The following is a 72089-nucleotide window of genomic DNA, read 5'->3' as shown; positions in this document are numbered from 1 at the left end:
TTCTTCGCCGTGTTGCCCACCAGAATCATCCTTGGAGCTAGATGGCGAAGGTAAACGAGATAGAATTTCATTGAACTGCTTGTTAATCATAGTAAGATTGGAATGAGCCTTCTGCTGTTGTTTAAGAAGCTTGACTTCCAAAGTAGTGAATCGATCTTCAGAGCTCGCCTGATTCCGTTGAACCAGATCCAGAACATCCTTCACAGTTTTGATATCGGAAGCACCCATCGGAAAAAAATAGGTTGTCTCTGATGCCAAATGTACTGTTTTCAGTACATAGAAATGAAGATAGAGATAAAATAAGTAAATCTGGGTTCCTAATGAACTCAACCTCTGCTATAAACTTCAGATAATTTTCATTAAAAAAATAAGGCAACTGTTCTTACACATTTAAAGTAAATAATTAGCCTAACAACAACGAACAGATAAAAGACACGCGTCACTATCTGACCGGCTAAGCAACTATCCAATCACTAATAAGTATAAGGGCACACCCAAATAGTATTATGTGCAGACACAGGACTATGACATATATTTCTTTAATGAATATCCTTATATTTTACTTAATTGTCCTTCTATCTTCTACCTTATTTGTTAAAATGATGAAAGAGAAACTTTCACCGTTTAGCTTTCTCTCCATTACATCTCTCTCTTCCCGTTAGCAAAAGACAAACCAATGGTAGGAAAGAAATCAATTGACCTGTTTTTGTTACATTAAGAGAGAAACTGAAATGAAAGGAAGTTTGATCCTTTACTTCACACTTTATCCCTCGAGGTTAAATTCATTAATCCATATATATGTGTTAGAGATTTTGAAGAGTACTTCATAATCAGTATATCAAAGACTACTTGGAGCCTTTTTTAGGGTCTCTTATTTTCCATGCATCGATCTTAGTCTTTGATTACAAAATAAAATTGGTAATTTATTCTTCATGATTTCCTTTGGTTGCTTTCAGTCTGAAAAAATGATTTCTTTTGGTTGCTTTCAATCAGAAAAAAAAAAGAAAAAAAAGATAAACAGATTATTAATTTTGACTGATTTTTGTTTTTGTTTTAGGGTTTAGATTGAATCGGCTGAGATTAATAATTTTGATTGATTTTGATTTTTCCTTCCCTGGAAAGTTTTTTACTGGCAAGTTTTTTAAGTGAGAGTATACAAGACGATGAGAATTAGAGAGAAATAAGGACAATAATGGAAATTGTATATTCCCATTGATAGACGAGACCATTAAATTCGTTTCTCCACTTTCAATGTACAACAATGATTATTAATTAATTCTAATCCTATGCGTTGGTGCATAGGTTAACAGGACCCGGAACTTTATATCAAGTTTTCAAGTTAGACACTTTATAATCTTGATTTCGAAAAAATACCTTAAGTAGAAGATTTTCTAGTAACTGAAAAAAAAAAAAAAAAAGAGAGGTCGTCTAAGGCCTATTCCTATGCACATGCTAAACATCAGATTTTGCACCATATATGCACCCACAATTGGAATGCCTAAGTGCCAAACGTATATGCCTATATACCAATTATAACATATAGGCATACACGATAGACTTTCTAGCGAGCGATAGAGTGTCCATCGCTAGATGGTCATATATCACTCACTAGTCATTCCAGCGCCAGTGATGGTCACTATGTCGCTCGCTGACCTGATCATCGCTCATCAATTCCTCATCCAACGGCTACCATTTTCCCCCTATAAATACTCATTTCAACTCACACCATCTCAACTTCAAATTCATTTCACTATGCCAAATTTAGAGCTCATACCAAATTTGCTGAAGACAACAGAAGATGATTTAGCCACGACGAATGTTATATGAACTCTATAAGGTTCATGTGCAGTGATTCAATTTTTACATATTGTGTTATACAATTAAGGTTTATTTTTAATGAAATGTAAAACTAGTTTGTATTTGAATATTAATCTAAATGATAGTTTCCATTAATTAAAATAAAAAGATGACATTTGAAACATTTAAACTAAATTACGTCCATAAGCTACTCATTTCCTTGGCCATTTCTTTCCTGACCAAAGACCCAATTGCCCGTATATTCTGGATCAAGGCTGTTCAACATATCAGTTAGCGAGCTAGTTTGAGAATCACTTGGTGGTTGAGTCTCATCAGAATCACCATAACCTTGATAATTAATTAGTCGAGAGGGCAGGGGAACATGATCCAAATATTGAAATACGTGTTATTGATATGCTGGTGGAGTTTGCTGAAATTATTGAAATGCTGATGAGCTTGAGGAAACTAGGGGGGTTGAGGCAATTGGGGTATACATATTCGATCTCCTAATTTCTTCCATGTTCACGCCACCACCAGGAGACATTATGTCAGTTGGCATTTTCCTAAACAGACATGCATGAGTTGTATCCATGCCAACGTTTTCATCACCTTCACGTACTACTTGGGTATCTAACACTTTTTTTGGAGTAGAGGTTTCTGGTACCTCCTGCATAGAACGACGTCTCAAACTTCTTTCACTTCCACGACTTCGCTGACTTGATCGACTGAGACTCATGCCTTACTACTACTACCTGAACCATCATTACCGCCAAATCCTTGACTCATGTCAAACATCATGCTTTCCCTCAGTTTTTGCAACTCATCCAAGTGGAATCTCTGAAATCCATGTAATAGAGCATGGTAATTGTTCAACTGGGTCTGATACTGCTCCGGTGTAGCATTGACCCCCCAGTATGGATACGTCCGATCAAGTGCACTAGAAGCAATTGGATAAGTAGCAATCTCTCCAGATGTGGTGGATATAGTTTTTACATCCCAAGAAAATGGTGACATAGTTGACGATGAACTTTGAGAATGATATGCAAATGCGTCCCCCGCCTCTGGTGGAGGTTGGGAAGGAAGAAATTCATCGCCAAGTGGCATCCTACCTAAAGCTGGTAAATCCATCTGACCCAAACTTTGCGGTTGCATAACAATATTGGGCTTGAAAATAATGTTAAACCAAAATAGGTAGCCATTTATGTCCATTGGCTCCTGGATTAATTCATCGGCTTCTTGCCAATGATGACATGCCCTTATCAATTTCAAGTAGTCATCTTCAGAAACATATGAACTTGGATAGGGGTTGACGGCTATCACTGACCTTCTCTGCAACCGAAGAAGTTGTCTTTCACCATAATACCAAACATTCTTTTCAGAAATAGGGTTGTATAACACGATCCTTTTAAGGCTTACCTGTACCATTCTCTGAGCTTGTTCTTCTTCGAACTCAGGGATTGCTTCATACAGTTGGGAGACAAGGTTAAGGTTTGTTATACACAACTATTGAATCTTATGAACAATAGCAGTATGTTGACCATCTTCAATCTGTTATGGTTGCCAATTCTCAGAATCGTACTTCCGTATGACCGGAAAAATATTTGTATGATTCTTAAAAGAAGGTTTCATAACACGAAAATATGTATACCACCAATATTGAAAATAATAACATTATTAGTTAGTAAATTTTTCATGTGAAAATAACAAACAAAAAGTGTGAAAGATATTGGTTCTCACCTCCAACACTCCCCAAAAAGCATTAAAACTATCTTTGACACACGTCGAGCAATTACCGAGGGATATGTAAATCTCTGATAAAATTGGAGATCCCCAATGATATGTTGGTGCTTGCTCTAAATCTTTTAATGCTTTGATAAAACCAATTAACACCACTGAGCTAGCATTTGGAAATACACATTGGCCTAGTGTCCACAACACAAACAGACGTTTGAGCTCCTCATAATGGTCAGGGAACAAATATTCATTATTTGCTAACTTGTTCTCATTCATTTTCTTAGCATAACGTTTCAAAAAACTTTTCAACCCAGCCGCTTTTAATCCATTTGCTTTTATTTCTCTATATGCATCATTTCCTTCCACATCATTTGAGTATAAGGGAAGTCTTTATTTCCATCTATTTTCTGATAATCAATTTAGTTTATTAAATGGAAGTAAGTTTCCGGCACATCGAATTCCGGTTAACATGTACAAATCTATCGATGTAACTCCTATTAACAACAATTAATCATAATTAGAGTTTGTTGAATTTTATAAAACAAAAAACATAAATTTAATTACTAGAAAAAACTTACTTACCACGTTCAAAGTCTTTGAAAAAGAACGTGTTTATAGTCTTCCACCATCGTTCTAATATAACATGAAACTCCTTGAGTCCTGTGGTTTCTAAGTTGTACATGATATATATGTCATACGGAACTCAGACCATCCACCTCTTAGAAATACTGAATTAACTCGCTTCGGATGGTCATATATGTGATTAGTGAATTGTCTAACATTTTGAAATTCATATTATTTATCCAACATAATTTAATCCGCTGGCTGGAATACTAGTAGTTCCTTTGAATTTTCTGTTTCTTTTTTTTTTCTCACTCGTCATATTTGTTTAGGAAGTAAAACGAAAGATAAATTTCTTAAGAGAACAGAAGAGATGAGAAAAGTTGAAAAGGGAAAAGGATGTAAAGTGTGAGGAATAGATGGGACAGTGCGGTATTTATAGGCTTTAGAAAGTCGAACGTTGGTGATATTAATTATAACGCTAGCGCTAGAATTAATATCGAGCAATATTGACAATATCACTCGTTAGAAATTAAGTCACTCCGTGGTTTTCTCATAGTGGCACAATTCATTTGCCATAACACTTTGTTGTGCTCTTGGTTTACTGGCTATTGGCAACACCAACAAATAACGAGTAAACTTTATGTGAAGAAAAGCATATAACAGGCTTAGTACACTTTATTTTTCCTAGACACGAGACCTTAACATCAACATAAGAAGTGAAAGACTAAGCACTTCATTTTTCTATCAGTTTAATGTCGGTAAAACCAACCATTGTTTAAAAAGTTTTCCTCCTTTTTAGACTGCTCTAGTAGACTTCAGATCATGATGCAGATTTGGTCTCCAAAGGAATGTTGAGTTATTGAACCCGGTAATTTTCTTAATCACAATGCATATTTTAAGTCGCAAGGAAATATACGTTTGAGGCAGACTTTGTATCACCGATACATCTATGCTTAATGTCATCTTGAAACTTTACTCTGTCATTACCAAAGTTGGTTTACATCGAAATAATGAGATTATCTCCATTGTTGGGAGAAAATGTTTACCTTATCTAATTGTAAAATATTAATGAGGACTAAACATCAAATAGTAAATTAATAAAAAAATACTGTTGAAGGGAATTCACAAAGGTCATAATCTGAAGTTTGCAAGTCCTGCATTCTGTAAGGAGAAAAGGAATTGGATTTTGAAGTTGACGGAGATAAATATGGAGATGAAAAAGGACAATTCATGAAGTGATTATCAGGGGTCATCGAGGTGAAAATGTTGTTACTCTTTCTCTCTATACATGGAATGGGTATTGAAACAGTAGGAAATGAGTATGAAGGTGATCTTAGTACTGTTTGGGTCTTACGAGAATTCTCTGGTTGAAAATTGATAGTTGTTTCTCGTGAGTTTTGCAGTCGTTTTTCATTTTGTTGGTCAGATCTTTTTCCTGATTGGCCTGGTAGTAATGCAAGTAAATATGTAGCTTGATTACAAGTATGTTTTCCACGATACTCGACATTAAAGATCAATGTGTTTTCGTTGGATCGTTGAACTTGTTTCATAGCTAAACAGTCTTGAGAATTTTTATGAGCACATTGGTAATAACATCTGGAAAACATATATAACATGCATTTAATTAGAGACTAAAATAATTAAACCTCCCTTAAACTTTTATTTATGTACTAATAATCATCAAATTTAGAATGATTTATTTCTTGCTCACCTTGGATGTTTGGCTCCAAGAATGTCATTCTTTCCATATTGCCTCCAACTATATCCATCTTCTATGGGGCGTGCGAGCCCTGTCTGTTCGCAAGCACGTACTTGGTCCGTCCATCTATGTACAGTTTTCCTTCAATCGCAGGAACAAAATGTACTTATAAGATGATACTCACAATCAAGATATCTTCATGAACTTTATTAGATACCTTATGTGCGGATTCAATCATGTGCGGATTCATAGACATATGAGATCCACGTGTATATACCTTTTTTTGTCCGAGTTCCCACTGAGACTGGGGACGCAATTGCTTCTAGGACTTCCGTTAACCCAGCATGGAAACTCGGTCGTCTGAGGCTCATTGACTGTTTTAGACTTGATCCCTCCCAACATGGAAATGGAATTTTCGAAGGAGGATAAGATTATAGGTACTAACAAGTGCACATTAGTAGAAGCAGCAGCATCAAGATCGGATCCTAGTTGTTTTAGTAGCTCTTTAGCTTGGGCTAATTGATTGAGTATCAATGGCTTTTGATCCAAGTAACTCATGCTTTTATGGTTCTCCGTTTGAAAGTGAGTACTTAATCAATTAGTATAAAAAGAGAATAAGAGAAGTGGGTTGAGCTTAAATAGATTTAGGACTCAACAAAGAATTTTTTTAAGAAAGTGAAAATTTTGAGAAGTTGGTAGGGTTTGTTTCAAGTGGTGATGTGTTTCAACTGACTCAAACATAAAGATCTACAGAGAATGAGTGATGAGGAAAAGGGTTTGAAGAGGGTTGTGCATTTATAGAGTTCTTTGACGATCCCGAATTTTAGCCCTAATATTCCAAATCTGCACTTAGTTTTTCCTGTCACGTTTGGAACTTGATATGCTTGCGTCTATGGTGATATGTCAGTTTGACACCATGTGAGCCTACCCATTTGACATTACTCTTTCAACATGGATGCATGTGCTAATAATTTACTTGGTTAACTCATATGAAAATGGAACATTACTTCCTAAGCACTGCATTAGCACTAAGGATGACATTTGAAAGCTTAATGTGGATGCATCTTGGATATCTAATTCTATGGCAGCTGGTTTTGCTGTGAACTTATATAGTGCAACAGGTTTCCAATGAGCAAGGGGAGGAAATTACTTCACAGGCAGAACTCATAAGATAGCGGTATTTGAGGCAACTAAATGGGCAGAAGACATGGAGAAATTTTTTAATGGGGGCGTTTTTTTAAAGGGGGCGTATCTCAAAGATATGGCCTTAATAAACTTCTCTAGTGAAGGTGCATGACAGCAAAAGGGTCATAGTTAACCTAACTAAGGGATTTTTGGACGAAACAAAGAAACTTATAGCTGGGGTGAGTAACATTTAATTTGGGATTCCAGTAAAATTTTGGAACTCGTTAACTTCCCAATGCAAATTGTAGAATCGTTTGAAATTTTCCTTTTATGGGTAAGTACTAAAGGGAATCTTGTCTGTCCTATTGTTACAATTAAGAAAATTAAGAGAGAAGTTGGCCTCCCTGTTTGCCTAAGCACATAGGGTTACCACCCTGGTCCCTGGCAGAGGATAGACAATTCCCACTTGTGCTTCAGAAACTGCAAAAACAGTACCTCACCTGAGGAAAGGGCAAGTAGTGGAAGGCCGAAAGTGCATCTTTTAGACTACCACCGTTCATGTGTTTATTATTTGAAATAACATCTTTTGTTAAGACGTTGTTACTTATTGTGAATCTCAAGTTATTCGATTTGTCATGTGTTGTTGATTCAACATATAAATAAAAAATAAAGTAAGGTATGGACATCGTTTTTCACTCCTTTTATGGTAAGCTGCAAGATTTCAGGTACCCAAACTTCAAAGTTGTCGTTTATCTAGTTGATTCAGAATCTAACCAAATCACGTTCAAGCACTAACTGTGGTTTAAATTTTTCGTCCATCATGTGGCGACACTTGATCGTTCTGCTCCAAATTAAAATGGCTGCTAAGGGTAGAGGTGTAAATTGGGTTGTGCCATCACGAGCACATTCCAGCACAGCACACTAAAACCTGAGCCCAGTCCAGCCCATCATGTGATTTAGCTCAGCACGGCACAGCATGTTAGTTTCATGGCTATGCTGGGTTAGCCTAATCTGCACAATAGCATAACACAACACGCAGCATGGATAAGCACGTGGCCCACCCCAGCACAGCACGTTAAGAAAACACGTCATAGCATGCACGAGTACACCATATAACAAGACATAATACATCACATTTTGTGTATATTTCACAAAAGAGTCACTATTCTAGCTAGTTTTTGGCATTTTATGCTTGCTTATTTTTATAACAACACATGTAATACTTGAATATTTGGAAAATATATTTCAATATCGTTGTTATAATGTCGTTACCTATATTTGACTAGAACATTAGTTTACATGACAATGATCCAATTTTATATTTGATGGGATATTTCTATTTATTGAATAAACTTGTTAATTTTACTTAACATAATTTCAAATGCTATATTGTCTATTCTCGTGATAATGTCCGACTTAATGTATACCATTAAATGACCTCAAATTGTTTATAACACGTGTGCTGTGTTGTGCCGATTTTTTGACTAGTAAAGCACAACACGACACAACACGTTTAAATCGTTGGCACAACACAGCACGACACATGGCACGTGAAGCACGCGACTTCGTGTGCTCGGCCGGCACGTTTTACACCTCTAGCTAAGGATACCAACTTTCTTGGGTGTACCTTTCTGAAGGTGAAAAATGTTTTATATGGAATTTGATATACCGAAGTAAACTGCCACATGCTATTAGCAATCTTGCAAATTAAACACCCAATATTATTTTAAGATATTAGACCTTCCATTAAAAAAATAATAATATGGATCAAGTAAGAGTGAGACCGATGCAACAAACCCTAGATAACGCTATCACACCAAGGAAATTTGATCCACAAATCTATAACCCTAAATATGGAGATAAGTGAACCCTAAATCCACTTATTCTAAATGTGAATAGGACTTTCAACTTGCAACCCCAACTACTCTCATCCGCCAGCATAGATAGGGCTTAATTACTAATTAGGTTAAGCTGTCTAGTTAGACACTTTATAATCTTGACTGATCAGTCAAAGAAAAATTGTTGGGCGTAATAATTAAAAACAAGGAAAAAACAAATAAGCAAAAGTTATTGACACTTAGCTCTTTTATAGTAGAAGTGATCGATTTGATTAAACGGAAAAACTCTCCGAATCTGTGCAACAACAATAAAGAAAATTTTTTGGAAAAACAGAGTGAGTCACGTGTTCAACACGCTTCCCTTAAGACATTAGCACCCGACTACACTCAAGAGTGATGCTATAGCCCTCACAGGACGGATATCTCCAGGATAAAACACCCTACTACACCTATTACTAGCATATGTAGTAGATTCTCAACTTGAGCTTGGCAACTCCGAAAAAAACCCTTAAGGAAAATCGCGAACGCATAAGAAAATAATATAAAATATTTTTCCTTGGGGTCCCTCTAAAATATAGAGAAACCCCTTTCCCATAGATTTTACAAAAGTAGTGAATTTCTTTATATAATGGAATAATACAACTTAAAAAGATGAACTCCCCGATGTGGGATTAAAAAACTTATATAGTCTCTTAAAACAACTAAAAAGTGGAAACTCCACGGTGTGGGACTAATAAGTTTTTCATTCACAGAAGAAAACAACAAATTATAATTTTTATTAAAACTTTAAAAATCATATTTTATTAATCGTTTTCCAACAATCCCCCACATAAATGAAAACTCAATAAAACACGAAAACACAGATAGATCTTGGTAAATCAACAACCCAATCTCATGACCCGAACTGACTGAACAAACAGACAAATCGTGTATGTTGAAGTCATACTAGCCATTCCAACGCCATCTCCCTCACGCAACAGTGTGTTGACCCCAGGGTCATACTATGGATTGCAAAAATCATATAGTATAGAGAGCTTTCATCTTTAGTTCCTTACAAGTGAGACTAAAAGTTCTTTTAACCAAAGTGAAAAAGCATGAACTAGTGAATAGTGACCCTTAGGTCCTAAATTCCAGTAATACCAAAACCATCAAAACGAAAATCACATAAAAAGCGCAGGAAATACCATTTTAGGCAGAGGTGTGCATGAGGTCTTGAACCTTTTCTTAGTGAGATATTACTGGAATTACTTGCTAGAGACAGTGAACTATGTCTTGAACTCCTAGCGTTTGATGTAATTCGCGATAATGGCCACGGATGATATCTCCAAGGTTGCTGCCTAGCTCGTGCCGTTTTGTCCAATTTGGCCCTGGACATATCCTGTTTTTCAGAATGCTCTAGAGAATCAAAGCTCATATCCTCATAGGAAGAGGCCCCACTTCCTCATTCAGATAGGTGAGTTTCCATAAAGAGTGTTACTGCTACACCCCACTTCAATCTTAAATTGAAACTATAGAACTCATTAAGACTTCTTAAAAATCATCCTTCACATGAAGTCACACTATCATGTCTACGCCATAGGGAAGGGACAGAGAATGAAATTCTCTGATAGTGTTTACCTTTACCCACCACAAATTAGTTGTCCCATTCGAAACCTTGATCTTGGGATCTCCAGTCAACAAGGTTGAGTATCCTTCATGGAAAGTTTAATTTATAAGCTTAATCCCCATCCCCCTCGATGCATTTCTAACTATCTCTTTGGACAAACCTTTCGTCAAAGCTTGCGCGATATTCTCCTTGGACTTTATCCAATTAATGGAAATAACGCCGATTGAGATTAATTATATTTATCTTTAGCTATTATAGCTTGGATAACACAATGTATAGATATAGCTGGCACAGGCCTATGCCAGAGAGGATTGTCTTCTAAAAATCATCTTAGGCACTCGGCCCCCTCTCGTACTTTATCTAACGCAATACTCTCAGATTCCATAATGAATTGAGCAACATATGTCTGTTTGGAAATCATCCAAAAAACAAACTCTCCTTCTAGAGTGAAAAAATATTCACTCGCAGACTTAGACTCCTCTGAGTCAAATATCCAGTTCGCATCATAAAGTCCCTCAAGGACAGCAAGATACCTTTCATAAATCAAACAAAAGGTCAAAGAGTATTTTAGGTACCATAATACTCTACTCAGTGCACCAGAATTCTCTTGCTCTGGACTACAATTATATCTACTTAACTTACTCATAATATAGGAAATTTCTGGACTCTTACAGTTCATTAAATTCATCAGACATCATATAACCCTTGATTATCCAAGTTAAGATACTTTATTACCCTTATTTTTCTTGAGTCTACAAGAAGAATCATACGGAGTAAAAGCAGGCTTACAATCAGACTGATTGTATCTCTTAAGCACAAAGTCAACATAATGAGAACGACTATGACTATAAATGTTATATTATCTTCTAATCCTCATCCCCAAGATTACATCAATAGGGCCTAAGTTTCTCAAGTCAACGTTCTCATTCAGCGCATGTTTTTAGTGGAATTAATCACATCTATGTTTGTATCAACTATAAGCATTTCATCAACATACAAGCATATAATCACATAGACATCCTTAACAAGTTACTTGTAAATATACTTGTCAGATTCATTAACTTAAATCCACTACTCATTATCACATTATCCAATTTTCCATGTCACTGTTTACGTGCTTATTTGACCCTTACAAAGATTTGTTCAATTTACAAACTTTGTCTTCACAACCTTTCACCACAAAGTCCTCAAGTTGGTATATGTAAATTTATTTATCTGATTCACGATTTTAAAAAAGATGTCTTAACATCCAATATCAATTACCATCTCAACGGAAGTAATTCTCGTCACAGGTTAATAAGAATCAAGGAAATATGCACCTTCTTTTAGTTTATAGCATTTAGCTACCAACTTAGCCTAATATTTTTCCATAGTTCCATCTACCTAACGTTTCCTCTTAAAGACTCATTTACATCCCATGGTCTTATTCTCTGGAGGTAAACTAGCAAGATCCCAAGTATGGTTCCGACGGACTGAGTCCATTTCACTAAATGAAGCTTCTTACCAGAATGAGGTTTCAATAGTTGTCAAGGCTTCTTTACAAGTATGGGGCTCAAACTAAGCTAGGCATGTTATGAAGTCAGCTTCATAAGAATTCTCAAGTCTAATTTGGTTACTTCTCTTAGGCTCAACCTCAACTCCATCTTCCTTTAAGATAAGTTCTGACTATTTGAAAATAAATCTAGGGGATCAACAACACATCTCTAATGAGATACAGGTTTAAGAATAAACATGTTCAAAGAACTCGGCATCCCTAGATTCCGTAATAATATTCACACCACAATCAGAAAAATCACACTAAAGTTTGAAAAATCAGAACACACAACCAAAAATCTATATGTATAAGTATACTCATCATACCCTATAAGAAGACACAATCAACATTCTTTGGTTTATATCTAGTTCTTTTAGGAAGAGGAATGACAATCTTAGTCAAACACCCTCACGCTTTGACGCATTCATAAGAAGGTCATCTACATTTCCATACATCATATAGAGTCTCATCTGATCCATAAAAGGGTACTCTATTCAGGATATACTAATTAAGAGGACTGCCTCCCTCCACAAGGCCGCAGGTAATCCTGAACCAATCAACATGGCAATTATCATCTCCTTAAGGATACAGTTGTTATGTTAAAGGCTTCTAATTGGTTTTCAAGTTCAAGTTTATACATCTTAAGGCTTCTAAGGCATCATCCTTATCCCTAAGCAAGTATACAAGATAGTACCTCGTACAATCATATGCGGAAGTTATAAACCATCTTTTACCATAGTGGTTTTGGGTTGAAATCATGTCAACTAGGCCTAACTGAATTAATTCTAAGGGCTTAGAATTACTATAAACATTTGTGCTAAAAGGTTTTATAGCATATTTTGATTCTACGAAGATTGAACTTTGTGTTTTCAATATCCAAACTAAATTTGGGTATGCAGCCTACGCTGGCCAGTTTAAGCATTGAAATATAAGTTTACGGTTCCAAGTCTACCACGCAAAACATTCAATCATACAAAGAAAGCATAAGAATCAACTATGTTCACTTCATCAGTTTCTCCGTTAAGCTTATATAGACCCAAAGTCCTATAACTATTGCTTAAAAAATCACTGCCTAGTTACAACAAGTTTTTCAAATTCAATTAAAATTTTAAATCTTTTACCATCTACAACAGAACAAGATACAATATTCTTGCATATGCTCGGAACATGAAAACTCCATTCAATGTGAGAATATTACAGGTATGAGCTTCTTCTCGACCTTTTCCTTTTATGCAACCTCTGTCCAGATGAGTTACTCCTAAAGAGTTTCTCGACATTCCTTATCCTCTGATAAGAGGTGAACAAGTCTCAGTTTCAACAAACATGCTTGGTGGCTCCAAAGTCCACCCACAAGTCTCTCACATTTGTTATTAAAATAACTTCCGACACCATGCCACTGAACTCGTTCTAGTTTGTTTCAACTAAATTTGCATTAACTTTCTACGTATTAAGGATTTTACGTTATCTATAATTTACTGTCGCATGACCAGAAATTTTACAAACATAACACTCATACTTAATTAAAATAATGCTAGATTTAGGTTTACGAAGCATACCTTTCTTCTGAGGACTATGCTTAGAATTACGTTTGATGTTCTCACCTGTGTCAGCTTTGGAAGATTTGTGTTCAGCCACATGCGCGACGTTTTTGCAGACACCACATCTCACAAACCACAATCCTGAATCGGAAATTAAGATATGAGTTTTGAAAATAACATTTAGATATACAAACTTTGTTTGAATCACCATTTCAAAAAACTCATGGTTATCCCATAAAAACTAATTTATTCAAAACCAAATTTCTGCTAGGTCAGAATTTTTCAGGAACGTTTCTCTGTTTTGTAAAATATCAAAATAATACTTTTACAACTCCAAAAATTCTGAAATTTTATGTGGGTAACTATCAGGATGTCTACTACATTAGGCTAAAAGGGTTCACCGAAATTCCTTCTAGGTTAAGAGATAAACTCGAAACTCTACATCTTACCAAAAATTCGTTTTTTTTTTGTTTTTCACTCCACAATTAACATCTATGATTCACAAACCAATCAACCCTTTGTGATTAATTATTACAAATTTTTAATGTCTTAAGATTGTTGGGTGCAATAATCAAAAACAAGGAAAAAACAAATAAACAAAAGTTATTGATACTTAGCTCTTTTATAATGGAAGTGATCGATTTGATGAAACGGACGAACTCTCCGGATCTCGGCAACAACAACAAGGCCAAAATTTGGAAAAACAGAGTGAGTCACGTGTTCAACACGCTGCCCTTAAGACATTAGCGCCCGGCTACACTCAAGAGTGATGCTATAGCCCTCACAGGACGGATATCTCTAGGATAAAACACCCTACTACACATACTACTATCATATGTAGTAGATGCTCAATTTGAGCTTGGCAACTCCGAAAAAACCCTTAAGCAAAATCGCGAACGCATAAGAAAACAATATAAAATATTTTCCCTTGGGGTCCCTCTAAAATTTAGAGAAATCCCTTTCCCATAGATTTTTATAAAAATAGTAAATTTCTTCATATAATGGAATAATACAACTTAAAAAGATGAACTCCCCGATGTGGGACTAAAAAGATTATATACTCTCTTAAAACAACTAAAAAATGGAAACTTCGCGGTGTGAGACTGATAAATTTTTCATTCACAAAAGAAAATAATAAATTATAATTTTTATGAAAACTTTAAAAATCATATTTTATTAATCGTTTTCGGACCAAAAAAACACCAATGACAACTTCAATAGAGGCTTTTCTAGTGCATATAGATGATGCATATGCTTTTCGTTATACCCTAATAGTTAAGATGTTCGATGGGATAGTTCATTGTTTGCACATCCGTTTCCTAGCAACAGAATTTGATCGGTCTAAGCATATATAACAAATCGCATTCATAATTTCATACATGGTGGTGGCAGCGGCTGGAGTGGTGGTGCGGTGTTGAAACAAGAAATCTATGTTAACTTACAAGTTAGGAGTATTTTTATTGAGAGGTTGTGAAGAGTCCAAGACTATTTTAGTTCGACCAAAAAGAACCATCTTTTTTTTTTTGGTAAGCTAGTGGGCATCGACGAATTTTAATAATTCCCAACTATTTTATTTTCAATAATTCTCAACTGTATTATCACTGTCAAAATAAGATAATGAGGTCTGCCGTTTTGGTAGCTCATGACAAGTATCTTTCAGCCTATGATAATATATTTATCTACAAGTTGACAGCTGGAACACAAATCCAGGTGTGTTGCGCCAAACTGCTATGGAGGAGCAAGGAAGTGGGTTTTTTCACTAAATACGCAAGCAGTCCAGGAGATACAATGCTTTAAGTTGCAGAAGCAAAAGAATTACATATGGAAGGTTCACTATAGCGCCATTAGATCAAATGACCTAGATAAAATTCATTACAAAATGATATTTCAAAAGAAAAAAAATCAGAAAATGCTAACCATCTATGGGGTCATTGCTCAAGTAAAATTCGCAAGGAGAAATGGGACAAGGAACATGGAGATTTAGGATACGGAATCCAGCAGGCTTACTTGGGGGTCTAACATATATGCATTGTCAACAACAAATTAATCACACTTTTGATTGATAATAACACGAATTACAAACGATATGAAATCAACAAGATTCCGAAGTAACTACAGCCACAAATCTTAAATGTGACGGCTCAAACTCGCAATATATATCAGCAGTTATACTAATATACTACTGATAATGCACATAATTAAAAAGTAAGACAGGAAGAGGATCAATATCATAGGAAATGTGGAGGGCCATAATGTACTAAGAAATCCCAATTCCAACATGAGTCTAGAGTCGTGGGAGAATCATTTGCAACGGATATTGGATGGGCTTCTGGTGACGAAACGGTCATTTCATCAATTTTAGAGTCATGAGAATCAGCAGTATTTTGGAATATGTTCTGTTCACCACTTCTACCTTCAAGATTGTAGTTCGATTCTGCAGTTGTCGGGGTACTTATATATGTAGGAGAAGAATTAGTACTAGTAGTTTCTAACAAACGGTTCTCAACTTTCAAAGATGGGGAAGAGAAAGAAGGAAAAGAATCGAGTTCTCTAAGATTGCCAAAATCTTCCTCCTCTTTCACAACTTGACGGTAACTAGACGTTTGGAAGCTTATAAATGTCACTTCTGCTGATTTTTTCTCCCTTGGTTGATTAATAATATGGTTGCTAGATTCTTGCTTAATTGGTGAGCATTGCCCTGGTGATACTAACTCCGAGCCTTCAACACAACTATGATTTCCTATATAAGTAATGTTGAAGATGGACGAATCTAGTTCGGATCGTTGCACTTGTTTCATTGCCGAGCAACCTTGAGTTTTTTGAAAAGTACACTTGTAATAACCTCTGCAAAATCAGTAATGACTGTTTTCTAGTTAGAGAAAAGGAAAGATATGGACGGACGATCATCATCCACATTTCTTTCATTCTTAAGCGACTTTATAGCTAGGGAATCACATGGATAGTATGGCATTGCTTTAGAATACTAGCACTAATATTTCTAAGTTTTTGAAATGGGCAAAATGGATAGTGCACAATACTAGTACTCGTACTAAATTCACTAAGCTGCTTCACTGCACACTTACTAGATATAAGAATTTCAAACGGAGTACTAGTCGGGTATATATAGATCGATACCGATCTATTAGCGTTGGCACATATAATCTCATATCAAAACTCGCTTTATTACTGATCAAACAAGGAAAATGGAGTGCTAACAAAATAAAATAAGATCTTTGTTTTTCTCACCTAGGGTACTTGGCATCAATGATATCTTTCTGTCCATATTTTCTCCAACTGTATCTATCATCTAGGGGTCCTTCCAGGCCTGTCTGCTCACAAACTCGCACCTTTTGGGTCCATCTCGCCAACTTTTTCCGACATCTAGAAATCAATATATTGCATTTGCATAGTAGTTATTAAGATGCTAGATCGATTCTATAAAATTGACGCAAAAAACTTTAACCAAAAATATTTGAAGTACCTAACCCTGTATCACCGGTGCATACCTCTTTCTTGAACCATCTCCATAGAGATCCGATTCACAATCGCTTACAGGACTTCCACTGACATGACCCGGCCACTCCATAGTTGATTTCTTTTCCAACTTGACTCGATCTAGCATGGAAAGGGAATTTTCAAAGGAAGATAAGATCCTTGTTATAAGAACTTTACGAGAAGAAGATGAAGTAGGGTTAAGCTGAGTTTGTAGCTCCTTTACTAATTCTCTTGCTTGGATTATCTCATTCATAATTAACGGCTTGTGATCTAACCCAAGCATAATCTCATTAGTTTTCTCACTCATTTTGTAACTTCAACACAAAACTATAGATCTAAAGAAATCAAAAAACAACAGAGAAAAAAGATGGAATATGCTTGAACAATGTTGGATTCAACACCCAGAGTACTATCTCCTAATATATTGGAGCCTGCTAGATTCAAAAGGAACACAAATATAAGGGTGGGTTTTCTACTTTTCTGTGGTGATGAAGATCACTCTCAAAGATCTTATAGTATAGGGTAAACTTAGTGAATGATCAATCTCAGGATGGATGAAGTTCAAGTTGAAAATATGAAATGGGTTGTTTCGGTTTGTCTTGCTGAATATTGACTTTAGGATCTAGCTAAGAAAAGGATGGTGTGAGTGGTGAGTACTAGTTCTCATTGGAGAAAATAAACCATAGATAATGATTTGCATAAAAAGGAAGAGGGTAAATATGAATTGGGCTAAAAAAAGTTTGATAAAATGAGTTTTTGACTAAGAAAACGAGTTTTTGTTGATCTTTTTGTTGAATGATGAAACCATGATAAGATGGACAGATTTACTTTTGATACGGAAAGACTAATTTATAGAGCCAAATGACCAAAATAACCACATTAGAGTTAGGATAATCTTGTCCTTAAATGTCATTTGACATGTAAAAGGAAGAAATTAAGTTTTCAAATTAGGTTTAAGAGAGAAAGTATGCTTTTTAGTATAGTGATGTCATATGCCATACGTCATCTAATCTTTTTCTTACGACTGCACACATGGGTTTATGGCCATACATGGGAACCCACCATTGGGTGTTTTTACTTTTTACCCATAAACGTGGAATCACGTGCATTATCTCTTAAAAGTTAGAATTATAACTTTTGTTTAATAGTGGTAGATAATAACTTTTAATTACTATGCTGAGTGATTTCTCAGGGTTTAAGATTAAGTTTGGGATTGCATAAACTCCGATAACCAATAACCAAAGCCCTTTTTCGAATAGCAAGTACCTTATCTAAACTCTAATGTCATGGCTAAATTTAGTATGATAATTGGGTTTTGTTAGGTTGTCTTATGTTTAAAAGATTTATTACAATAAGGTGGATCACATCCTACCTAGCCGTTTTGGGGAGGTTTCATTGATACCTGGTAGAATTTTACACCAATTGTTTTTTTTGGAGGCATTTTTTTCTTTTCTTTTAACACTCTTTTATGTGCTCATCTTACTCCAGAGTGAAGCTAAAAATAAAAATAAAATGAATTAATTTAAGAACTCCCTACAACCGGAGGGTCAAAGAAATAAAAAATCGCATGCTTAAATCCTTGTTCATAATAGTTAGTATTATTTGTGAGGGCATGTTTAGGATCACTAGTCTACAAAGTTGTCGTGTATAATGTTTTTGTTCAGGCAACTGAGCTTTAGTGTTAAGGATCGAGCAAGAGAGAGGAGAGCATAAACGCGGAAACATAAAAGACTACATTGATAATAATTCTGGTATATAATTCTTATGGCTTAACAGCCAATTTATATTGTTCACAAACTTGACGACCACTCAAGGCACTTTCCTACCTAAGATCAAACTCTAAACATAGACACTTTCCTAATATAACTCAAACTCCTTAAAGTGTATATCTCCTAAATATAGACTCCTATATTATTTCCTAATACCCTCCCTCAAGATGGAGCATGTAGATCACGAACGCCCATCTTGGACCAAAGAAATTTAACTTCGGTTTTTTTTTTTTTCAATACTTTTGTGAAAAAAAATCTTCAGAGCGTAGTTTAAGGACGTTTCGGTCCCCTTCGTAGTTTAAGGACATTCCGGTCCCATCTTCGTAGTTTTAGGACATCTCGGTCCCCTTCGTAGTTTAGGACATCTCGGTCCCATCTTCATAGTTTTAGGACATTACGGTCCCATCTTCTTAGTTTTAGGACATCTCGGTCCCCTTCGTAGTTTAGGGACATTACGGTCCTCTTCGTAGTTTAAGGACATTACGGTCCCCTTCATAGTTTTAGGACGATTTCGGTCCCCTTCGTAGTTTAAGGACGTTTCGGTCCCCTCTTCGTAGTTTAAGGACATTGCGGTCCCATATTCGTAGTTTTAGAACATTTCGGTTCCCTCGTAGTTTAAGGACGTTTCGGTCCCCTTCGTAGTTTAAGACATCTTAGAGAATTCATGATGTTTAGGTTTTCTTTAGTGAAGAAATTCATGTTCGTTAAAAAAAAAAAAGTGCTAAGCTGTTGATGCTTGGTGATAGTACTGCAATATTGAGCAGGAAAGATATGATGGCTTGCTGCTTCCATTGTCGTAAGAACAGAGATGAGTAGCTTTAGCCGAGAAAACAGAGTTTGGAAGGTGTTGATATGGATTAGGAAACAGCAAGAAGACGGTATTGCTGTGATGATAAGAAGAAGATGTTGGAGCTCGAGAAGTCGTGGTGATAACGAGGGCTCTATAGAAGAAAGACCTATGTTGCTGCTCCAAGTCCTGGTGCAAGCTTTATCCGCGTGAGTCTACACGGAGGGACGAAACGAGAGTTTCAAAAGAAAAAAAAAAGTTAGGGTTCTGACGTGAATCGAAGTTAATAAGGAAACATGGGTTGATTGAACTATTTTTAGAAGTCAACATAAAAAGGAAGTTCGGTACGTGAGATTCAAACTCGTGAAGGAGCTTGGCAGTGAATGGCTGATGAAGGTTCGCTGTAATCGGCCATGGAGTTGGTACTCGTTAGACGAGATATAGAAGTTCGAGTAGCAAAACAGGGAAGCTTGAGTTCAAGTTTGGACAAAGAAGTAGTTGGTTGATTCTGCTGATGATACAGAAGCGTGACTGCATAATTCTCACAGTTGGACAGAAGTGTTACTGGGAAATAGTAACAGAATGGGTGTTACAAATATTAGTGTTACAGTTGCAGAAGAACTGTTGCTGTCGAACTGTTACAGAAGTGTTACAGATTGTGAGTAAGTGTGACAATGGTGATATAACAGTAAATAAGTGTGATAGTTTCTGTTAGAGGTGTTGCAGAAAGCTGTTCAACATGTTGGAAGAAGTGAAGTGTGGTTGAAGAGTTTGTGGCAGAAACTTAGAGATCCTACAAAGTGTGGCAGACTTTGTAAAGACGACAAGATTGTGAGTGAAGTGTGGTTGAAGAGTTTGTGGCAGAAACTTAGAGATCCTACAAAGTGTGGCAGACTTTGTAAAGACGACAAGATTTTTGACCATTTAAACAGTATCAAAATCTAACTGTCTATTTCATCCAGGAATTGTTGATTTTGGTCTTTTTAATCAATTTTGTGAACTTTGGTGTTATGGAGTTGCGACACAGATACTTTCAAGTTCTTAGATAGTAGCCAAATTTTGCATAATTGGGAGCTTTCAGTGCATATGTAATTTTTACTGAAAACCGAGGGTGATGCTCTGGGTCTGTTTTATGTTGTTGTAGTGCCTCTGGCCATTTTTTTTCTTATTATAAACTTTTTTTCTTCGGAAAAAAAAGTTGGTTTAGTGATTAGTAATAAATAATTAGAATTTGGATTATTGGTTAATATACTTAAAAAATGTTAAGTATACGCTGTCGTACAGCTTTCAATGAATTGATTAGAACCAATTTGGCTAAAGTTTAGTGATTAAAGCAACCTAATCCCTGATTAAGACCATACTACTTTTTTAGGAAAATAATGCTTAGGTTCTCTGTATTTAGAATAAATATTGATTAAAAAAGCTAATCAGACGACCGGGATAATTAAAAATATTAATTACATCATGAAAAATTTCTTAAAATGTTATATTCTTTGCATACGTACGTTAGGAGAGTAGCCAAAAAATATACATATAATTAGGAAGAAAAGGATAAAGACGTTGAGGATGAGTTACACAGAGCAAATAAAATACGGAAAATGGGTCATTTGTTTAAATATTTATAAAATATGGTTCTAATGGAGGAGTAAAAATAAGTATGAGTGAAATGGACACAAAAAATAGCAAGAATGAAATTGGATTCGCCCTATCTTAAGCTTAAAAAAGAGCGAGGATGAAACTAAATGCATTCTTGTCCATTTGAACAGTATCAAATTTTACATGGGTAGGATGAAACTGAATATTAAAGTGATGTTATGTAAATTAAAAATAAGAAAAAGTATTTGAAAAAGGGTAGGATGAAACTGTTTATATCCTGGCTATTTTTACATTCTCGTCCATTTGAACAATATCAAATTTTACATGTCTTTTTCACCCAGGAATTGTCATTATTAGTTTAATTGACCAATTTTGTGAATGAAATACTAGAAGTTACTGCAAAAATGTACATTTATCCACATAATCGACAAGGGATTTTTCTGCAGTACCAGGAGAAGGATGAAGCTTTTGGTTGATCAAGAAAAACGCAAATATATGAAAACCCTTCTTGCCACCAAAATTTGCCCCTAACATCTTCCGATTCTTCCCTATTAAGTTTCAGCCATTCTTTAATTGTTCATGGCTTGCGAATTCAATATTTCCAAATGAGTACACCATTCCAAAATCTTGAGTCTCAGAGGATATATAACAAAAATGGCTCGCAAAAATATGCAAGCTTGATGCCATTGCAAAAATTCGCCGCTACGAAATCACAAGAAGAAAAAATATTGCAGAAATTTTCAACTGTCAAAAATTAACAAGCAATCTGCACTCTACTGAAAAACGAAAACAAAAAAACAAGAAATCATATGAATACACTACGTCTTAAATAAGTTAGATAACGATGTCAAAATATTAAAGAGAGGACCATATGCTCCCAGTAACCACAAATATTAACCAAGAAAGGCGGCCATTACAATTTTTATTTAATTTTTTCTGATGAGGCATTCAAAAGACAAGATGACATGCAGCTAGGAAAGGTTCCTACTTTTTGAGTAAAACAATTTTGAAGGGACAGATATTGAATCAATGATTCAATACACTTCGAGAATAATTTTGTCCCTTTATAGCTTAATTTGATGCAAAACTAGATTCCATTTATCATATCGGTCATGTCCCTGTCCCTGTACAACTAGATGCAGAATACCCTCGTGTATTGAAAGTTTAATATTTTCAACTTCAACTCCTAATTTACTACTCCAAAACGGGAAACACTTGCTACGGAGGATCAATACACCAACTTTTCCCTCGACACAGGTATCACAAATTCGATTCGCTTTGAGGATTGTTACATGGGCTTAATATAAATCAACGGTTTGCTTATCTCAGGAAGTGAAGAATTTTGAATTATCCGTTGAAGTTTCTTGTTAATTCATTAATCTTTTATCTTTGAAAAAGGAAAAACTAATGGAACTCACAAATCATTTTCAACCTGTAAAGGCGTCTATGCCATTTTAGTGACAGAAAATCTAGTCGGCTCATACAACTTACAAAGGAAAATTTTACAAAACTAAAAACACGTTTTAGCCTTTATAAGTGTTACCATGGATACAAAATTAGGAAATTAACTATCACATAACTATTCTTACTAGTGTTGAACCCCAACCATAAATGATGCTCAAACTCGATCTAAAGACACCAGTTGCTTCCATGTCTCCAAAATGTCGTCATGTACTATAATTGACGATTGGCACACCGCTTTCTTTTTTCGGTGATGTTTGCAGTTGATATAACTAGTGTACAGTACAATTCCGATAAACTTTTAGAAACGTGGAGGACTAAATTCTATTGGGAAATCCCAATCCCAGTTAGCGTCCATGAGATTCGAGCAACTATTATTGGCGGACGAAGTTGCACTAACAGTTGGTGAAATCATCATTTGATCTTTAGCATCATGAGAATCAGCAGTAGTTTGTAGTAAATCTTCACCAATATTGTAACCTTCAATACTGTTCATTTTGTAGTTGGATTCTGAAGCTGTGGGAGTGCTTATAAATGTTGGACTGGGACTAGGACTAGGAGTATAGATCTCAGGTTTGACCGAAGAAGGGTGGAAGTAATTTTCTTTAGCCTCCCAGCAATTACCAATATTGGGTTGCAATGAACTAGTAGAATAGATTGAAAAAGAAGGAAAAGACTCAAATTGTTTATCTTTGTCTTTTGCAACTTGAACACTTGAACTCGATGTTTGAAAATTGATGTCTGTCTCTTCAAATGATTTATCCTCCCTTTTCTCTTGATGATAATTTGTGAGATTACGCTCATCATGCTCTTGTTTAATTGGTGAATATTTCTCTGAAAGTAGTTCTGATGTTTCAATGCAACTGTGTTTTCCAATATAAGTAACATTGAAGACGGATGAATCTAGTTCAGATCGTTGAACTTGTTTCATTGCTAAGCAACCTTGAGCACTTCGATGACTACATTTGTAATAACCTCTGCATAATCAATAACAACATCCACTTGTTAGATATCATTCAAAAGCAAATTCTGTAATCGTGCTAATTGGTGACTTTAGAATTTTATTACTCCTTACCTAGGGTGCTTAGCTCCAAGAATGTCTTTCTGCCCATATTTTCTCCAATCGTATCCGTCATCTAGGGGTCCTTCAAGTCCCGTTTGTGCAGAAGCACGTACTTGTTCCGTCCATCTCACAATCCCTTTCCTACAATCTGATATAAGTGAGTCATATGCATATATAAGCTAGATGAATTCTATGCTGGACATAATTTTCAACAAAACCATAGAGTTTGTTAGTAGTACTTGTACCTCTTTCGTGAACCTCCTTGGGAAAGATCAGAATTGGGGCTTCCATTTACATAACCCAAGGGAGACTCCGGGTTAGATTCGTTCTCCATCTTTACTAGTTCTAGCATCGAGAGAAAAGTCTCAACGGAACTTAAGATTCTAGTTATCAAGTCATGACAAGAAAAAAAAGAGGGATTAAGCTGAGCTTGGAGTTCCTTAACTAGCTCTCTTGCTTGAATTATCTGTTTGATAATCAAAAGCTTTTGATCCATGTTCTCATCCATTTTAAGCTTGCCCACTATAATTAGTATGTTGCTAATATTGGAAGTAAAGAAAAGAAGTTTAGGTGTGGATGATTGATAAATTTGAAATTTGAGTTTGAGTAGTTATGTCTTATCGTTGATTTACTAGGAAGGAGATAAGTATTTAAAGGGAATAATGGATATTAAGTTAATTATTAATTTTGTTGAATGAATTATTATTGGTTTAATTAATTAGTATATGAATTAAGACAAAAATAGTGTGCTTAAAGGGAGCTAACAACGTGGTTTCTTGATAGATTAATTAAGCAAAACATGCTTTGTTGAATGACAAGCGGGCATAAATATGGATCAAGTATAATAGGTGTAAGCGCAGTGGGTTGGCATAGTGGTGGATCAAGACATAAGAAAAACAAAAGCAGAAAAAGCAGAAAAAGAATTAATTTTTGTAAATTTAGTATAACTGGTGTAGTTTGTTTGAATTCGAGACCTGTCTGTTGTAATAGTTAGATCCAAAGGTATTATAAGGGCATTATCTTCCTTCCTAAAAGCATGCTACCAATGATGCATCTTAATCTTAAACAAGGGTGATAGCTCAATGGTAGCGCATTGATCCAAAAGTTTTAGTTGTTGGAAATTATTCTTTAAAACAAATTTATTTCCATTTACCAAAACAGTTTTTAATAGTCATAATCATTTTTATTAAAGAAATTTATTTTGTTATTAATCCCTTGACCGTTTTATTTAGTGAAGTTAATCGTGTTAATTTGGTGATAATTAAGAGTGATTAATTATTGAAATTCTTGAATACAAGAAAACAGATTTTTGGTTGAAAACAAAAGGTAGAAAGTTTTCATCTTAACGTTTTTGGAGTTCAAAAATAAGAATTTTTGAGAGAAAGAGAACTAGTGTGTGATCATCACTTGTTTTTGACAAGTTTGATTTTGAGTAAGAATAGAAGTGTACAAGTATTACATACTCTCAAAGTGCAAGAGTGATTGTGAAAGAGATTTACTAGGTTGTTTTATCCTGGGGACGACGCGACATGGAAGAATTGTTTGCACAATTTTGGGCAAAGCCGCGAAACGTCTTAAAGAGAGCGACCTGGTCGTGACTCAGCCATGATTTGTTTGGTTCATGATTGTTTTGCAGGCGGATTTCGGCAATTGTTCCAACAATTTTAAGACGATTTATTCTGCCATGGATATCACAAGAAACGATTGCTGAAACACGACAAGTATCATTGTTTGATTCGTTTTATTGGATTTTATAACGGTATGATTTTTCTTTTGCGATAAACCGTGATGCTTGGAATTAGGTTCCTTGATACCTGAAATGAATTTTATGTATTATTTTGATGGGCTAGGATTGTAACAAGGATAATAATTTTCATCGTGAATATCTAACATAAAATTGTTATTGATGATAAACAACTGTTTTTAACATGTTGTAAAGTTTTATTTTTAACTCATACACGAATTTGAATTGGGTCTAAATTTTTTAACCAGATATATTAGACATTATGAGGATCCTCCATGTAACATTTCAGAAATTTTGGAGTTCAAAAAGTATTTTTAAACTAATTTAGAAAACTGTATAATGTTGCTGAAAAATTCTGACGAGTGAAAAAAAAATTACTCCTGATTGAATTTGTATTCTTGATTTTTGTGTATATATTTTGAATTCTTGTGAAACATGAAACTTGTAGATCATGAACTTATCTTCAAAACCCATTTTGAAAATTTCTATTTAGATTTTTGGTTTGAGAGATGTTGTGATTTTAAAATCGCTGTGTATGTATGTCCAAAATATGAGTCGTGATACTTGTGTGAGCATAGAGATTAGAGATGTAAGAAATTGCATTAAAAATCATGTTTTGATTTTTAGTACTCCGTCTTCTTGTTTTCGTAATGTAAAATAAGATCATTGTTAGAAATCAAACTAGCGCACCGCATATGTTTGATAAAATGCTTGAAACAAAGTTATAAAAATATGATGTTATAACTATAAAACCTTACTTTGTTTGATGCTTGGAGTACTAATTTTTATTTGATTTTTAAGTACTTACATTAGTGTATTTGGGTTAAAAATGCTCACATTTAAATGATTGTGACAGGTGATAATTTCACTTGCTTCAACAATTTTTGTTTCCCGATGGAAATAAAACTTTTGAGTAAATATTGGAGATAAATCGATGGATGGAGCAATTATTTTGCTGATTTCCTTGTTGGTGCGGAAAGAGTGGACAATGGTTTATGACCAATTGAGCTTTCAAAGCAATGAGGTATATTTGATTAACAATTTGTAGCTAATGTAGTGATCAAATAGTTGCATTTTGCATTGAAAATGAATTGATTCTTCAATGTTAGAATGAGTTGTATGACAACTAGATATTGAGAATTATTGTTTATGACAATAAATGAGTGACTCATACATGTTTGGAACTTATGAGATAGAACTTGATACCAAACCAAAACCGAAAGAATAAGAAACCGAGTCAAAACAAATATGAATACCAAATCTCACCAAGAAATGAACATAATTTTAATTATGAAGTTATTTTCTACGCTTGCATTAAGCCAAGTCTTACGACACAGCATTGCAAGAATATCAAATATTATTAACAATGCTTTTCAGGCTAAGTTAACGTGAATTGTGGATACAGTGAAAGGTTGATATATATTGGTGTTTTACACCATGTTTGTTTTGATAAATTATGGTTCAAAAGTTGAACGGAATCGTTTTAAAGAAAGTGATGTTGAGTTATACTCACATCTCTAGGATTCTTGGTATTGGTATGGTCTGAAAAGTTTGCTTTCGGTAGAACTATCTTGTTAAAGATGTTCGTACCACCAAAATGAGAAAGAAACTAGTTTCCTCCTATCTTGTTTTTAATAAGATTGAGATTAAAATTTTTGGTGAACTTGATCATTGCACTACTATAATAGAAATGTTATCAATGGAATGTTTGAACCAAATATTGTATTATTTATATGATATGACTGAAGCTTTGGAGTGCTTGAAATATGTGATTTTATCTTGCTTCTATGAAATTTTTGAGTTAGTGATGAGTATGAGCATGTTGTGTTTTCCTCTAAAATTTCTAAGAATTTTAGAAAGTGACACGTATCAAATTTTACCCAACTCATCAAAGCATGTAGACTCCCAATCTTAGTAGTTTACAACAGCATCAGATGAAATAAAATATTTGAGAATTTTGTAAGATTTTTTTGGTGTTTCATGAAGTCTAACTTGGTGACTAAAATTGATCTTTTAGTGAATAATGAAATGATTTCTTCATGAAAAATGTTTGTTTGCTCGTCCTCTATATTGTGCTAAAAGGATTTTGAAATTGGATAATTACTTTATTAGTAAAGAGCAAGAACACGTAGCGCGTAAAATATGAATTTAGAGAAATTATTTGCGCTTAAAAATCATTTCTAATTTTTGTATGAATGAGGAAACTTTCTAGTTTTTGAATTGGTATTAAACACTAAATCTGGCGTCTAACGAAGTCTATAGAAATTTTTGAATAAACATGGCAAGAAATGCAATTTGCATAAGTAACTTCTCAATTTTAGATATTTTGGTGTTGATTTGAAATTTCTTTTGAGTCGGGAAATAGTGGGGATTCTTTACCCTATGTATGTTTGATTGCTAAACTTAGATTAAAGAGCTAGCTAGAAATGGATATCACAAGATCATTAAGAATTGATGTGTAAGTAGTAAGACTAAAATAAACTTTAGTCATAATTCTTATCATGTTTGAGATACTTAGCTCCTCATGATTTTAATCTTTGGAAAAAGATTTTAAGAACCAAATATTTTAGTTTGAAAAATAAATAAAGGGTAATTAATTTCAATACTTGCTTTCATGTCACTTGATTTACATTCTTGATTGGTGATGTTGTTTCTACGATGTGTGATTTGTTGTGTTTCATATGTAGAAAAATATATGGAATGTATAAAAGATGAGAATCTATGTAGACCAAGCATGAAAAATTGTGTAGTTTCTACAAGAACAGAATGTATATAAGTTAGATAAGTCATCATCATATATATTCTGAAACAAACTTTAAAATAAGTGAATGAGACAAAATTAATTTTTTGATTAGTTTAAATAATTTCAGAATTTTGAAAATGAAATGCATAACGCTCGTTGTTGTATATGCATAAGTGATTTGTGGAATTTAAATTTTGACTTATATGATGTTAGTGAAAATGAGAACATGTTTAGTTTACTATTTGACATGAAAGACTTGAGGGAAGATAGTGTATATGCTTGAATTGAATTTGTTCTTCTCTTGAATATATTTAATACAATGGAAAGAAAAAGAAATATATATAGTCTAACTTAAACTAGTTTTCACTCATTTGATTTAGTGCCAATTTTTTTTGAGATTGTGTGTGATTGCACTAGAAATGAGTATGATAGCATGGCATTGATTCTTGCTACATGATAGACTACAGGGACGGAACTAAGTGTAGTTCAGGGGTGGCGCTCGCCTCCCCTGTTTCTCTTTATTCATTATAAATTCTTTGGAGCTTTTATTATTTTGATGAAAAATTGTTAGTTAGCCCCCCTTGAATTTTTGTTTTGGTTAATTAGCCTCCCTTGAAAGATGTTTCTGGCTCCGTCCCTGATAGACTATATGTATATTACTTCTGTAGTGGGGGTTACATATATATGCAGATTTACTAATAATCCATGTATGGATAATTAGTAAAACATTTGGAAGGTTATGAGGTGTCTGAAAAGAACCTTAAACCAAGAAATACATATCTAAAAATGTTTACCGCAATCCTTTAAGGATATTATTGCGATGCTGATTGAGATATCCTCTCAAATGAATCCTCTAAGAGATGGAGTGATTCAGTCCTCTACTAGATAGAGGAAGAACAGACATATTAATCCAATGTGATAGTACCGCGGCTATTGCAAGAGTTGAGAACCGTTAATTACAACGGTAGAATCGACCTATAAGGTGATAGAAAGCATTTTATATGCTATGAGAGTGGATTATATATGGTCTAAAAAGAGTTATCGTTGATCCTTTGACGAAAGGATTAATAAGAAGGCGTGAATACATCTTACGGGATGATGTTAATGCCCATTGAGAATTGAGTCATTTGTGATGGATACCCACCTAGAAATAGGTTCAAAGGGAATAACAATTCACAAATGATACGAACATAGTTGTTCGTGATGGACACCCAACCTATAACTCAAGATTCCAGAAATAGGTTCAAAAGGTAATCCCTACCTATGAATGGAGATCCCAAAAGTAAGTTCAAATGAGGCTAAGTCACGGATAATATGTAGACACAGAATCATGATTTTGAGAATTCATCCCACACATGATATCCTGAAGCGAGTTAAGGTTGAGTTTTTGTTTCTAAAACTCTTAATGATATCTATATCTCTATTTAGAGTGGGGTACTTAGCTACAGGAGTACTCTTGATAGACTCACCTATATGGATGTGAAAGTGTGGCCGCTTTCTATGAGAATATGGGCAGTTTTCTAGATCATTTATTAAACCGGGATTCAAGCACAGGGCCGTAATGTGCTGGCTTTAGACTTTACACTATTATAGTTTTGTGTGTGTTAGACAATCTTCTTATCTCGTAGAGTTCAAAGACTTACGTTCACTCTATGGTCAGATTTTTAGAGAGTCTAGAACTATGTAAAGGTTCAAAATCGAAAGATACCTTTACTTATGCACATTACTATATAGATCTTGCTCAATGTTTTAAAAATATAAGTGGGGGATTGTTAGAAATATATTCTTTAAAACAAATTTATTTCCATTTACCAAAATTGTTTTTAATAGTCATAATCATTTTTATTAAAGAAATTTATTTTGTTATTAATCCCTTGACCGTTTTATTTAGGGAAGTTAATGGTGTTAATTTGGTGATAATTAAGAGTGATTAATTATTGAAATTCTTGAATACAAGAAAACAGATTTTTGGTTGAAAACAAAAGGTAGAGAGTTTTCATCTTAACGTTTTTGGAGTTCTAAAACAAAAATAAGAATTTTTTGTGAGAAAGAGAACTAGTGTGTGATCATCACTTGTTTTTGACAAGTTTGATTTTGAGCAAGAATAGAAGTTTACAAGTATCACATAGTCTCAAAGTGCAAGAGTGATTGTGAAAGAGATTTACTCGGCTGTTTTATCCTGGGAACGACGCGACATGGAAGAACTGTTTGCACAATTTTGGGCAGAGCCGCGAAACGTCTTAAAGAGCGCGACCTGGTCGTGACTCAGCCATGATTTGTTTGGTTCATGATTGTTTTGCAGGCGGATTTCGGCAATTGTTCCAACAAGTTCACTTTTCCGTTGAATCAAAAAAAAAAAGAAAAAAAAAAAGCAACTACGACTGACATGTTTTTTCCATAAACATCACTTTAAAATGTAAAAGGAAGAAGAAAAAGTAGTATCAACGAACCAGGAATGTTCAAATCTTGTTCCTTGTCACCTTCAGAACAAAACGAAATCTATCACTAGATTCTTTCTATCCACTCTACTTCTTAAGAAAGTCCCTTATTATGCTAATGATGTAATGTGGTATACGTCGTTTACTCCTTACACTTTCCTTTACTCGTTTGCTTACGATTACATAAATAAATTGATTAGGGGAATGGAACCCCACACGATTAAGTGGATTATTGGTTAAATCTCATGTAGTACTTGATTAGTTATTACTATTTTTAAACAGGGATAATTAATTTTTATTATATATATGAATGGAGATAAAGAAATGTGCTTAAAATGCAGTTAACAGGTAGTATCTTGATTGAGGAAATAAAATTTAGATTTCATCAGATCCCGCAGGTTGCTATTCAGCATAACTATAGAGAAGGAAATCAAGCAGCCGACGGGTTGGCAAATTATGCGGTGGATGCAAATCAAACAGGAAGTTCATCAACCAAAATATGGGATCAGGCAATCCCATCTTTTATTAGCCATATTTTATTTCATGATTCCGTAGGTACCACATACTCACGATAAATTGTAAATTAATTTATGTTAATAAAATGCACGTTTCAAAAAAAAAAAAGTAGTTTCTTGATTATTTTGTTCCATTAATTAAAGAAAAGATGGTTTGCTTATCAATAATTAAGGAGGGGAAGCGCATATACGAAACTCTGGATCAAATGAAAAGTGGTTAGCATTTTTACAATAACTATCTATTGTTAATGTATCTGAAGTTTTTACAGAAATAATTAGGTAATTTTTTTTGTGAATTTGTTTGCATGATAGTTAAATACAATAAAATAAAGTTACATACGATTATACAGATTACAAATAGAAAGAGTCTTAATCAAATAAACTGCTTGCAATCACATAAGCTCTATCCCCAGAAGTAATGCCATTCTAAACAAGCGAGTTGACTTTAACTACAGGTCTTGGTCAGACCAATTAACATGTAAAAGGAAGAAGAAAAGGTAGTGTCAACTATCCTGGAATGTTCCTTGCCTACCTTTTAGTACATAACAAATAAAATCTTTCACTAGATTCTATCAAATTCCACTCTTCTTCTTCTTCATCTTTTTCTCACTTACCCAATATTGGCATATTGCCTAGCGAAAAGTCTTTGGGTTGGTACGTACAAGGTAGTGATGTCAGTCGCGAGGAAGAGTACGACCGTTTACTCGTTTGTTTACTGCTTTGTTGACTCACTACACCATTTTCTTTACTCGTTTGCTTACCTTTGCAAAATTTGATTGGGGAGGTAGAAGCAAACCTCGTGCTTATTTCTCTGGAGAAATACTTAGTTTTGTCAGTAAATTCCTTTTTAAATTAAATGCCTATCTCTTTGTTGGATTTTCCATTTGTAGGATAAAGAATTATAGCTAGTATAACGCGTAACATGGTCGTAAAGGGACTATCAACCAACAGTTGAGTCGCTGAAGACTAGACTTACTAAATTAGTCAAGCATTTTATAGTTGTAAAAAGAAACCAACCTGGAGTTTGAATTCATTTCTTCAATTTTGATAGAACTTTGAATTATTATTGGAGTCAAGATAGGACTTTCTTCTCATTCCCTTTATCAAAATCATGATAGTATGTAATGCTAGCTTTTCTTGTGTATGTGATTTTTTATTTTTGTTTTTATGCTATGGATTTTGCTGTTTTATTTATGAGCAACCAAGAGACTTTGCGATTGTTTATTTCAAAAATTATAAAGCGAATTCAAATAGTACACTTCATTGTTAGTGGAGGTGTAAATTGGACTGTGCCAGCACGAGCACAACCCAGCCCAGTATGCTATAACTTGAGCACAGCCCAGCCCCGCACGTGACTTAGCACGGCACGGCATAACACGTTAGTTTCATGGGACAGGCTGGGTTTGACTAATCAGCACAGCACGCGGCACGGATAAGCACGTGGCATGGCACAACACAGCACGTTAAGAAAGCACGTCATAATATGTACAAAATACTACACAACATGACACAATACATCACATTTTGTGTATAGTTCACAAAACAACCATTATTCTAGCCAAAAATTGACATTTTATTATCGTTATGTTGACTTATTTTCATAATAACACATATAATACCTAAATGTTTGGAAAACATTTATATTGGAAAATATAAAATAAATGTGTCTGGCACAGCACAGCATGACACATCACGTATATTTTTCTAGCACAGCCCATCACAGCACGCCTTCTATCACGACACAGCATGACACGTCATAATTTCCGGCACAGCACGGCAGATAGCACGCTAAGCACGTGATTTTGTGGGATGGGTTGTGCTGGGCCGACATGTTTCACACCTCTAATTGTTAGGATCCCAAAGGGCAATGGGTATTATTATATTCTAGAATATAGTTCTTAGTTCCGTTATTTTTAATGACACGTAGGATTTCAGACTTTTATTTTAACAAAATTCATTTCGAACAGTAAGTCCTACAAAACACGAGGGATGAAATATTAATTTTGAAGGTTGTGAAGAAAGTCATATTTATACCATTAAAATTTTTGATCTTTAATAATTAATTAAAGTACAATTAAACAGTTAACATTTCATTATATAAGATCTTTTAAGGATCAAACCTCTATGCTACTGGAGATAGTTTATTAGTTATGGGATCCTGTGCAAATTCTTCTAAATAAGGGTCTTGATAATATTTCCAGGTGGGGTTTTTAACACCTGCTATTGAAGATGCTCTTATAGCCTTATATTAAGTCAATTCAATTTCTAGGAATCTAGAACATACTGAGTTAATGTTTTCACGGTTCAAAAAAAAAAGTATGTACTACTTAACTGTTATGGTTTAGACAAGTACTAGCTAAGGCTGCACATAGGCCAGTATAATTCGGGTTTCTTAAGAACCCGGTACCTGTACCTACTACTACCCTGACTTCTTGTAATTGAATCTTTTAGAGCACTGCTCGGTGAAACTCGCAAGCGTTGCTATCTCAAGATTGTTTGTCAAGTTTAGTTGCCAAAACTATAAGTCTTGATTTCTAGTCTACTTATAGCTATGTCTCGAATTAGGATATAATGTGTAGTTGAGATTTAGACTTCAGGACGTTCATCGATTGAAGACGAAGAACTATTAGGGGGAGCTTGTGGAACTTCATTAACAAAAGGTATGTGGAGACTTGAACTCATCTATCACTCAGAAGTCTATTTCTATTCTATCTCATATTGATACAAAAGTCGTATAACTATATAGACTTTATATTATACACATTTCATATTTCAACCGATGTAAGTGAAAAAGCGGGGGTACAACAACCTCACCCAATATTTCGATTAGCAATCTGTATGGACTAACTCTAATATACTTTTAAGAGAATCAACTAGACAGTCAGACTCAATCTTAATAAAAAGTATATCGAGGATCTCTCGATTTGATCTTTACTCAAGCAAATGGAAATCTGCGAGTCTTTATCAAACACTATAGAGATAAACTTGGATGGTATCAAAGACCAATATCCAAGTGTCAACCAATGTAAATCAACAACCAAAGGTTGGATATTCTAACAAAATATAATGCGGAATAGAAATAACACAGACACCAGAAATTTTGTTAACGAGGAAACCGCAAATGCAGAAAAACCCCGGGACCTAGTCCAGATTGAACACCACACTGTATTAAGCCGCTACAGACACTAGCCTACTACAAACTAACTTCGGTATGGACTGTAGTTGAACCCTAATCAATCTCACACTGATTCAAGGTACAGTTGAGATCCTTACGTCTCTGATCCCAACAGGACACTACGCACTTGATTCCCTTAGCTGATCTCGCCCACAACTAAGAGTTGCTATGACCCAAAGTCGAAGACTTGATAGACAAATCTGGCTCACATAGAAATGTCTATAGGATTGAATAAATCTGTCTCCCACAGAAATACCCAAGAGTTTTTGTTCCATCTTTTGATAAATCAAGGTGAACAGAAACTAATTGATAATCCGGACTTGTATCCCAGAAAAAACAGCCTAATATTATCAATCACCTCACAATAATCTAAATTGTATGGTAGTGAAACTAGATATTGTGGAATCACAAACGATGAGACGAAGATGTTTGTGATTTCTTTTTTATCTTTTGCTATCGGAGATATAATCTCAAGTCAATTATTCAATTGAACTCCTACGATAGAAAATGGCAAGATCAGATCGCTCAACTACAAGAAAGTAGTTTTGTCTGGCTTCACAATCCCAATGAAGTCTTTCAGTCGTTAACCGACAGGGTCTCGAGAAGAAACCTACGGTTAAAAGAGAATCTACTCTAGCAAAACCAACTAGTATCACACAGGAGGTGTGGGAATTAGTTTTTCCAGTTGCTAGATGTCTCCTTTATATAGTTTTCAAATCAGGGTTTGCAATCCAAGTTACCTTGGTAACAAAGCACTCAATATTCACCGTTAGATGAAAAACCTGATTTCTCCAAGCTAATATCTTTCCACCGTTGGTTCGAAACTTAGCTTGTCACACACAAATGAAACGTATTCATTTAGTTTGAGTAACCGTACCTAAACATGTACACTTAGTTTGTTCACAAATAGTTAACCAATGTTTTTCCATATGAGCACTTTCATATTAACCGTATTCATCTTTCTCATAACTAGTTCAAATGACTCATAAGAACTAGTTCAAGAGTTGTTCAATTGCGTAGGTCTTTATTCATAGACATAATTGAAACAAAATCGGTTTGATTCACTTGAATCAATTCATGAACAATATAGCCACGGTTTTCAAAGATTGCATTCCTTCTAATTTATTGTTTTAAGTTCATGAACAACCAATTTGAGAATTAACCATCTTGGGTACGCGTACGGGTATGCATACCTTAGCTACCAGATTTGAGTTTACAAACTCAGCAGAAATTTTTGGTTCGAAAATTTTCGTGGGTATGCATATCTAAGGTGACTGGTTTACTAGTTTTCAAACTTACAAACTCAGCAGAAATTTTCGGTATGAAAACTTCTGCAGGTACGCGTACTGAACCTGTCTCCTTCACCAATACTGCATGCACACATATGCACGCACTTGGTTTCCGGCACATGGATTTATACACTAATGTGCGAATACACTATATATGCTTATATATATAGTTGGTAATCTCAACTCTACATTTCAATCATTGAAACATTCTTCTATAATGTAATAACAATCGTTATTCACGACTATCGTCATCAAAGCTATTTTGAAGATTGAAACGTCTTCATGACTTGCGTCACGGGTAAAGATGAAAATGGTTAAAGCAAAATCTCACCAACACATATTTCGAGGAAAAGATACGCGAGTAAACTCGGGTCGAAATAACAAATGTGTATGTATGAAAAATATCATACTTATACGACTTTGTCTCAAGAGTAGGAGATAGAATAGACTTTTGAGTGACAGAAAAATTCAAGTCTCCACATACATTTTTGTCGGATAAAGTTCCACTTATTCCTCGAGTAGTTCTTCGTCGTCGTAAGATGATCGCCATGGAGTCTGGAGCTCAACTGCACTAACTATCCTAGACCGAGACTTAGTCGTAAGTAAACTAAAAATCAAGACATTTAGTTTTGATCACTAATATTTACAAACATGCTTTATATAGAAACGCATGCGAGTTCGACCGACCAATGCTCTAACAATCTCCCCCTTTGTCAATTTTAGTGACAAAACTATCAATACATATGGATTACAAAATAGGTAAAACTTTGTAGCTTCACGTCCACATGCTTGATCTCCTTGGCGCTTCAACATTACTCGAAAACTTCGTCTTTTCCAAGCACTCCCATGATTCCAAAGGTTGTAAGTTCAACATCATAGTTGTTGATGTTCCGTAGCCATAACAATGAGAAAACAAGAGCTCTCGATCATTGTTATACAGTGTCATAGTATTATTACACAACATCAAAGTTCTCATATCACAACTTTGACAAAAATACTATGGTGATATGTATCACTCCCCCTTAGTCAATACTTCGTCTCAACACGAAAACCACTCCCCCTTACGTAATGATCCGAAAATCATATGTATTTGTAGTGTGAACTACATATTAATTCTCCCCATTTTTGTCAATAAAATTGGCAAAGGTACGAAAACGGGTTCCTAATGAAAATTTTCATGGAGACACTTCAATACTAAAGAAAAGTACATATCAACTTTTTTTAGATGCAATCATAAAGCCGAAGCTAAATACATTCATCACGGAGTTTATAAAGATACAAGATAACTCCTCAAATATTCCACAGCCGCACTCCCCACAAAGATATGGCAATTGAGTGCAAGTTCAAAAGAACTCTCCCCCGTTTGATGTCATTCCCGAAAGAACAAAAAGAGCGACCTTACTTTTACGAGAAAAGAAGGATTTCTTTGGACACCAAAAACCAAAATGATTTTGTATCCAAAATTCTTAATTAAACTAACCACAAGAGAACCCGTGATTAATTTAATCGGAATACACAACCAAAATAACCATAAATGAATCTATGATTAGTCTAGTTGTAAATGCTCACAAAAGAAGACTTATGGAGCCGCACAGTATATACATAAAATATGGATCAGGGAAAGATCAATATTGCGGAATATACAAGGATTCATTCTATGTTCATCACTATTTGCATAACGACATACAATAGACATAATCCTTGTAAACAAAAGATTTTAACCTATCTTCCAATAAATGACATAATAGGCTTAACTTTTGTTTGTCAAAAGTTCATCGATCTTGTATCAATACATGCATATCGACATATAAACGAGATAACTTTTGACAATATATGGGACAATAATAGTTTAGGGACGGAAACACACATATCCCATAACACATTGCAATATATGAAACCATAAAGATGAATACTGCAAAAATCATCTTCCAAACCAACCTTTAGAATTTAAACAAATAAATCTAAAAACATGAAGATGAAAACTTTGGACATGGCTATGTGTACTCACAATAATGGCTATTCCAAACCCTAGTTATCCTTCTTAAACAAAAACAAGAATAAAATTGTTTTAAGAAGTTTCCTAGATATTATAGAGCTTTCTCAGAGCATCTATAGAGAAATCCTTCTCATTATTGAAGAGACTATTGATTATGGGATCATTCAATTCCTCTAGGTGTTCAGAAATGTCAATTAACTCACTAAGTTCTCTTTTTAGTTCACACAAGGTGTTCTTGGTTAGAGACAACATTTGTCCATAATGAGTTATCTTTTCCAAAGAGGATTTGAGATTTTAAATCATTTCTCTTGTTGATGAAATCTTTCACCATGCCTCTAAAATCATAATCATAATGACTAAACAGACAAGAGACAGTTAGAGAAAGAACCTTCTCCTTTGATTGTCGACTTCACTTTCTTTACTCTTGAGGAAGAGATTCCTTCACAAAGATACACATTAACTGCTTCAATTGCATCTCTTTTTGTGATCCCTCTAGTCACAGGAGCCATAAGACTGTATCTTTTGAACATAAATGAGAAAGAGAGGACACAAGAATAACAACGGATTTATGAACCCAAATACCTAGAAGACATTGAATAAGTCTTTCAGGATTTGTTATCCGCCTTCCATCCTTTTAGGAGAATATTTTCTTAACAAATATAAGAAAAAGATATACAAAAAACAACAAGTTGAGCCATTTTTAGTGCAAACCTCATTTTTCCCAAGATAAAAATGAGGATGCAAACGTCACCAGTATTAGTTGGTGACAGAGTGATCCATATGCTCACACTTCTTATTTTTCCGTGGCTTATCATTGTTTGTCGTGTAAACAGATTTCTTACCTCGTCTGGATCTGGATTTTTTTACAAGAGCTTGGTTATCCGGACCCAGATTCATTTTTTGCATGTTCTCTTGAAGTTTGGTGATTCTCTTATTGCTCCTTATGAATCTCCAACAAGTGTTTTGATCATGCTTAGAATTTCCACAAAACGAACAAATTAACGAGGATTTTTCGTCATTATGTGAACCTTCATGTTTAACACAACAATCAACAGTCGTTGTTCCTTGATTAGTTGGAATTGACAACTTTGAGCTTTGAGTTTTTCTTTTGAACCCTAAAACATTCGTGTTTCCGAAGGATCTATGACCAAATAACATTGCTGCAATTTTGTCAGAACTTCCAGATAACCTTTGCAGGTCATACTTGAGAGTGTTAATATCTTCTTCCTTTCGAGACATGGTTCTGACGAACTTATCATTGAGACGCTCTATCTCAATATTTTTCGCCTGGAGTGATGACTCAATTTTTTTCAAGGAGGCATTTAAGTGAAGGTTCTCTTGAAGGATCTCTTTATTCAAGAGATCAAGAAGCTCCGTGTCATACTCAAGTTCTGAATCAGAAGTTGAAGTGAAGAGAGAATCTGTAGTAGACTCATCTGAGATATCCAGAGTAGATTTATCTTCTATTGAATCTTCTGAAGCATTAACTGAAGATGGATATTCATCACATCTATTTCTCCTATTTATCAAATCCTTGACCTTTCTGATTATCAGTGATTTATCAAGATCAACATGATTGGAGCAACATTCATCAGCCCAAGACAAGTGAGAGGATGCACCTGTTTTGGTTACAGCGTTGAGCGCGAATGTTCTTCTAGTGTCAAGATCAAGAATTTTTAACTTTCCAATCAGAGTGTTTCTGGAAAGTGTATCAAGGTTATTTCCCTCAACAATGGCATGCTTCTTAGAATCGTATCTAGATGACAGTGATCTGAGAATTTTCATCACAATGTCCTTTTCAGGAATAGTCTTACCCAATGCAAAAGATGCATTAACAATTTCATACACTTTGTGATTAAACTCATCAAATGAATTTTCATCTGCCATACGAAGGTTTTTCCAATCGGAATTAAGGTTTTGAAGCCTAGCTTCCTTTTCACTGCTATTACCTTCGAATATGGTTTCTAAGATATCCCACGCATCTTTACACCTAGTGCAATTTGACACATGGTGCTGGAGATTTTGGGTAATGGCATGTATGATGGCATTCAAACCGTCAGAATTTTTCTTTGCAGCAAGTATCTCGGCAAGACTATATTCACCAATATTCTTGGGAACCTTTACATTTCTTACTTCCACAACGGGAGCATCATAGCCATTAACTACATATACCCATGATTGAAAATCACGTGCTTGAAGAAAAGCTCGCATATCAATTTTCCACCATAAGTAATTAGAGCCATCGAAGACTAGTGGTACGTTAATAGAGATAGCACCTCTGTCCATAGAGTCAGATCGCTACAAACACAGACTGGTAAGGTCTTGAACGTGTTTGCCTGCTCTGATACCAATTGAAAAATCAGGGGTACAACAACCTCACCCAATATTTCGATTAGCAATCTGTATGGACTAACGCTAATATAGTTTTAATAGAATCAACTATACAGTCAGACTCAATCTTAATAAAAAGTATATCAAGGAGTTAATATATTTATCTCTCGATTTCATCTTTACTCAAGCAAATGGAAATCTGCGAGCCTTTATCAAATACTAGAGAGATAAACTTGGATGGTACCAAAGACCAATATCCAAGTGTCAATCAATGTAAATCAACAACCAAAGGTTGGATATTCTAACTGATTGATCTCAACGCACAACCTGTGATATTTCAATTATATAACAAAATATAATGCGGAACAGAAATAACACAGACACCAGAAATTTTGTTAACGAGGAAACTGCAAACGCAGAAAAACCCCGGGATCTAGTCCAGATTGAATGACACACTGTATTAAGCCACTACGGATACTAGCCTACTACAAACTAACTTCGGTCTGGACTATGGTTGAACCCTAATCAATCTCACACTGATTCAAGGTACAGTTGTGCTCCTTACGTCTCTGATCCCAGCAGAATACTACGCACTTGATTCCCTTAGCTGATCTCACACACAATTAAGAGTTGCTACGACTCAAAGTCGAAGACTTGGTAGACCTCACACAGAAAAGTCTATAGGATTGAATAAATCTTTCTCCCACAGAAATACCCAAGAGTTTTTGTTATATCTTTTGATAAATCAAGGTGAACATGAACTAATTGATAACCCGGACTTATATTCCCGAAGAACAGCTTAGTATTATCAATCACCTCACAATAATCTAAATCGTATGGTAGCGAAACTAGATATTGTGGAATCACAAACGATGAGACGAAGATATTTGTGATTTCTTTTTTATCTTGCCCTATCGGAGATATAATCTCAAGTCAATTATTCAATTGAACTTCTACGATAGAAAATGGCAAGATCAGATCGCTCAACTACTAGAAAGTAGTTTCGTCTGGCTTCACAATTCCAATGAAGTCTTTCAGTTGTTAACCGACAGGGTCTCGAGAAGAAACCTACGGTTAAAGGAGAATCGACTCTAGCAAAACCAACTAGTATCACACAGGAGGTGTGGGGATTAGTTTTTCCAGTTGCTAGATGTCTCCTTTATATAGTTTTCAAATCAGGGTTTGCAAATCAAGTTACCTTGGTAACAAAGCATTCAATATTCAACGTTAGATGAAAAACCTGATTTCTCCAAGATAATATCTTTCAACCGTTGGATCGAAACTTAGCTTGTCACACACAAATGAAATGTATTCATTTAACTTTGAGTAACCGTACCTAAACGTGTACACTTAGTTTATTCACAAATAATTAACCAGTGGTTAGCCATATGAGCACTTTTATATTAACTGTATTCATCTTTCTCATAACTAGTTCAAATGACTCATAAGAACTAGTTCAAGATTTGTTAAATTGCTTAAGTCTTTATTCATAGACACAATTGAAACAAAATCCATTTGATTCACTTGAATCAATTCATGAACAATATATCCACGGTTTGAAAAGATTGCATTCCTTATAATTTATTGTTTTAAGTTCATGAACAACCGATTTGAGAATTAACCAGCTTGGGTATGCGTACGGGTCTACGTACCTTAGCTACCGGATTTGTGTTTACAAACTCAACAGAAATTTTCGGCTCAAAAACTTCCATGGGTACGCGTACGGGTATTCGTACGTAAGGTGACTGGTTTACTAGTTTGCAAACTTACAAACTCAACAGAAATTTTCGGTATGAAAACTTCCGCAGGTACGCGTACTCAACCTGTCTCCTTCACCAATACCACATGCAAACTTATGCACACACTTGGTTTCCGGCACATGGATTTATACACTAATGTGAGAACACACTATATATGCTTATATCCATAGTTGGTAATCTCAACTCTACATTTCAATCATTAAAACATTCTTCTATAATGTTATAACAATCGTTATTCACGACTATCGTCATCAAAGCTATTTTCAAGATTGAAACGTCTTCAAGACTTGCGTCACGGGTAAAGATGAAAATGGTTAAATCAAAAGCTCACTAAAACATATTTTGAGAAAAAGATACGCGAGTAAACTCGGCTCCAAATAGCAAATGTGTATGTATGAAAACTATCATACTTATACGACTTTGTCTGAAGAGTAGGAGATATAATAGACTTTTGAGTGACATAAAAGTTCAAGTCTCCACATACCGTTTTGTAGGATTAAGTTCCACTTATTCCTCGAGTAGTTATTCGTCTTCGTAAGATGATCTCCATGGAGTTTGGAGCTCAACTGCACTTAACTATCCTAGACCGAGACTTAGTCATAAGTAAACTAGAAATCAAGACATATAGTTTTGATCACTAATATTGACAAACATGCTTGATATAGCAACGCATGCGAGTTCGACCGAGCAGTGCTCTAACAGTAAGGAAGGGTTTTAAGTGGGCAACATATTATGAACAATCTTATTTATCTTCTCTGGTATTCGGAGAGAAACAAGTATTGTTTCACGTCTATTGATTTAACACTTGGAAATAGGAACATGTAGTAATTTCACAGGCACCAAAGCTGCAAAAATCACTTCATAACATGCATTAGTTTATTTGAAGCTCTAGTCTGATGGAATTTGAAGCACATGATTAATGGAAACTCAAGAGAGGAAAATTGTGTTTGTGTTCCTGTTGATTTTCGAAATTTATTTTGATGTAGCAGTTATATTAAGTAAAAACCCGGTATTGGCCTTGTACATGATCGGTCTTACAGGTACAGGTCCAAGTACACGTATATGTTCTGAACCGGGGGTCTAACAACCACACCCAATATTTCGTTTAGGCAATCTGTATGGACTAACTTCAATATATTTCAAAGAGAATCAACTAGACAGTTAGACTCAATCAAGGAAAATACATCCAAGAGTTATATCTCAATTTCTCAAATCAATCTGCAATCAAACAGATAGAAATCTATGAGCCGGATTAATATGAGAAATAACTTGGATGGTACTAAAGACCAATATCCAAGCATCAATAAATTTCAATCAACAACCAAAGGTTGGATTCACCAATTGATTGAACTACGCACAACCTGTGATATTTCAATTATATAAAAATATAATGCGGAAAAAAAATAACACAGACACCAGAATTTTTTTTAACGAGGAAACCGAAAATGCAGAAAAACCCCGGGACCTAGTACATATTTGAACACCACATTGTATTAAGTCGTTACAGACTCTAGCCTACTACAAGTTAACTTCGAACTGGAATGTAGTTGAGCCTTAATCAATCTCACACTGATTAAGGTACAGTCGCGTTCCTTATGCCTCTTGAACCACGCCGGATTTTGCGCACTTGATTCCCTTAGCTGATCTCACCCACAACTAAGAGTTTCTACGACCCAAAGTCGAAACTTGATAAACAAATATGTCTCACACAGAAAAGTCTATTGAATAGATAAATCTGTCTCCTACAGAAATACCTACGAGTTTTTGTTCCGTCTTTTGATAAATCAAGGTGAACATGAACCAATTGATACACCGGTCTTATATTCCTGAAGAACAGCCTAGTAATATCAATCACCTCAGAGTAATCTTAATCGTATGGACGCGAAACAAGATATTGTGGAATCACAAACGATGAGACGAAGATGTTTGTAATTACTTTTTATCTTACTTGTCGGAGATTAAATCTCGAGCAAATCTTAGTGAATATAGTACTCAATACAATAGAAAAAGTAAGATCAAAACACGCAAATACAGATAAAATAGTTGGGTCTGGATTCAGAATCCCAATGAAATCCTTAAGTCGGTAACCTATAATGGTTTTAGGAAAAACCTAGGTTAAAGGAGAATCGACTCTAGTTGTAACTAGTATCACACAGGAGGTGTGGGGATTAGGTTTTCTAGTTGCTAGCGTTCTTCTTTATATAGTCTTCAAATCAGGGTTTGCAATCAACGCTACCTTGGTAACAAAGGATTCAATATTCACCATTATATGAGAACTTGATTAAAGTCAAGCTAATATATTTCAACCGTTAGTTCGAACTTAGATTGTTATACACAAATGAAATGTTACTTCATTTAGGTATGAGTAACCGTACCCAAATGTGTGCACATAGTTGGCGCAAGAATAGTTAACTGAAGTTACCCATATAAACACTTTCATATCAACCTTGTTCATCTTAATCACAACTAGTGCAAATGACTCAAATGAAACTAGTTATGGAGTTTTTCAACTGTTTATATTCTCATAGAAGTATACAAGACACAATTGAAGCAAAATTGATTTTGATTTACTTGAATCAATTCATGAACATTATATCCACGGTTTGCAAAAGATTGCATTCCTTAATATATAATTGTACTTGTTTATGAACAAAACGATTTTAGAACTTAACCCACTCAAGTATGCAAACCGGTACGCGTACTTAGATTTCCATATTTGGTCTTGGTTCGCTAGTATGGAACGGGTACGCATATTGTCGTACGTGACCAAACTCAGTTGAATTCTCGGACTTGAACTTTTCAGTCGGTACGCATACGGGTATGCATACTATGGTTCCCAGACTTGGAATAACTTGCAACAGTTAGCATACAAGTACGCATACTGTGTTATATCCGATAATGGTTAATTGTTCTAAACTCCCATTTCAATCATTGAAACATTCTTGGAAGACGGGAATAGCTGTCTCACACAAACTATTAGCTTCAAAGCAATTTTCAAGTGATCAATAGATCAATACGAAACATTCCGAGTCTACATCAAATGACTGTCTCACAAAAATCATGTAAGATGTTACCAGGCGATTTTCACATCATCATCTTTTGACTTTCGTAAAGAATAAAGATAAACTTGGTTAAAGTGAAAGCTTACCAACACATATATCGACAAATATGTAAGCGAGATAAACTCAGCTCAAAATATCAAATGTGTATAATATAAAGTCTATATATCTATACGACTTTTGTCTCAATATAAGATAGAATAGAAATAGACTTCTGATTGATGGATGAGTTCAAGTCTCCACATACCTTTTGTTGATGAAGTTCCACAAGCTGCCCTTAGTATTTCTTAGTCTTCAATCGATGAACGACGTGAAGTCTAAAGCTCAACTACACATTCTATCCTAATCCAAGATATAGCTATAAGTAGACTAGAAATCAAGACTTATAGTTTTGGAAATTAAACTTGACAAACAAGTTTGAGATAGAAACGCTTGCGAGTTCGACCGAGCAGTGCTCTAAAAATCTCCCCCTTTGTGAATTTTAGTGACAAAACTATCAATACATATGGAGTACAAAATAAATAAACTTTGTAGCTTCTCATCCAAATGCTTGATTTCCTTGGTTCTTCAACATTACTCGAAATCTTCGTTACTTCCAAGTACTCCTGTGATTCTGAACGTATTCAACTCAGCATCATAGTTGTTGAAGATCTGTAGCCATAAAATAAGAAAACAATTGTTCTCAATTATTGTTATACAATGACATAGTATTATTACACAACATCAAAGTCCAATTGTATCACAACTTTGACAATAATACTATACTGATATGTATCAGTCCCCCTTATTCAATACCTCATCTCACAATGAAAACCACTCCCCCTTACATAATGATTTCTTAAGAACCCGATACATGTACCTATTACTGGCCGGTTTTTATGTCTGACTACTTGGATATGAACATATACCTGTACTTGGACCTGTACCTGTAAGACCGGTCTGGTACAAGGCTAATACCAGGTTTTTACCTATTATAACTGTAACACCAAAATCAATTTCCAAAATCAACAGGAACACAAACAAAATTTTCCTTTCTTGAGATTCCATCATTCATGTGCTTCAAATTCCATCTGAAAGCACTAAGTGTTCCTATTTACAAGTGTGAAATCAATAGACGTGAAACAATACTTGTTTCTCTTCGTCTACCAGAAAAGATAAAGGAGATTGTTCATAATATGCTACCCACTTAAAAACCCTTCTTCACATCAGTTGAAATATGAAATGAATCACCCCTGGTAGAATCCACCCTCTCTGTAGTTGATTTTTGTTGTTTTTAGAAATCTGATTCATACAAGTGAAATCTGAAATTCTAGCGAAACTTAATACACCATATGATTAGGAAACCAGAAACATTATATAATTAGGAGTAATAAGTATCATTAGGGTCAAATTCTGGAGTACAAATCAAAGCACCGTGAATTGATGGGGATAACCAAAAATAGAAGCATATCGAATTTCTCCAAAGATGACTTGATCAATTCCAACAGAACTTGTAAGCATAAATGAATTTGATCTCCCGATATATTGATATGTACCCCATAATTCCTTCTCTTCGGTTAATGATAGCAACATAAAGAGAGAGATAAAGAGTTGTTTAAGAAATTAAACATCAAAAATAAAGAGATAATTAGATGATTGAGATCGTAGATTGCTTGATTCTTGTTCTATTGATTTTAGTGTCAAGCTTTAGAGACGCTGGTGGTGCTGGCTGTGATGGAGAATCATATAGTGGTGGTGGCGTCGCTGCAGTCAATAAGGGAAGTGATCTCATTGTGAGAGTGAAAAAGAGAATCTTAATCTACACTTAGCATGGACAACTAGGATTATATATATATATATATCATATTTATCAATGATTAGAATTAATATGTTATTTTTAGTCCGGGCCAGTCGGGAATATGAGAAGAACCTCTATTTGTTCCCCATAAACAACTAGTTCTGATTCTCGATCCCGTTTCTTGTTTCGGTTATCCCGGTTCCGGTCTGGTTCCACTCTGGTTCTTTAGGTTTCGGTCCGATTCCTGTTGTGCAGCTATAGTACTAGATGACTTTCAGTGACACTTAAATTATACCACTCAAAGGTATAAGATATTCTTGCAACAAAGAGAAAATTAACTGTATTGGAAATGCGATCGCAAAAGGGAATCAAAATCAAACAAAGAACATGGATCTCAGGACAATGTACCATGGTTTTTTTCTTCCGATAAATGTAAATCCTGATTGCGAACGAATAAAACCCGATGGCCATGAGACATATCGATGTTGCAGCCGCTCGAAAAATTCCATTGTTAGATCACTGCTCGGTTAAACCCACAGAGCAGTGGTATATCAAGTTTGGTTGTCAATTTATATCATGTTTCATTCAAGTCATTTAGATTGATAACATGCGTGCAAGGTTATATATAGTAATAGCCTTGGTCATATTAGTATGATCAAGGTGTAAAGGAATTACATTGAATTACGAAGTATAACGTTTATCTTTTAAACTTCGTAAATGCGTCATCGACATAATCTATGAAACTTATTACTCGATTATGTATTGGATATAGGTATGATTTCATCATAGGAAACTATGTTTTACTACATTGGTTTAAGTAAGTAGATATAAGAACTTGTTTCGTATCAAAAGAAAATTAATATTAGTTCTGTTTTCTGTGAATATCTACTGGATGACCAATTCGTACCTAAGGAGGGAATTACGGTAGAACCGATCCTAACTTGTGTTGGGAGTCAAAATAGAATAGATCCCTACATATGTACTGTTATAAGGTATAAATGATCCCCACATATCTATCTTTACAAGGTAGAACCGATACCTACCTATCTATTATTATAAGGTAAAAACCGATCCTAACCCATTTCGAGAAGTAAGGTAGAACCAACAACGACCAATCTATTTTTGTAAGGTAGAACCAATTCCCTTAAGAAAAAACCGTTTTCTAATATCACGTGCACTACAGGGTTTGTGTGATTTTGGAAATTGGATCTGCATAATAGTGAAGTTTAAGATGTCGACATAGTGAGTAATTTGAACATGTGGATAGATTTTTATTAATTATTCAAAGATATTCCTTGATATTATTAGTTGGATATTAGTTGTGATTTTGAAAAAATAGAAAAATATGCATATCTTTGAGAATTTTCGAATGTTTTTGTATTTACTTGATATCCAAACTACCTTGGTCTATAAATAGAAAAGTTTGTTCAACTTACAAACTTGATCCTTAGCTAGTTAAATTTCATCTTTGGTTTTTCCGGTGGAGCCGACGACTAGTATTTTTTGTAATACTATATCGGAGAGGAAAGTACCCTAATTAGGAGAAATATCTTACGTCCGCTCATTTAAAGTTGTCCGTGGGATCGAGAAGCTCTATTAGTACCGTTGGTAGGAAACTAGATTCGCATTGTTATTTTGGTGTTCAATTATTTATTTAATTGACTAACGGTTGAATATTTGATTGCACGTAGTTTGATTGTTCAGTGATCCTTCTCTTCTGATATAAGGTAATTATGGATCTGTAAGATAGATCCATTGATTTGCCATAGTTAACAAACTCGGTTCTGTGCGAAAAATAAATAGAGGAATTAAATTTTTATTTGCAGGTTGTTAATTTGAAGATTAAATCGAAGATTGAAGATTTGAAGACTTGGTTCTTAAGACTTTGAAGATGGAAGTACTCAGGCTCATTGGTAATAAACTTGAAACTTTTATCATATAGGCCCAAATATATTGTTACCCTGAAATTCCAACTTCATCATCCAATTATAGTGATCATAAAACAAATGTAATCTTGTCCAACGATGATGAAATTTTACATAAGATTCATCGTAACGTTGCTCCAAACATAAAAAAATTTCAAGTATATCCAACGACTAGATAAAAAGATATTCATGACGCCGTTATGACTGTTTCAATGAACGTTGTTGTGGTCACAACTTGAAGTATCACGTAGTTTAGATTACTTCCTATGATTTGATCTTTATGAAATTTTTACGGTATATACTTCAGGACAATATATAGCACATATTAAAAAATATAGCATAATCTAACGGTTGGAATTATTAAAATTAGGTTTTCTTACGCTATTATAAACTAGAGTTTTTCTCAACGTAAACATTTCCATTAAATCCGGTTTTGGAGATTGTGTCATATTCCGATTTAATTTAAATTTAAAAGACTATTTAATACCTAACTTGGTTGAACTTATTAAAATTTCATGAAAATCTAACGGTGAAATATCTATGTTCGACAAGTATAAATCCGTGAAACCCTAATATACTATGAAAACAAAATTCTTTTGTGGAACGAGAATACCTGGTAACGCATATTATAAAAATTAAGATTTATTAGAACCACGTTGAGTTTTTAACACCTGCTATTGAAGATGCTCTTATAGCCTTATATTAAGTCAATTCAATTTCTAGAAATCTAAAACATATTGAGAAAAAGCACGTACTACTTAAGTGATACGATTTAGAAAAGTACTAGCTAAGGCTGCACATGGGCCGGTACATTTCGGATTTCTTAAGAACCCGATACCTCTACCTATTACTGACCGGTTTTTATGTCTGACTACTTGTATCTGAACATATACCTGTACTTTGACTTGTACCTGTAAGACCGGTCCGGTACAAGCCCAATACCGAGTTTTTACCTGTTATAACTGCAACACCCAAATAATTTTCCAAATTCAACGAGAACACAAACACAATTTTATTCTCTTGAGTTTCCATCATTCATGTTCTTCAAATTCCATCAGACTAGAGCTTGTAATAAATTAATGCATGTTATGAAGTGATTTTTGCAGCTTTGGTGCCTCTGAAAGTACTAAGTGTTCCTATTTACAAGTTTGAAATAAATAACCGTGAAACAATACTTGTTTCTCTCCGTATACCAGAGAAGATAAAAAAGATTGTTCATAATATGTTGCACACATAAAACCCTTCCTTACATCAGTTGAAATATGAAATGAATAGCCCCTGGTATAATCCATCCTCTCTGTAGTTGATTTTTTTTCTTTTTAAAAATATGATTCATATAAGAGAAATTTCAAATCCTAGCGAAACATAAAACACCATATGATTAGGAAACAAGAAACATTATATAATTAGGAGTAATAACTATAATTAGGGTCAGATTCTGGAGTACAAATCAAAGCAACATGAATTGATTGGTATAACCAAAAATTGAAGCGTATCGAATTTCTTCAAGGCTGAATTGATCAGTTGTAAGCATAAATGAATTTGATCTCCCGATATATTGATATGTACCCCATGATTCCTTCTCTTTGCTTAATGATAACAACAACAAAAAATAGATAGAAAGTTATTTAGATATTAAACCTTAAAAATAAAGAGAAAATTAGATGATAGAGATCACAGATTGCTTGATTCTTATTCTATTGATGGTAGTGTCAAGCTTTAGAGACGCTGCTGGTGGTGGCTGTGATGGAGAATTAGATTGTGGTGGTGTCGTTGCTCCTGACTGCAGCGACGAAAAAAAAAAGAACAAGGGAAGTGAGTCTCATTGTGACAGTGATAAAGAGAGAGACTCAATCTAAACTTAGCATGGACGACTAGGAATAGATATTGTAGGATCAGAATCTCGCAATGACAATGTTTTAGCGAAATTATTAGTGACATAGTACAACAGCGTCGCAGAACAATTTCAGAAATGATAAAATAAATGACGTCAGTTAAGATCACGAAAAAGATATGATAATCCTGCGAAAATTAGAGAGTTTGCGAAATTAACATCTGTAAGGTTGCGAGAATGTCGCAAACCATACCCGGAAATAAGGGACAGATTAGCTGTCATCCACTATGTATTTCCTTATAAATAGTCGTTCGAATTGTAAAGAAGGGGGGCTTTGGAAGAAAGAAACAAGTAAATAGGAGAGACAAAGTTTAGAGCAGAGATCATTCTTGAGTTCTCGTAAGAACATCCAAATATTAATCAATAAAATTAAGTATATAAACCTAAAATGAGTTGATCAATAATGAAATCACATGAAGAGTGTAGTGTAGGATTTCCTTCCACTACATAATGGCGCTAGAAACAGGGAGGTATTGAAGATTATTCTAGAAAAATCTAAAGATTGATATTTAGATTTGTGAAAACTTAAAGTGATTGATTAAGAATTTTTCATAATTTCTTGCAATACTGTTAACATTGAAGAAATGGCTAGAAGAAGAAATACATCCGAACGACTGACTACTATTAGAAGAAGCAAAAGAATTGCTGGAAGAGAAAGAAGTGAAATGGGAGAATCTACTAGAATGAGAAATAATAGAGAAAATCAAATTCAACCGCCAATTCAACAAACACTAGTTCAAGAGAGGAATACAGATTATGATAGGGTGGACATACACACTTGGCGATCAAATTCAGCAAAAGAAATGGAAGAAGAGCAACAAAACAGAAATCATAGACAGGAAGAGAGAAATCAAGAAGCGGATGAAGGAATAATTCATGGGGATGAGGAAATTGGAGCTTTAGAAACATTGAGACGAAGAATACATGAAGAAAGAAGAGCTGAGGCAGAAGAACCTGCAAATTTAACAAGGCAAAATCACGAATTAAGGATGGAGAATATAAGACTACATAATAGAAGATCGAGAAGTATTACAAAATCATATTCAAGATCGACTAGAAGAGAAATGAGGCAAAATTCACCCACAATCAATGCTGGAAACAATATTCAAGACGAAATATCAAATCCTAATGAAGAATATCGCGAAAATAGAGAAAGAACTGATGATCGTTACGTTCCACAAAATGAAATTTTTGATGATGGGAAAATTGGAGGAAATCAAGAGAACAGACAAAATCAGGTACAAAATAACCAAGATGGCGAAGGAAATCAAGAGGAAGGAAGAACAATTTTACATGTGAGAGTAACTCAAAGAAATCAACAGACAATTGAAGAAGAAATTGAAATACATTATGCTGAACAAGCACGTTTAATCTGCGAATGTGAAAGATTGAGAGCGTAAATGGAAGAACAAGAGCTTCAGGAGACGATTCGCCAGAAAAATCATGACAATCGAGAAAGAAGGCGTACACAAAACCGGAATAACGATAATCTCAATGAGGAGTATGATAGAGTAAAGAGAATGGCTGAAAGACAGCGAATTGAATTAATAAGAAATGAACAAAGTTATGGAGGGGAAAATGAAAGGCATCATCATTTGCGAATTCAAGATAGAGATGAGGAATAGAATCGCAGAAGAAAACGAGATGAGGATAATGAAGAAGAGATGCAAAATTTCGCGAGAGAAGATAGACGTGAACGCAGAAGAAGAGAGGAAAAATTAAAGAGACCAATGGATCAAGATTCAGATGTAAATAAACAAATATTGAAAGAATTAGAAGAAATGCTAAAGAAGTAGGTAGAAGACAATTGGATGAAGCAATAGAAGAAGCTGCGAAAACTCCATTTACAAGGGAAGTACAATTAGGAGGAATACCACCAAAATGCAATTTGCCCGCATTAACCAGCATTTTTGATGGAACAACTTGTGCAATTCAGCACATTAAAGCCTATGTGAGGTGCATCTTACAATGGGAAAATCATGATGTTGTATTGTGCAAATATTTCGCATCCAGCTTAACAGGAGAAGCGTTAAAATGGTTTGAAGGTTTACCAAAGAATACAATAACCTCCTTCAATTATTTGCAGACTACATTATTGGGGGCATATATAAGTAATAATTCCTCACGACCTGGTATAGAAGATGTGTTTGGATTAAAACAAAGGATTAACGAAAGTTTGAAACACTTGACTAAAAGATGGAGAACTATGTGTAGCGAAATGGCTGACCGTGTAGATGAGAGATATCTCATATTGTCATTTATCAATGCTATGTTTGCAACAAACCTATTGTATGTCCAAATTTTCAGAGTCAAGAATACGATTATAATGACTGAATTGCGAGAACTTCAAGAAGAATACATTGCTCTAGAGGAAAGGCAAAATGAAACGGAATCATATCCATTTGCGAACACCAGCTCACAAACAGCGAATGCAAGCTTATTACCAAGCTAATAAACACAGTGGCGAATACTTCGCAAGTACAACAAGAGAAGGTGACAAGTAGCAATCAACAGAAACTGGTATCTATGGGGAGACGAGATAAAGAAGAGTATAAAAGAGAAAGAAATTTCTATAATCGTGGAGGAAATAACAAGATTCAAATACTCGATCAACCACAAGAAACTTATGGAGGTCAAAGACAAAACTATAATAAAGGACAAGGAAGTCACAAGGTAATATGGGAAGAAATCAAGATGCCACCTCTAAATGCAAGTGTGGAGAAGATATGGGAAGCTATAATCTTGATGGGAAATATACCAACACCATGGAACATGGGAACGGAACCACCTCCAAACCACAGAAGTCATGAATTTTGTTCTTATCATCATTTTCATGGACATACCACAAATGATTGCAGAAATGTAAAAAGAATTATTTTGAGAATGATAGATCAAGGAAAACTAAACGACTTTCTGGTAGGGCATCCGCAATCTCAACCATTGCCACCACCACCAGAACATCACAAAGTGAATACAATGAAAAAGAAAGAAACATTCTTCATAGAAGTTGGTGCAAAAGCAAAAAATCTATTCTGTCACTCTATCGTACATTCATATAAGACAATTGAATATTTTCATGATAATGTTTCGAGTAGAGTGTTCGTAAGAGATAATGATGGAAGAGAAATTATGAATATTGCGAAAATCTCACCACTAGAGGAATGGCAGAAACAGATCATTTCTTTTACTGCAGAAGAAATTCCCGAAGGAGAAGAGGTGCATGACAATCCATTGGTAATAAAATTATAAATTAATCCAAAACCGAAAGAAGATGAGGATGATGAAGCTGAAGATTCATGGGAAATCAATAGAATTCTAGTCGATACTGGAAGCTCTATGAACATCTTATTTTATCATACTTATAAAACCATGGGCGGAAGAGATGATGATCTTATGCCATCAACATATAAGATATATGGTTTTAATGGTACTGCTAACAAGCCTAAAAGGGAGGTTACTATGCGAATTCCATTGAAGGGAATATCTTCTGAAATCTCATTCTGTGTCGTTGATGTAGAATCACCCTACAATGCGTTAATTGGTCGACCTTGACTACATGGGATTCTAGGTGTAGCTTCAACTTTCCACCAGTGCATCAAATTCCCTCACCCCAATGGTGTAGGAATCATAAAGGGAGATTGGGTCGAAGGAAAGAGGTGTTACGAAACTGAGATAGAATCTTGCGAAGGAAGAACAAATAAGAAGGAAAACTGGCGACACAAAATCAAAGATGTACAAAGAAGTGAGAGGTTGATAGTGGATACAATCGAAAGGAAAGGAGAAGAGATGTTGCGAAATTAATGCTAGCTCAGAATAATAACGATGAACATACCACTACCAAGGAAGCAGTATCAGAAAATAATAAAGAAGCATAGGATGGCAAAGGTAATAAAAACAAGAAATGTATCAATGATTAAGTTGTTGCGATAATCTCGCAATAATAAAATTCTCAAAAATACATTTGATTGAACGAAAAAATTGAGATTGCGAAATTCAGATACTATATGATGATTTGCGAGACTCTCGCAGAGATAATGAATTTTACAGAAAATAATAAAAGAAGAATGACAAAAGAGAAAGAGGCGAACCTTTATTGCGTACACCCTAGTTCGCGAATACAATTTCGCAAGAGGAAAATGTAAGACCTAAAGTACGTAATATAAGGGGGTACCCGTTGCATGGATCAGGGAAAGGCTACACCTCCCCCGGAACCTGAGTCATGGAGATTTGGGGTCAATGAAGCCCATCCGGGAGAGACACCTTGGATTCTCAACTTAAGCATATGACTTGGGTTGGGCGACTAAAGTAATAAGGACTCTCCCAAGGAGTGCAAATTTGATCAAGGTGCCGAGGTACACGGTTGAGTCAAGAGTGCCAGGGACGTTTGAAGCGTACCTTGCCATTGTTGACAAGTCTAGAATTATACTGCACTCGGCCTGAAGAAAACCCCACTTAGGGTGCAGTCTCGTAACCATAAGCCCTATAGGTAAAAGGGATAAGAGGCTGCGAAAACAACTGGTTGTTGTTAAGACTGGATGAGAGGAGCTAACCTTGTATGGTAGAAGTACGCCTCCTTGAAGGGGAAACCAGGGGGGAGATAAGGGCGGCACCCTCCATTAGGGAGCTGATAAGTGTCTTAAGACGCAAATGTCATGAGGCTTTTTATTCCCAAAGGTATTAAGGCTTGTCATATTTGTGCAACAATCCTGAAGAGGAAATAATACAAAAGAAAAAGATAAGACGAGATCAATGGGTTTTCGCATGAAAGTGCGAAGACATCCTGCGATTTCGTCGCAAGACGACAATGTTATGGGGATTTATTTTCGCAAGAATAGTTAGGCCTGTCATATTGTCACAACATTCCTGAAGAGGCCATAATACAAAAGAAAAAGTTAAGGCAAGATCAATGGGTTTTTGCATGAAAGTGCAAGGACGTCCTGCGGTTTTGTCGCTATGACAAGAGGTGGCATAATAAGACCTTTAATTAGGAAGGCAAAATAAGACCACACAAGAATGAGATTTTGAAAAGAAACAAAATTCACTTCGCACAAGATTGCGAAGTTATACAGTAAGAATTTTTTTATGAAATCTCTCATTTGGATTCAAATAACAGAGGCAAGTATGGGAATGTATGAAATTAGAAAATGTTATTTGCTTCCATATGATAGATTTACTCAAAGATTCAAGAATTAATGATTATATTGATTAATTGTATTGCAAAGAAGAATTGTTTTAATTAATGCAGGTCAAAATGAAAGAAACACAAATATACGGAAAGAAGAAATAAATGTACAAGTATTACAAAGAATCAAATAAAGAAATAAAGACTACTTCTTGGTTAATCCTTCATTATCTTCATTAGACTTATTCCCTTCTTCGTCTGCGTCAGAATCTTCATCACCATCAGAACTTCCATTACTATCAGATTCTTCATCGTTAGCTTCGCTATCAGAGATAATCAAACTGGGAGTATTATGTGGTATTTCTTCCAAATGACAAGGATAATCAGAATGTGGGATATTATGATCATCACAAACCATTTTGATAGTTTGATTGCGAAAATGCATCACATCATTCTTAAAATTCGCAACAGTGATCTTGATTTGATTCTTTAATCTAGAATACTTGTCGTTGCGAGAAGAAAGATTCTTTGCGAGTTCCTCCTTTTCAGCTTCGAGTTCCTCAATCTTTTCACGATATCTATTTTCAGAATCTGCGAGCAAAAGAAAATCAATTATTAACTTGATGAGAATTCATAAGAAGCAAAAGATTATTAAAGAAGAGCAGTTAGTAACCTTCTCTGTCAGAAATCATATCTCTAATCAAGGCTGTATGGTCAGCTTGGAGACTAACATTTACACCTAAGTCTTTTCTAGCATCATCTAAGATTTTTGCATCCCAAAAAAATTCATCCTCACTACTTATAAGAAGACGAGAACGAATTTGATTTTCCCTTTCGCAGAGTTCGATATTCTTGCGGTTAGCTTCATCTCGTTCAAGTTGAACTTCAAGAAGAGCCTATTGGAACCTCTCCAGAGCCTTGGAACCTTTATCAGAGATGCGATCATTATCATCTTTGAGACCACTAATTTTAGTTCTTAACTCATCGATTTTCTCTTTAGAATCAAGAAGGAGACGCTTAAATCGGTTGGCTAAGCCTAAACTATATCTATGATCAATTTCTAAGAGGCGAAATTTAGATCTAAGCTCATTTAGAGAAAGAGAAGAAATTCTATCATTTGAGAAGCTATTTAAGGAATTGTTAAGACGCTCAAGAAGGGTATCATTATCCAAGGCATTAGGAAATGAACGAAGAAGGGTAGCTTCATCAGAAAGACCATAAATGTCTGCAAAAAGGATCATTTAAATAAGATAAAACAACAGGATGAATGAATAAAGAGAAAAGAGAAAAGTAACATACCGTAAAGCTTATTATTAGCTTGCTGAAGACTAGAGATTTTGTTCTTATACGAGGAAGAATCAATTTCTAATTTTCTATTTTTCTCGCGAAGACCTTTAACTTCAGCTTCCAATTCTTCATTCTTTTTGCGAAATTGAAAATTCTTCTTTTCAAGATTTTCAAGTCCTCTCTAGATCTGAGGCAACAGCAAAAGAAGCTTTTCCAGCCTGCGAAAAAATATAAAAAATATTAATATTGAAAGAAATTTTGAATTATAACAATGAAGAAGTAAAAGGATAAAAATATACCAGACTATTGAGAGAATGCAAAAATCGGGAGTCACTGATCTAGAAACTCCACGAAGAGAGCTATCACCATACAGTAAAGGAACATCGCAAAGGGTAGCGAGAGATTTGCAGGTATTTGCGAATTGGCTATCTCCCATTCCTTGTAGAGAATCGGAAAAGAGGCCAGATAACTTAGCCATAGAAGATTCAGGTGGAGAATCTTCACTTGCAGCAAGATCATCGTTGTCCTCATCACCCTTATCACTTTAAGAATTTTCATGAGGAGGAATATTTGAAGGAGAAGAAGAACGAACTTTCCTTTTCTTTGGAGGAGGACCAGTTGATTTTTCCTTGCGAAGAGCACCTTTACCTTTATCACCAATCTTCGCAACATCAGTAGACTCTTCTACTTCAGCAATAATCTACACACACAGATACAAATAAGAAATGGAAGTAACAGTACTATTAAAAATCATAAGAGAAACTTTCTTACCTCATCCGTGTATGAGCGAAGAGCTAACAGAGTACTAGATTTCCCAGTCATGTTAAAACTATCTTTTAGTTTTTGGATCTGCGGAATGTCGCAAGAGTTAGCGAACATAATAATAAAAATCAATAAAGAAATATAAAATGAGTTAAATGGGAGAAACATACCTCTTTCTCCTTCTCGGGCCAAGAGAAAACCCAAGGTTTATAAGCAGCGAGATTCGCAGGAAGAATATTTGACACGACAATGTGGGGTCCTTTTAGCATTAAAGGAAAAACACACCATTTATCACCTTTGGATTGGCGAGGAGTTGTGTTTTTACCAGAAAGCCAATCAATATCTTGCATGAGAATTTCGGCTCCATCAATGTTATCTTTCCTTTTTAAGCGAATACCCCAGCGAGTATTCTCTTTCTTCATGGAGATAAGTTCATAGTTCTCAAAGAAATTCACTACTGTATACTTCTCAGCAACTATCTCTAGGTTTGCGAATTTAGGATCCCTAAGTTCTTTGGAGTACATAGATCCTCTACCAGCACCACGATTAGCGAACTCTAGCATCAGAAGGATGTAGTCCCCACTCAGTTGGAAGATGGCTCGCGAAAATACCGAATGAGCGAGAATTTCATAAAATAAAGGAAGATCTGGGTTATAAAGAGGAATAGGGTGACCTGCGAGAATATGACCTATCGAAATTATGATTGATTGATCATCACAATATTGATCAGAGAAAAGTTTGACAGAAAGAATTGATTTGGCATTCTCACTAGGAATTGGTGGAGAGTGTGAAACCTTTATCAGCAAGATCTTTTTGGACATCTTGTAAATTCTTTTCATATCTATGACCACTTGGAGCCATGTTTGAATATAGAGTATGGGAATGTATGTAAAGTAAAAGGATTGAAGGAAGAAAAAATTACAGCAGCAGAATTTGCAGAAGAATAACAAAGTTGCAGAGATGAGAAAATAAAAATATAAGAGAAAGTAAAAATAAAAGTGGAAAAAGAGGGGAAGAAGAGTATATAGAGGAGATTTTTTACTCGAAGAAATAAACACCATTAAGACGAAAAGACGTGAGCGGTTGAAAAGCAGCGGTTACAGAAGACGTGTCAAGAAACAAATGGAAGAGAGAGTACGTGTGATAAATGTATAATATGAAGAGATGAACAGCTGCGTCATTTCTCACATCATTCTCTACTTTGCAGAGAAGATATGAGAAGAGGAAAGATGTAGGATCAGAATCTCGCAATGACAATCTTTCAGCGAAATTATCAGTGACACAGTACAACAGCGTCGCAGAACAATTTCAGAAATGATAAAATAAATGACGTCAGCTAAGATCACGAGAAAGATATGATAATCCTGCGAAAATTAGAGAGTTTGCGAAATTAACATCTGCAAGGTTGCGAGAATGTCGCAAACCATACCCGAAAATAAGGGACAGATTAGCTTTCATCTACTATGTATTTCCTTATAAATAGCCATTCGAATTGTAAAGAAGGGGGGCTTTGGAAGAAAGAAACAAGTAAATAGGAGAGAGAAAGTTTAGAGCAGAGATCATTCTTGAGTTCTTTATATTTTCTTGTAAGAACATCCAAAGATTAATCAATAAAATTAAGGATATAAACCTAAAATGAGTTGATCAATAATGAAATCACATGAAGAGTGTAGTGTAGGATTTCCTGCAACTACATATATATATCAAATTTATCAATGGTTAGAATTAGTCTGTTCTTTTTAGTCCGGGCCGGTCGGGAATATGAGAAGAACCTCTATTTGTGCCCCTTAAACAACCAGTTCTGATTCTCGATCCCGTTTCTTGTGCCAGTTATCCCGCTTCCGATCTGGTTCCATTCAGGTTCTTTCGGTTTCGCTCCGGCTCCTATGCAGCTCTAGTACTAGCTGACTTTTCGTGACACATAAATTATACCACTCAAAGATATAAGATATTGTTACAACAAAGAGAAAATTGACTACATTGGAAATGCGATCGCAAAAGGGAATCAAAAGTAAACAAAAAACATGGAGCTTAGGACAATGCATCATAGTTTTTTTCTTTCGATAAAGATAACTCCTGATTACGAATGAATAAAACCCGATGGCCATGAGACATATCGATGTTGCAGCCGTTCGGAAAATCCCACTGTTAGAGCACTGCTCGGTTAAACCCACCAAGCAGTGGTATGTCAAGTTTGGTTGTCATATTTAGCTCCAAAAATTAAGTCGCTTAATAGGTAAATTAGAGTCAACTTCGTTTTGGTTACACTAGGAATGATAGAAATATTGTGATCCAGTTACTCACGAAGATATGAAGATGGATCGAAGACAACAAAGAAATTATCCTTGAGCTTGAGGTCAGTAACTGCAGACTTGACTTGTTCAATTTCTATCATGTTTCATTCAAGTCATTTAGATTGATAACATAACATGCAAGGTTATATATAGTAATAGACTTGGTCATATTAGTATGATCAACGTGTAAAGGAATTACATTGAATTACAAAGTATAACATTTATCTTTTAAACTTCGTAAATGTGTCATCGACATAATCTATGAAACTTATTACTCGATTATGTATTGGATATGGGTATGATTTCATCCTAGGAAACTATGCTTTATTACATTGGTTTAAGTAAGTAGATATACGAACTTGTTTCGTAATCAAAAGGAAATCAATAGTTATTTTGGTCTGGTTTTCTATGAAGATCTACTGGATGACCAATTCGTACCTAAGGAGGGAATTAAGGTAGAACCGATCCTAACTTATGCTGGGAGTCAAGGTAGAATAGATCCCTACCTATGTACTGTTATAAGGTAGAACTGATCCCTACGTATGTATCTTTACAAGGTAGAACCGTTACCTACCTATCTATTAGTATAACGTAAAACCGATCCTAACCCATTTCGGGAAGTAAGGTAGAACCGATCCCGACCTATCTATCTTTTTAAGGTATAACCAATTCCCTTAAGCAAAAAACATTTTCTAATATCACGTGCACTACAGGGTTTGTGTGATTTTGGAAATTGAGTTTGCATAATAGTAAAGTTCAAGATGTCAACATAGTGAGTAATTTGAACATGTGGATAATTTTTTATTAATTAATTGTTCAAAGATGTTCCTTGATATTTTTAGTTGGATATTAGTTGTGATTTTGACAAAACCGAAAATATGCATATCTTTGAGAATTTTAGATTTTTTTTGTATTTACTTGTATCCAAATCACCTTGGTCTACAAATAGAAAAGTTTTCTCCACTTACAAACTTGATCCTTAGCCGAGAAAACTTCATCTTTGTTTTTTCGGGGGAGCCGACTACTAGTATTTTTTGTAATACTATATCGGAGAGGAAAGTACTCTAATTAGGAGAAATCTCTTACTCCGCTCATTTAAAGTCGTCTGCGGGATCGAGAAGCTCTATTAGTACCGTTGGTAGGAAACTAAAATTTGCATTGTTATCTTAGTTTTCGATTATTGATTTAATTGACTAACGGTTGAATATTTGATTGCACCTAGTTTGATAGTTCAATGATCATTCTCTTCTGATATAAGGTAATTTCTAGACCTGTAAGATTGATCCATTGATTTGCCATAGTTAACCAACTCCGTTCTGTGTGAAAAAATCAATAGAGGAATAAAAATTTTATTTGCAGGTTGTTACTTTGAATATTAAATCGAAGATTGAAGATTTTGAAGATTTGAAGACTAGGTTCTTGAGACTCTGAATATTGAAGTACTCAGGATCATTGGTAATAAACTTGAAACTATTAGCATATATGCCCAAATATATTGTTAACCTTAAAATTGACAACTTCATCATCCAATTTTAGTGATCAGAAAACAAATGTAAACATGTCCAATGATGATGAAAGTTTTACATAACATCCATCGTATCGTTGCTCCAAACATAATAAAATTTCAAGCATATCCAACGTCTATTGAAAAAGATATTCATGACGCCGTATGACTGTTTCAATGAACGTTACTACGGTTACAGCTTGAAATATCACGTACATTAGATTACATCCAATGGTTTGATCTTTATGAAATTTTTACGGTGTATACATAAGGACAATATATAACACATATTAGCATAATCCAACTATTGGAATTTTTAAAATTAGGTTTTCTTACGCTGTTATAAACTAGGAGATTTCTGAACGTAGATAGTTTCACTAAAAACCGATTTTGGAGATTGCGTCATATTCCGATTTAATTTAAATTTTAAGTAAGAATTTAATACCTAATTGGGTTGAACGTATTAAAATTTCCGGAAAATCTAACGGTAAAATATCTATGTTTGAGAAACATATGTTTGTGGAACCTAGTATACTATGAAAACAAAATTATTTTGTGGAACGAGAATACCTGATAACACATCCATAATAAAAATTAAGATTGATTAGAACCACGCCAATATTTTCGTAAAGCAATCCATTATTAATCTCGAGCGATAAAACTAATAAAAAAAATTGCACAAAATGGTTGTGCCGATAACGCGTTGAAGTAATATGTAAGAAACATAAATAGGTAAAGAAAAAGAACTTATTCATATGAATATTAATGTAGTATCACATAGGAATAAGCCTCTACTTATAGGCTAGAGTGTCAAGTTACAAAGAGAGTCCATAAAGAGAAAAAACCAAATAGCTCACACTCCACTATTTACCGAAGGCAATTTTTATTTACTTTTTCTTCTCTTTTCTTTGTTTTTTCATTTTTTACTCTTTTAATAGAAAGGTTACGAGTTCGAGAGAGAGTCCATAAAGAGGAAAAACCAAATAGCTCGCACTCCACTATTTACCGAAGGCAATTTTTATTTACAAAACTAGAAACACGTTTCCTATATGATACCAAATATACAAAATTAAAAAATATGACAATTCGTAATGCCTTACAGCTGTGATGTAGTCGGGCCACATCCAATAAAAAGAGAAGACAACCTGTTTCAAAACATGTCAAATAAATAAGATGGCCATATACTTCTACGATTTGGCCCACCATATCGTAGCTGCTCCGTTCATACTGTTGAAGCCAACCTTATGCTCAGTTGCTTCCTCCATGACTCAATAATGTTGTCAAGTACTATCGCTGACGTCGATTGACTCAATGATGTTTTCAGTTGATAAACTACTGTACAGGACAATCACAATTAACTTAACTCATAAAAACTTTGGAGGACTATAATCTATTGGGAAATCCCAGTCCCAACTAGAGTCCTGATTCAAATAACTATATTTAGAGGACGAAGTTGCACTAACAGTACTTGGTGAAATAATCATTTGAGATTTACCATCATGAGAATCAGCAGTAGTTTGTAGTAAATGCTCACAAATATTATAATTTTCAATATTGTTCATTTTGTAGTTGGATTCTGAAGTTGTGGGAGTACTTATAAATGTAGGACTAAGACTAGGACTAGGAGAATGAGTTTCAGGTTGAACCGAAGAAGGGTAGAAGTGATTTTCTTTACTCCCTAAGCAGGTACCAATATCAGGTTGTGGTGAAGTAGTAGAATAGATAGAAAAAGAAGGAAAAGACTCAAATTGTTTATCCTTGTCTTTTGCAACTTGAAAACTTGATGTTTAAAAGTTTATATATGTCTCGTCAGATGATTTATCCTCCCCTGGCTCTTCATGATAATTTGGCCAATGACGCTGATCATGCTCTTGTTTATTTGTTGAATATTGCTCTGAAAGTAGTGCTGATGTTTCACTGCAGTTGTGTTTTCCAATATACGTAACGTTGAAGTTGGACGAGTCTAGTTCGCATCGTTGAACTTGTTTCATTGCTAAACAACCTTGAGTCCTTCGATAATGACATTTGAAATAACCTCTGCAGAGTGATTTATAAGAATATCTAGTTAGACAAATAACATCATCAAAGAGAAAATTTTGCCTCTGGACTAGTGGGTGGATTGGTGACTTGAGAGTGTTATTGTTCCCTTTACCTAGGGTACTTCCTTCCACGAATATCTTTCTGCCCATATTTCTTCCAATTGTATCCATCATGTAGGGGTCCTTCTAGTCCTGTTTCTGATGAAGCACGTACTTGTTCCGTCCATCTTACTACCGCTCTGATATACGTGATCAGACATACGTATAAGCTAGACGACAAATCCTATACTGAAATAATGTTGTACGTTTTCTGTGTATACCATACAGTTGTGTCAGTTGTTATACCTTTTTCGTGAACCTCCTGGGATGAAATCGGAATTGGAATCGCTGAGGTGGCTTCCGGTACTGATATGAACCTTGGATGAATGCGGGGTGGATTCCTTCTCCATCTTTACTTGTTCTAGCATCGAGAGAGAAGTCTCAACTGAGCATAAAATTTTGGTAATCAAGTCGTGACCAGAAATAGAGGAGGGATTAAGCTGAGCTTGAAGTTCCTTTAGTAGCTCTATTGCATGGACTGTCTCTTTTATAATCAAAGGCTTCTTATCTGTGTTCTCATCCATATTGTAATTATATGCACTATAAACTATACGTTGCAGATAGTGGATGTGAAAAGTGAAGTTTAGGTGTGGATGATCAATAAATTTGAATCTGGGGAGTTCGGATTTTCAAGTTTGAGTAGTTGCTATGTTTTGTCGGGGAGTACTCCAAATTCAGGTTAATTAGATATATCAATTACTTTGTTGAATGAATTATTATATATATGAATCGAGACAACAAAAATGTGCCTAAAATGGAGCTAACGATGTTGTTTCTTGATCGAAAAAGATAAAGCAAAACATGCTTTGATGAGTGACGAGAGGCATTCTCTAAATCCTCCCCACTGCATTTCTCACATGCGGGGGCTTTAAAGCGTTTTAGTTCTTTTATTTTACTTATCTTTTGTATCTTTTGATCTGTTCTTGCATGATAAATTAAAGGAAACAAATCAAGAAAGTAACGAGGGGCATAGATATGGATCAAATATAATAGGTAAGCAGAGGGTTGGCATTATCTCAGTGGTAGAGCATTTGACTGCAGATCAAAGTTGGAACCCGGTTGAGCCTTAAAAGATTATGTTTATGCTAATGTTTTTTATTTAAAAAATGAAATGCTTAAATAATCTTTCCCTTTGAATCAGAAAAGAGAAGAAGAAACAACTATGAAACTTTTTTCCCTTAAACACTAAACATTACCTTCACATGTTGAAGGAAGAAAATAAAAGTAGTATCAGTCGGATGCTAGATTGTATCACTCTATTTCTTCTGTCACTCTCACTTACCCATTTTTTTCTAGAGAATATCTCTTGTCAATAGCTTAGACCCAAACAAAAAAGTTAATGACTAATCAAAATCAACACAAAAAATTAATATAGATCAAACTCATAGGATAAATCAAGATCGAATATAACGGCAATCAAACAGAAGAATCAAGTGTATTAATCAAAGTTCGTGGTCACTAGGAAGTTCTTATAGATATTTTGGGTAAGTACCGAAGAAGATCTATTTGAAGTTCGGAGGTGTGAAGTGATTAATTATGAATTCGCAATAGATTTTTTTAGATGTATTCGTAGATTAGCAATAGTAATTTGATATTAAATTATGATTAGTTAATTAACTCTGGACTCTGGAGTTGCACGAATAAGAAAACAAAGTTAGCCAACGAAGTTTCGTACTTTCGTTTAATTTTTATTAAATTTCTCAGTATTAAAAACAGGATCATAATATGTTGCCCACCTTAAAGGTCAGATGCTCACATGGTTCCTTCGTAAACAGTACCTCCACAGGTGTAGGAAAGGGCATACCGAAGTGGAACAGTAGTGGATCATATTTCAACCACTATTCATTTATTTTCTATATTCCTAAACAACATATCAATCCATCCCAAACCAAAAGAAACGTTAACGAGAGAGAATCTCTAACACAGATTTAACTGGTTGTATATCAGTGTCGCTTGCATAGCCTAGTAACTGAAGGTTCTTGATAACACAAAATTGGTTAAAAAGACCAAAATCAATAATATCTGGGTGAAATGAACAGTTAGATTTTGATACTGTTTAAATGGACAAAAATATAAAAATAGGCAGGATGTAACCAGTTTCATCGTGCCCATTTTCAAATATTTTTTCTTATTTTTAATTTACACATGATGTATCCAGTTTCATCCTTTCTACTTTTTAAATTTAAGCTAGGATGAAACCAGTTTCATCCTTACTATTTTTTTTGGCCATTTCATTCAAATTATTTTTTACTCGTCCATTTGAACCGTGATTTAAAAATATTTGGACAAATAACCCATTTTCCGTCTTGATAAAGTTATATTTGAATGTTGGTTCCAAGCCAATGAAACCAAAGTGTTATCTCGGAGAAAAATCATCCCTCGAATCATAACTTTAGTGAAAGTGAGGAAAGAGACAGCAAGAAAAAAATGAGATAATGAGCTTTTGTTTGGTGAATAACGATTGTGCACAACTAGATAGGTCTTTGTATTTTACCGATTTTGTAAATTCTTTTATCTCTAATAAAGGAAACACAAAATTGGTTAAAATTACCAAAATCAACAGTTCTTAGGTGAAATGGACAGTTAGATTTTGATATTGTTTAAAAGGACAAAAATATAAAAATAGGAAGGATGTAACCAGTTTCATCGTGCCCATTTTAAAAAAAAATTTCTTATTTTTAATTTACACAGGATGTATCCAATTTTATCCTTGCTATTTTTTAAATTTAAGCTAAGATGAAACCAGTTTTATCCTTATTATTTTTTTTTTGGCCATTTCGCCCAAACTATTTTTTACTCATCCATTTGAACCGTAATTTAAAAATATTTGGGCAAATGACCCATTTTCCGTAAAGGAAAATCGTAGATCACGGACATATATGGGTTCATGAAGTAGCCTTTTCAATCATAGTGATAGACTTCTGTTTATGACGCAGATTTTGGGTTATAGATCTCATCTTATTATCAAAATGCAATTTTAAATTGCGATGTGATGAACGAGGCAGACTTCGTGTCACAATTGGTTTACATCGAAACAAAAGTTTCTCCATAATTAGGAGAAAAATCGTTAGCTCATCTATCGTACAAAATTATTGATGAATATACAACAAATAGAAAATTAGAATCACAAGCCATCGAAATAACCAAAATCGAAATAAACATCTGTAGAATCGAATACTGAAGTTATGGTTGAAGTGAGTTCACAAATATCATAATCTGAAGTTTGCAAATCCGGCACTCTGCAAGGAGAAAAGGAACTGGATTCTGAAGTTGCCGGAGCTAATAAATATGGTGATGAAAACGAACTACCTATGTAGGAGAAAATATCGTTGTTTCTTTTTTTCTCTATACATAGAATGGATGTAGAAGGCGATCTTAGTAATGTTTGGGTGGTCCCTGAATTCTTTTTTTTAACATGACAACCTGATTGAAAATGGATGATTGTTTCTAGTGATTTTTTCAGTCGTTTTGCATTTTGTTGATCAGGTATGTTTACAGATCCCTTTACTGATTGGCCTGGTAGTAAATGTGCATCTTGAATACAAGTATGTTTTTGATAAGAAATTCCCAATTACTTAGAATTCTTAATTAAAATTAGGGTTGGGGTTAGAAATTCCTAAATTCTCTTGTTTTAGGCATTAGTTTATTTTTGGAAATTGTTCTGTTTTAAGAATTTTATTTTAGATTCCTAGTTATAGAAGTAGTTTCCTTTTTAGGTTACTTTTCCTTAATTTTATAAGTTCAGTGTCCTATATAAGAAGGTCTTGTGTTATTAGTTTGATTATCTATGAGAATTATAAGTTTGTTCTAAGTTTTTGTGTTCTTTTAAAGTCTACTCTGCTGGCCGTCGGTAAGAACTATTAAGTTCTTATCAATTGGTATCAGAGCAGGCGTATCTTGTTTATGACCAAAACTTGAAAACAAAAACAAGTAATTATGGAGAAGCAATTAGGTGAGCTAACGGAAAAGATGGCTGAGATGACTCAAATCAAGCTTTGTTAATTGAGAGGATCAGCCAGCTTGTGGAAAGCAAAGCAGTTGGGAATAATGAGGGACAAAACCAATCAAAAAGAGGAGGTGAGCGATTATATTTTTCCAAGTTTGATGGATTTGATGTAGAAGGTTGGCTCTTTAAGGCTGCACAATATTTTGAGTATTATGAAACACCTGCGAATCAGAAAATCAAGTTGGCAACATGTAATTTAGATGGTAAAGCTTTACAATGGTATAGGTGGTTGAAGAGAACTAAACCTGTAGTTACTTGGGGAGAATTTGAGAAACCATTATTAACCGTTTCGGTATTACTTCATATGAAGATGCAGGAGAAAAACTCGCTAAAATTAAGCAGTCAGGTTCATATGTAGAATATTGCGAAGAATTTGAACGGTTATCAAATTTGGTGGATAATTTACCTGAAGAATTTTAGTGAGCTGTTTTCTAAGTGGATTAAAAGACGAGGTAAGACTAGAAACTCAATCCCACACTCCTATTAATTTACATGATGCAATGGAAATTGGAAGGTTGCAAGATGAGAAGGTAACATTGCGAAAGCAATCATATAGAATAACACCAAAGACACCTAGTGTTGTTAATACTAGTAGACCTTTTAATTCTAGAGCACCTATATCATCTTCAAAACCCATGACAGAAACTCCAGTTGTTAGAAGATTAACTTAGGCTAAAGCTGAAGAAAGAAGAAAGCAACAACTATGTTATAACTGTGATGAAAAGTGGCACCGTGGTCATCGCTGTAAAACTCAGACATTGTTCTTAATTGATAGATATGACAATCAGGATGAAGATGAAGGTATAGATGAAGTTGCTATAGAAGAAGTATCTGCAAAAGAAACCGCCGAGATTTCTATACATGCACTGGATGGATCATTAGCTCCACAAACCATGCGGGTACAAGGAGAAATTAAGAAGATTAAAGTTACCATACTTATCAATTCTAGAAGTACCCATAATTTTGTTGATTCTGCGATACCTAAAAGAATGAGAATTAAGATAATTAAAGATGAAACTTATGAGGTGTTGGTAGATAATGCTGCTAGAATGACTTGTGAAGGAAGATGCTTGGATCTGGATTATAAGTTAAATAAATATGGGTTCAAAGGAACTTTTTATGTATTGCCACTTGGGGGATGCGATGTGGTTCTGAGAGTCCAATGGTTAGAAACGTTGGGTCCCATAACTTGGGATTTCAAACATTTAACCATGGATTTTAAGAGGGATGGTGAACGTATTCGACTAGAAGGAGATAAGAAAAATAAAGTAAAGTTAGCCAACATCAATAGCATCCAAAAACTCTTAAATAAGGGATCAACTGGGTTCTTTTGCAAAATCAACCAATGTTTAGAAGCATAAATTAGTCAAGATACACCAGGGGAGATACAAGAATTAATTGAGGAGTTTGGTGAGGTGTTCTAGGTACCCACAATGCTGCCACCTGTGAGAATCCATGATCACCGCATAACGTTACAACCTGGGAGTGCTTCAATCAATGTACGACCTTACAGGTACGCACATTACCAGAAAGGTGAGATCAAAAAAATTGTTAAAGAGTTGGTAGACTCAAGATTAGTTAGCCCAAGCACGAGTCTCCTGTTTTGTTAGTTAAGAAAAAAGATGGCACTTGGCGTATGTGTGTTGATTATAGAGCTTTAAACCAGGCTACTATCAAGGATAAGTTTCCTATTCCAGTCATTGATGAGTTATTAGATGAACTACATCGAGCTTTATTCTTTTCGAAGCTAGATTTAAGATCGGGCTATCATCAAATTAGGATGTATGAACAAGATTTCTACAAAACAACTTTTCGAACCCATGACGGACACTATGAATTCCTAGTGATGCCGTTTGGATTAACTAATGCTCCATCTACATTTCAACATCTTATGAATGATGTGTTCAGAAATCAATTAAGAAAATATGTCTTGGTTTTCTTTGATGATATTCTGAACTATAGTCCTACATGGGAATCACATTTATTGCACATTCGTGAAGTATTCCTGATATTAGAAAGCCATCAACTTAAGGTCAAATTAAGTAAATCTTCTTTTGGTACTAAGAGGGTTGAGTATTTGGGTCATATCATCTCAAGAGGAGGAGTGGAAGCTGATCCTAGCAAGATACGGGATATGTTGGACTGGCCGTTACCAAGAACTGTCAAGGCATTATGAGGATTCCTAGGTTTGAAAGGATATTATAGGAAATTTGTATAAGGTTATGCTAATATTGCAGCACCACTTACAAAATTGCTAAAAAAAGACGGTTTTTTGTGGACAGATGAAGCAACAAACGCATTTGTTAACTTGAAAAGTGTAATGACATCCACACCCGTGCTAGCATTACCTGACTTTACAAAGACCTTCATTATTGAAAGTGATGCTTGTGGAGTAGGAATAAGTGCGGTTTTGATGCAAGAAGGTAGGCCAATTCCTTTCATAAGTAAGCCACTTGGACCTCGTCAAATGGGTTTGTCAACTTATGAGAAAGAGTTGTTAGCAGTAGTTCATGCGGTTACTAAACGACGACCTTATCTAATTGGGAGAAGATTTCTTATTCGGGAAGACCAACAAAGTTTAAAGTATTTTTTGGATGTTAGAGCTGTAACACCGGCACAACAAAAATGGTTAACAAAATTATTAGGCTATGACTACGCGATTGAGTACAAGAAGGGATCGTCAAACAAGGTTGCTGATGCACTTTCTCGAAAATTTGAAAACGGTGAAATTTGTTTCGTAACTTATGTTAGTTGTGCTTGGATGGAATACCTATTGGTGAACTAAAAACAGATCCGTGGATCACAGATTTCATCTTTAAAGTGAGTCATTGTAACACCTCGTGTTTTTTTAACATGGCGCATGATGAAAGATGTGTCATTGCTCGAGATGAAGCTTCATCTAAAGCTTCTGTTGCATGTGAGATGCATTTGGCCCAGGGCCAATATCCGAGTAAGGCCCATCGCGTATACATATTGGCTAAGGCCAATATGGCATTAGTTGGAGGCTACATTGGACAAGAGCCAATCTTGCATCAAATGATGCATTAGGACAGTTGGGTAGATGGCCTTGAGTTTTCAGCGTAATCATTGCGCATTACAAAAGTTATTGGCCTAGAGCCAATACCGCACAATCATTGTGCATCAGACATAGAAGGCTGGCAGATCGAATAGTGCACAATCATTGCGATGAACAGTGAAGCAGGCATGTCAATATCCTCCCCTAAACATATTTGTAGAAATTCTATTAAGACATATATAAGGAGGGGTACTTCGTTGAAGGTGCATATGCGGACTATGTACCAAGTAAGCTTCATAGCTTATCCGGAACAGTATGAATGATGCCTAAAGCTCATTTATAGTTGTGTAGCCTTGCGAAGAGGGCATTTGATGCTTAGGAATCACTATGCCATGTCGTGGAGCCGATGATGCATAATCATTATGCATCTTTGACGGAATGGCCTACGGACCAGGCCATTACCAAATTCTGCTAGGCTGCGGCCTTGCAAACGAGTTGGTTAAGTTTTTGTCCCTTTGAGGATGAACTACGGTCTGTGCTTGATCCCTTTAGAGTAGGAAAGGGTACGTAGGCAGCCGCAATGAGTTGGAGCATTGCCGGTCCAGCACGTTGGCCCCTCATATCATCTAAGCTCGGTGGCTCGATGCAAGAGATGATTGCGGCCAGACTTGATGAGGAATGTTGCATGCCAGCAAGTGGATGCTCATACTTCCTATCAAGCTACGAAGAGTCGGTGAACGGAGTAAGAGAATGGCAATAGGCTTGGGTCGGCCTATGCCTAAGTCCACGGCTTATGCCTTAAGTCTGGATATGACTCGGGAGCTGACGGTTGCTCATCTAGATAGGAAATTCAGTGATGAATTCCCTACATTGAGGCACATCCAGAGATGCGTGCAATACGCATTGGCCATAACCTCTATGACTTGAACTCTTGGCAACGGCCTTATGGCCATAGACCCTCCGGCGGACAAGGATGACTTTGAAACGGTGTGGAAGCTAAGTTAGCTGCATCATGCTCCACGAGCATGTTTGCAAGGTCAAGATGGACGTGCGTTTGCCTGGGGATGAGGCCAGATCGTAGCTTCATCATGGTGCACCGGGGAGATTACGGCCTACGGGGCAACGCGCCAAGGGCGAAATTTTCCGGTCCGTCACAGTTGGTATCAGAGCAAGTTCCGAGAAAACACTAGGGACTTGTGCGGAGTGGACTCATCGGCGAGTATTTTCCTTGAGGAAAACTTTAAATTGGATAGTATGCCAACTTTTGCGTGGAAAGGAATTTGTAACTGCTACGCCAGTTACTTTGCGAATCGAGTTGAGCTTGTTTAAGTACTATGAGTTTGCCTGGCCTAAGCGGCCCACCACTTACGAATGGATATGCGGAAGACCGTCTGGGACGGTGGGTAGACAGTGAGACTGATCATCCCCACACATTGGAAACTGTCCAATGGTGTGCAATGTCAGGCCCGGCTAGCATCCCACTTCCAAGTGGCAACCTGGATGACCGTCAGGGACGGTGGGAAAATGGAAAACTGTTCCACACAGTACTGTGCTAAAACCTTGTTATTTTGATGACATCTTCAACCTTGTGAACTTTAGGGATTCTTGGATGGTGGTATGGGACGCCATTCAGGATACCTGGTCGAGATATCCTCTTGGCACTTGCCAATTGCGATTCTTGGTGTTGTTGTGGGAACTTTTGGATTCC

At 35.1% G+C, this 72089-nt stretch overlaps 3 protein-coding genes across 3 annotated transcripts; all 3 read right to left on the bottom strand.

The window, feature by feature from the left end:
* Nucleotides 1–15458: 15458 nt before the first annotated feature.
* LOC113320321 (probable WRKY transcription factor 41) lies at nt 15459–17622 on the bottom strand. Its single transcript, XM_026568240.1, has 3 exons — nt 16942–17622; nt 16682–16816; nt 15459–16279 (listed from the first exon to the last, which is right to left on the bottom strand). Exons 1-3 carry the CDS (start codon nt 17235–17237, stop codon nt 15664–15666), a joined length of 1047 nt encoding a protein of 348 aa, XP_026424025.1. The 5' UTR covers nt 17238–17622; the 3' UTR covers nt 15459–15663.
* Nucleotides 17623–22505: 4883 nt separating this feature from the next.
* Nucleotides 22506–24213, bottom strand: LOC113320108 (probable WRKY transcription factor 53). Its single transcript, XM_026568047.1, has 3 exons — nt 23852–24213; nt 23619–23747; nt 22506–23520 (listed from the first exon to the last, which is right to left on the bottom strand). The coding sequence occupies exons 1-3, from the start codon at nt 24112–24114 to the stop codon at nt 22845–22847; spliced, it is 1068 nt and encodes a 355-aa protein (XP_026423832.1). The 5' UTR covers nt 24115–24213; the 3' UTR covers nt 22506–22844.
* Nucleotides 24214–62328: 38115 nt separating this feature from the next.
* LOC113320862 (probable WRKY transcription factor 41) lies at nt 62329–64023 on the bottom strand. The gene is made up of 3 exons (XM_026568758.1): nt 63606–64023; nt 63374–63499; nt 62329–63258 (listed from the first exon to the last, which is right to left on the bottom strand). Exons 1-3 carry the CDS (start codon nt 63881–63883, stop codon nt 63009–63011), a joined length of 654 nt encoding a protein of 217 aa, XP_026424543.1. The 5' UTR covers nt 63884–64023; the 3' UTR covers nt 62329–63008.
* Between the last annotated feature and the right edge of the window lie 8066 nt (nt 64024–72089).

Source organism: Papaver somniferum, chromosome 11 (assembly GCF_003573695.1).
Source record: "Papaver somniferum cultivar HN1 chromosome 11, ASM357369v1, whole genome shotgun sequence".
In the NCBI taxonomy this organism is placed as follows: domain Eukaryota; kingdom Viridiplantae; phylum Streptophyta; class Magnoliopsida; order Ranunculales; family Papaveraceae; genus Papaver; species Papaver somniferum.
This window is presented reverse-complemented; position numbering and strand designations above follow the sequence as displayed.

What these genes read in the sequence shown, in the direction of transcription:
- LOC113320321 (XM_026568240.1), bottom strand. Translation starts at nt 17,237, where the DNA reads ATGAGTGAGAAAACTAATGAGATTATGCTTGGGTTAGATCACAAGCCG. An exon ending in GGAGATGGTTCAAGAAAGAG is followed by an intron (nt 16,817 to 16,941) that starts GTATGCACCGGT and finishes ATTGATTTCTAG; the next exon opens with ATGTCGGAAAAAGTTGGCGA. An exon ending in ATTGATGCCAAGTACCCTAG is followed by an intron (nt 16,280 to 16,681) that starts GTGAGAAAAACA and finishes CTGATTTTGCAG; the next exon opens with AGGTTATTACAAGTGTACTT.
- LOC113320108 (XM_026568047.1), bottom strand. Translation starts at nt 24,114, where the DNA reads ATGGATGAGAACATGGATCAAAAGCTTTTGATTATCAAACAGATAATT. An exon ending in CAAGGAGGTTCACGAAAGAG is followed by an intron (nt 23,748 to 23,851) that starts GTACAAGTACTA and finishes ATCAGATTGTAG; the next exon opens with GAAAGGGATTGTGAGATGGA. An exon ending in CTTGGAGCTAAGCACCCTAG is followed by an intron (nt 23,521 to 23,618) that starts GTAAGGAGTAAT and finishes TTGATTATGCAG; the next exon opens with AGGTTATTACAAATGTAGTC.
- LOC113320862 (XM_026568758.1), bottom strand. Translation starts at nt 63,883, where the DNA reads ATGGATGAGAACACAGATAAGAAGCCTTTGATTATAAAAGAGACAGTC. An exon ending in CCAGGAGGTTCACGAAAAAG is followed by an intron (nt 63,500 to 63,605) that starts GTATAACAACTG and finishes CACGTATATCAG; the next exon opens with AGCGGTAGTAAGATGGACGG. An exon ending in CGTGGAAGGAAGTACCCTAG is followed by an intron (nt 63,259 to 63,373) that starts GTAAAGGGAACA and finishes ATCACTCTGCAG; the next exon opens with AGGTTATTTCAAATGTCATT.